The sequence below is a fragment of the Rhincodon typus genome, chromosome 22 (assembly GCF_021869965.1).
Source record: "Rhincodon typus isolate 14 chromosome 22, sRhiTyp1.1, whole genome shotgun sequence".
NCBI classification, from domain to species: Eukaryota; Metazoa; Chordata; class Chondrichthyes; order Orectolobiformes; family Rhincodontidae; genus Rhincodon; species Rhincodon typus.
Genome location: NC_063353.1, coordinates 36011029 through 36072554, shown reverse-complemented (window position 1 = coordinate 36072554; position 61526 = coordinate 36011029). Strand labels below are relative to the sequence as shown.

Here is a 61526-nt window from a genome sequence, read left to right as displayed (position 1 = left end):
GGCCCTGTTCAGGTGGAGTCCATCCCAGCGGTATAGATCCCTCCTGTCCCAGAACTGATGCCAGTGCCCCATGAAAAGGAAACCTTCTTTCCCACACCACTCTTTTAGCCACGTGTTTACTTCCCTGTTCCTCACCTCCCTATGCCAATTTGCACATGGCAAATGTCCTTGTGTCTGAAGCAAAAGCGCACCTAATGTGTGTTTTTCTACTTCACAGTGCAACATTGAGGGCAAGGTTTGGGCAATGAGAGGGGGTTAGCGTTTGAAGGTGAGGTGTGGATGCTACCGATGTTTTGACCATTATTCTGCTTTTCCCACTTTCCATTCACATTTTCCATTGCACTTCCCAAAAAAAATGTAGCCTGGCAGCCAGTTCTCTCAATGCTCAATTTATAAGAAGGGCACTTTGTTGTTACTGTTCCTGGGACAGGGAATGGAAGGCAAACAGTAATTGGCCACTGAGAATAGTGCCCTGAGTCCGGAATACATTATTCCTCTTTTTTTCATTCATTAATGGGATGTGGGTGTTGCTAGCTAAGCCAGGATTTATTGCTTTTCTGTAATTGCCCTGGAGAAGGTGGCAGTGAGCTGACTTCTTGACCACTGTAATCATTAGGATTTGAGACACCCTATAGTGCTGTAAGGGAGGAAGTTCTAGGATTTTCACCCAGTGACAGTAAAGAACCTGTGATACAGTTCCAAGTCCGGGTGCTGTGTGGTTTGGAAGGTAACTTCTAGGTGGTGTTCACATGCACCTGCTGCCCCTATCCTTCTAGGTGGTAGACGCTGCAGGTTTGGAAGAGAACGGGTGTAAGCTATTCAGCCCATCGATCCCTGCTCTGCCATTTAGTAAATCATGGCTGATGTGATTGTGGCCTTACCTCCAATTTCCTCTCTCATCCCATAATCCCTAACTCTCTTGTCGATCAAAATTATGGAAAATTCAAGCTTGAATATTTTCAATGATCCAGCCTCCACTGCTTGCTAGGAATGGAATTCCATTGATTAACAACTCTCTGAGGGAGAAACTTCCTTCTCACCTTCATCTCAAATGGAGGACCTTTAGTCTAGAACTGCGCCCCATGGTTCTAGATTACCCGACAAGGAGAAACCCCCTTCGCTATCAACCTTGTCAAGCCCCCTCAGAATCTTCTATGTTTTAATATGATCAGCTCTCATTCTTCTAAACTCCGTTGAGCATAGGTCCAACCTGCTCAAATTTTTCTCATTAGACAATGCCTTCATCCCAAGAATCAGCAAGTGAACTTTCACTAAAGTGCTTTCAATTTAAGTATATTGATCCTTAAACCAGGAGGTACAGTCCCTCTTGTGATATAAGCCAATACACTATTTTACCTTCTTAATTACTTGCTAAATCTACATACCAACTTTTAGTGATTCATGTACAAGGTCATCCAGATCTCTCTGACCTGCAGCATTTTGTAGTCTTTCTCCATTTAAGCAACGTTCTACATTTCTATTCTTCCTTCCAAAGTGGACAAGTTCAATTTTTTCCACATTATGTTCTATCTGCTAATTATTTTCTAAATCAGTCAATCTATCTCCATCTTTTTACAAAGTCTTTGAATCTTCCTCAGAACTTTCTTTCCAACCTAGTTTTGCATCATTGGTAAGTGTGGTTGCAATAGCACCTGTCCCATCATCACAAGTCATTAAATATATGGAATAAATAGTTGATATTTCAGCATCCAAGCACTCCAGCATCCACTAGTTACAGATTGCCAACCTGAATGTGACCCATTTATTCCAATTCTTTGTTTCTTGTTAGTTAGCTATTCCCTTCCCATGCTGATGCATCATTCCAGTAGCATCAATTTGTAACTCATGCAGTATTGTTTTATGTGGAACCTTACCATATGTCTTTTTGAAATACAAAGAAACTATATGTACTGGTTTCCCTTTATCTACCATGTTGGTTGCATTTCAAAGAATTCTAATAAATTTGTCAAATGTGTCACAAAGTCACTAGGGTAGTGTACTGGAAATCAAACCTCACTGTTCCCAGAGTCCTGATAAAGGTGGAAAGATTTATTCAACTCATCCAAACTCCCTAGTTTACCTGAGCAGTGAGCTCAACTTAGAAGACAACACTCAGCAAGTTTCTGTACTTAACAAGAAAATAGTGTCTTTATTTATCTTTAACCAATGGCAATTAGGAAGAATAACTTGCTAACTTATAACTTTGAGCAATTTAATTCTGCACTGTTAAGATTCCCCCTTAACAAACAGACAGAGAAGACATGGATACTATGAGTGAAAAAGAGAATATAAAATCAGGAAAGCACAGTTCCAGAGCACCAATCTGGACCATACGAATTGATTAGTTGTTCTCAAGGTTTCTTCCGATTCCTTTTAGTACTTTGTTGTTGACGCAAGATTATTTGCACAGCAATGCTCTCTTTCATTCATTGGTTGAGAATTCATTCTTTCTTTAAAGGCACTTTATTCCTTCTTCAGTAGGGCATCTGCAGAAAAAAAATTAATCGAAGACAAGTAGCTTTTGATGGAGACTTTCTGTACCTCCACATGGGACAGAGTCTGAGAGAAAGATTGTTTTTTGATGTTTTCTCTTTGCAGCCTCAGTGGTTCTGCACCAGCTCCACACACAAGCCATGGCCACCTAATCAGAAGCAAATCAGAATGTTCTGGTCAAGCAGTTTTCCTTTAGTTCAGAATCCATTGGCTCTGTAGGTTTGCTTCTGCTCTTAATTATTCAAGGAGAAAGCAACATTGCATAGAGCTCACAGTGTGCTCCTGAAAACATGATTTTAAAAACTGCAGCCTTTTTTTTTACACAATCTTCTTGGTTTAAAGCAATATCTTCCTTTATTTAGTCCAAAGTCCAAAGATAAAGGAAATAAAATGATGAGGTTTTTATGAATGTGATTTCTCTGTCACTAGACTACGTTGACTCTGACTCAATGTGTTGTGATTTTCTAAATATCCTGCTACTACCTCTTTAATTATGGATTATATCATTTTCAATGAAAGATAGGAAACTAACTGGCCAATTATCTCCAGATTTATTTTCCCCCTCCTTTTTTGAATAGTAGTCTTACATTTGCGGTATTCCAAACTTCTGGTACTTTTTAAGAATCTAGACTATTTTAAAAGGTTACAAATAATGCATGCACTGTCTTTGACACTGATTCATAGAGTCAGATAGCATGGAAACAGACTTTTCACTCCAACTAGTCCACACCAACCATGTTCCCATACTAAACTAATGCCACCTGCCTGCGTTTGGCACATATGCCTCCAAACCTTTCTTATTCACGTACTTATCCAAATGTCTTTTAAATGTTTTAAACATACCTGCATCTACCACCTCCTCTGGCAGTTCAATTCGCACATTAATCACTGTCTGTGTAAAAACTTGCCTCTCAGGTCCCTAATAAATCTTTCTCCTCTCTCCTGAAAAATATGCCCCCTAGTTTTGAACTCCCCCACCTTAGGGAAAAGACTTTTGCTAATCACTTTATCTATGCCCCTCACGATTTTATAAACTTCTACAAGGTCACCCCTCAACCTCCTACGGTCCAGTAAAAAAAAAATCCCAGCCTATCCTGCCTATTTTTATCTCAGACCATCCATTCTCAGCAACATCCTGGTAAGCCTTTTCTGAACCCTTCTGATTCCTTCTGTAGATGCTAGGGTGTAGCCCATCAAGTCTGGGGGATGTGTCATCCATTAGGTTTCCTTGTATTTTCTCTCATTATTGCAAATTCTTTAATTTCCCATCTCTCCCTTTCAACTATTTTTGTGATGCTTTCTATGTCATCTATTGTGAAGACATAAATTAAATACTTGTCAAAGGCTCTGCTGATTTCTGTGTTTCCTATGGTTAATTCCTCTGTCTCATTCTGTAAGGGACCAATATTTACTTTAACTACTCTCTTCCTTTTTATATAACTGTGAAAGATTTTTCTGTCTATTTTTATCTTTCTTACTAATTTTATATGATAATCCAATTTCTTTTTTTATCTTTTGCTGGTTTCTAGAACATTCCCAATCTTTTGAGTACCACAATCTCTGCAGTATTGTACCTCTATTCTATCAATTTTATGCTATCCTTAACTTCTTTACCTATCCATGGATGGTGCATCATTCTTGTAGAATCCTTCTTGCTCAGCATGTCATTTATTATAGTTGAGAATTATGAAATATCTGCTTAAATGTCTGCTACTGCTTCTGTACTTTCTTAATTTTTAACCTATTTTCCCATTCCATTTTAGTCAACTCCATCCTCATCATATATAACTGCCTTTTTACAAGTTTAAGATTCTAGTTTCAGACTCAAAATTTTCACTGTTGAAGTGAATATGAAATTACATCATGTTATAATTGCTGTTCCTTTTACAAAGTTCCTTGCCCTCACTTCCCTCTCTCACCTCTCCCAGACCAAGGTTAGAACCTTATACTCAAATTGATTGAATGCCTTTTACCCCTGTGGGTGTTCACTCAAAGAAGTGGAAGTCCAATCAGTAGTTTCCTTCTCTTTGACCCATTCACTCAGCTAGAACAATGGAAAACAAAATTACAATTGAAGGAAAAGTAGAACAATCCTTGTTACTGACTATAAAATCCTTGTTACTGACTATACTGACTAGATTGAAAAATATCAAGGAGCCAGCATTTGTCAATCAGATAGGATGTTGTGGATTTGTAATTTGGCAACCCACTCCTATTCTGCTGAGTTTGTGTATGTCAGATTCAACATTAATTCTAACAAATCATAATTAAACCATTACTTACTGACCACGTGATGTCCAATTTGAGGAGATGATCAATCGTAAGTTCTTTCCCCTCATCTTTCCCTTCTCATCCCATCTTGTACAAGAAGATCTATAGAAACCAAGGGAATATAAATTCAGGATCTATAACACGCAACGTCTAGATGAACAGGACCATTAATCTTCATTCTGAAGTCTTGTACTCAACAGAAGTGTCTTTGTTAAGGTCCAGTATATTGTCCTTCACACTCTTCTCCCCATGTACTCAATGGGTGGTCTTTACACACGTCAGACATTCCATTTCTGATGAAGGGTCATCCACCCAAAACGTAAATGCTGTCTCCAAAGATGCTGCTGGACCTGCTGAGCTTTTTCTATTTTTATTTCAGAATTGCAGCATCTATGGTATTTTCCTTTGGTTTTATATTACACTCTACTCCTCTAAATCTAAACCTCCTCTTCTCCACAGTAGAGGTAATGTTTGTGTTTAATGGTCAGCCTCATTAACTGTGAATGATTTTTAAAGGCTTGCATTTTCATGAGATTTTGGTATTGGTTGTGAGTTAATTACTGCCCAGGACAAATAGTTTGCTCTTCTTCATCAAATGATGTGGTGGGATTGACCTTCCATCAAGGTCATCCTGCTGGTTTGCTGTAACCTGGGCAACATTTTGTACACTATAGTCTGGCTTTCATTTTAAATTTTTAAAATTAATTCTTCAGATGTGAGCATTGCCCAAGTATGATGCAGTTGAGTGGCTTGACCAGCTACTTCAGTGGATGGTTAAACATTTGTAGGGACTGAATTTATTTATTTGGCAGATGGGATAAGGACTTTGAGTGATTCTGTTGGATTTTCACAACAAGTTTCAAGTATAATTTCACTAATAGCAGCTTTTAAAACAAAATCCAATTCTTGAAGAGCTGAATGCAACTTTGTAAGCACTATTTTGGAATTTAAATTCACTGCACCCTTACCCAATAATGTAATCACTATGCCATCATATCCTTCACTATTACAGTGTTATCCCACATGCATTTAGTTGTCAATACCTAACACAAATACTTTTTTTAAAATTCAAAACCTATTCTCTTCAGTTATCTTTTCCACCTCTAGTTTGATTTATGATTAAGACATGATATGTGGTAAATGTAATATATTTGGAAGGTACTGATGATATTGGATCTACAGTCATCCACTACTTGTATTTCCTCTACCTCATGTAGGTTAATTAATAGAGATTGATTGTTATGGTAAGGTAATTAATCATTGTCATTGTATTATGTAATTATCAGGTCAGTAGAAGGTGAACCAGGTGGACTTTAGTCTTTTTTGTTCAGTAAATCCTATGTTACTGTAGAATCCCTTTTACCAGTCATGGGAATAAGACAGATCACTGTGAGACAACAAGAAAGTATCCCTTATTTGTCAGTCCTTCCAATCTCCATCTCATAGACCCCTCATCACTGGTCAATTTCCTTCCAGAGTTAAAATAGCAAGGATCAGGAAACTGTCAAAGGGGAGATTATGATCCGACACAGATTTACACTGATCTGTGACAGTGTTTTGGAATGTCACTACACAATAACACCTCCAAACACAGTTAAGCATTTAGATTCTAACCTGGGTATTGGTAAGGGCAGCGCTAAACAAAATTATGGGATTCCAGGATAGTAGCTATAGTTCGTCAGAAAAATCAGTTTGAGATTTCTACCTGCTCAGTACCTATGGGATTTGAACAAGCAGGGATTAAACAGATTGTGTCTTAAGAAATAGCATCAATCTGCCAAAACAAAACTTACTAACACAAACCTCCCTTGGGCCAGTTCAAACTATTCTTTGTGGAAATGCCTTTGGAATTGAGTATAAATTTCATACATATCTGTCAGTTAAAATACCTCCAAATACCCACACTGAAGGTGTGATCAAGATGAGCACTGGATATTTTCCAATACCTATTTTGGGACACATTATAAATATGCCAGCAAAACTGCAATTGGTAATAGACTGAGGGGGAGTATCACAGCCAAACTCAATTCTGCCTTTGCCCCACGTTCACAGTCCAACTACCATTCAGTGATCAGCAGCATTAAATCTGCTTGGCATTCCCTGGCCTGACCAACTGCAAGACTCCCTGGTGGCAAACTGGGGTTGAAGATGGAATCCTTCTAGTCTGGGTGCTTCAGCATTACAAAGAGCAGTATGCTCCATTAAGAACATAAACAGCTGGAGCAGCAATAGACTATGTGGCCCACTGTGCCAACTCCATTATTCAATAAGATCATGACTGATCTTGTCCCTCAGCTCCATTTTCTTGCACTATTCCCATATCCTTCAATTCCCTTACTTTCCCCAATTCATTGAGATTGTTATTGACAGAATTTCTTTATATTAACATTAACATTCAGACAGATCTGGACATGCAGGTCCACAGTTTTCTAAAAGTGGCAACACAGGTGGCCAAGGCGACTAAGAAGGTATATGGGATGTCTGCCTTCATCGGCTGGGGTATGGATTACAAGAATTGGTAAACCATGTTGCAGCTTTGTAAAACCCTCTTAGGCCGCATTTGGAGTTTTGGTCGCCACATTACCAGAAGGACATGGAAGCTTTGGAGAGAGTGCAGAGAAGGTTCACCAGGATCATGCCTGGATCTTACTATGAGGAAAGGTGTAAAAGACTAGGATTGTTTTCACTGGAAAGACAGCGGCTGAGAGGAGACCTGATAGAGGTCTATAGAGGTCTACAAAATTATGAGAGGCGTAGATAGGGTGGATAGCCAGAGGCATTTTCTCAGGGTTGAAGTTTCAATTATGAGGGGGCACAGGTTCAAGGTGAGAGGGGAAAAGTTTAAGGGAGATGTGTAAGGGAAGTTTTTCACGCAGAGAGTGGTAGGAGCCTGGAATGCACTGCCAGAAGAGGTGGTGGAAGCAGCCATGTTGGTGACATTTAAGAGGCATCTGGATGGTTACATGAATATGGAGGAAATAGAGGGATACGGACCAAATAAGGGCAAAAGGATTGTATTTTAGACTAGTTAGGGCATGATGATCAGCACAGGCTTGGCGGGCTAAAGGGCCTGTTCCTGTACTGTACTTCCCTTTTGTTCTTTGATCTTTTGTTCTTGATGGCTGATTGCTCAGCACCTCTTAACTCACAACATTCCAATTTCTGCCCTGCAAGACTGCAGCCCCATGTCAGTTTTTTAACCTGGACTCATGTTTTGTTTCATACTAACCAGTTCGTGTATCTGCCTCAGCTTCAGACTCAAGTGCATCCCCAGTGGAGTCTCAAAATATATCTGTCAAGAGAAGTGGAAATCACTTAAACATTTTATCTGAATGACTGAATATTAGAACACCTGGTAGAGAAGATCATTTGACCTATTCAGCTTGTCCTTTCCACAAAAACACATATCATCCACCCTATTATTGACACGACATCAACGGGATATCATGAGAGAGTTCGGGGGAATGTACCATTGACTCACACCTTCCCAAAGGTAACCAAGTAAAGAGCACACCAAATTCCATCTTTCCATCTTTCCACTACTGGACACAGTCTCCACTGTTCCAAAGTCAGCATCCCATCCCAATTTCCTATTCTCCAGCTAATATTTTTCTGCAGAATTGCTGGAAATATTTAGCAGATCATTAACATCAAAAATGTTAACTCTGTCTCTCTGTCTCTCTCTCTCTCTCTCTGTCCCCTCAGATGCTGGCAGACCTGCTAAGTATTATCAATATTCTCTGGTTTTATTTCAGCTTTCTGGCATCCACAGTATTTTAGTTTCGTAATTCTATTTATCCAGCTGTTTCATGAAGTAAAGGATCAACACAAAGGAATGACACTGAACTTGAATAAGAGGCACTCATGGTATTTTTGGTAGGATTTGAAATCACCTAAACCTTCAATTAGTTCTTTCTTGTAGAACCCATTCATCTCATACAGATGGTTCAACTTCCTGGTCTCAGATTCCAAAAACTCATACTGATATAGTTTATAAATCCATCTGTAACAGATTCACAGAATTGTTACTGTGTAGAAGGAGTCATTTGACCCATTGAGTCTACATTGGCTCGCCAAATAAACATTCACTTTAGTGCCAATTTCCTGCCTTCTCCCTGTAACCCTGCACATTGTTCTTTTTCTGTTAACAGTCTAACTGCCTTTTTGATGCCTTAATTCACTCTGACTCTATCACGCTTTCAGCCAGTACATTCGAGACATTAACTATTTACTATACAAGAAAGTTTTCTCTCAGATTGCAGTTTGCTTCTTTTATCAATTATTTTGCATGATTTTGCGCTGCATTCACTCAATTGATGCAGATGCCTTTAAATGCTGTCAATCTCCTATACTCATTGACTAAATATGTCACAGGATACCTAGACAGTTCTGATGAAAGGTCATCAACTTGAAACATTAACTCTGTTCATTTCCACAGGTGTTGCCTGACCTGTTGGGTAGTCCCAGTATTTTCTTAATTTATACCAAGACGATGTTTAAATAAGGAAGGGCTACTAATTTGTTGGTTGCCCTTTTGTATTGTCAGTAGATAATACATTACAAACATATTGAACTGGACATCACATGTGGAACATGAGAAGAATAAGGGACCCAGTACAGAAGATTACAGAAAGCCATTGAGCAAAGAAGAACAATAATATACATGTACTGAAGAGACATGTCCCAAACAGCTTCACAAAGGCTCAATCAAATGAAATGACTATTGGGCTAAGGATGGATATAGTAAGAGTTAGAGTCAAAAACTTGGTCAAAGAAATGGGATTTTGAAAAAAGGTTCTTAAAAGTAGGGGAACACTAATAAACATAGGGTCTGTATGGCTAACAATGCAGTGACTGATGGTGGGTGCAGTAGGAGGAGTTGCACAAAAGGCCAGAAAGAGAGGAATGGAAGATTCTGGAAAGTTTGTAGGAATGGCAGAGGTTATGGAGGTAATGAGACTTGAGGCCATGATAAGAATTAAACTCAAGCATCAGGTTACTAAACTAGACGCAGTGAGGTACAGGATTCAACTGTTGGTCAGTGAGGACAAGATGATAAGTGGATAGGACATAATGCAGAATAAGATATTGGCAGCAGTGTTTTAGATGAACTGATGCTCCTGGAAGCCAGAGAGTAGGAGTCCACCATGACAGCCTTAAAATAATTGAGCCTGGAAGTCAGATTGTGAGCTGCTCATGGGCTGTGGCAGGGTTGAAGACAATGTTACAAAAAGGTAGTGTGGAATAGTTGAATAAGACACCATTCATTTCATCAAGCCTATGCAGCTCCCTTCAAGAGTAATTTAGTTAATTGCCCCTCTGTCAATTCCCCCAAAAGCCCTGCAAATTTAATCCCCGTTCAGGTTCTTGGTCACTTCCCTTTTCAAACGTATGATTGAATTTGCCTCCTCCGCCCTTTCAGAAGCTAACTGGTTCCCGACGCCTACACCAATCACTTTCACCTACTGTCTTTCCAAAAGGAAGAGATAACAACGCCAATGAGGTAATCATTGTATCACAGCAAACAACTGAATGAAGTTATGGGGCTGAAGCTAGACGTTGACGTGAACCTAGGACAAAAGTACACAATTTTCTCACCTTCCCTTTTGCAAACAGTCGCAAATATTTCAAAGACTATTATTTGTGGTACATTCTGGCAATTTGTAAAACATATATAAATGCTTCAATGTCTATTTTGCAAATGGATTTGCAAGGCCGATTTTGGATTGAGGTTGCAAATGATTCAGTCTGAGACAATGGGACCGAGAGAGGGGGATTGAGTCAAAACTGGGAGACGTCAAGATGCCTTTGGTATTTCTACTGTGAAACTGGTGAAAACAGAATTTCGTACAGGACTGGCTGGAAGTCGAACTGAAAACAATGGAGGCGTCGAAAGAGGCGCTGAAGACACAGAGCTTTGTGTGTGTGTGTGGTGGGGCGGGCTAACCCTGTATTTCTGCCCTGAACGGAGATAAGGAAGAAGTGGGGATCAGGGATAGAAGCTGGAGTAACGCCAGCGGTGAACTGGTACCTTTTCCTCAGTTAGGGAAACGGTTTGCACATCCTCGAGTAAAACTTCCCAGCAGAATAGAGGAAAGCTGAGGATGAAGGAACAGGAATGGAGGGCCCGGGTGTCTCGCAGGGACAAAAGTAGCAGCCAAGATCGTGGAGAACAGTAAGGCCCAAAGCCAGGGCTGGAAGATGTCCCAGGGGAAACCTGCTGCCTTTCAGAGCCCAGCACTGCAGCATGGTGTCTGACTGTGAGAAGCCAGGAGCATTTTGATCTCCAGTCCTGCGGCTGAGGAGGTCACTCCAGTGGGTGGCCAATGGGGAATGGATGGTGTGTCCAGTACTGCACCGCCGTCCCTTCAGCCAGCAGCTACCCAGTGGGATATCAGAACTGGGCAGACAGGCCGGACAATCAATAGCGAATTGTGCAGGGACAGTATTTCCGAATGGCTGCACAGAATGAATGCCCAAGTTATCCCGCAGGCTCAAGGCTGCCTGGAATTGCATGATTCGGTGTAAAAGAGCCCACAGTGTGTGGAAAGCTTTCCCACCTCCAATTCTGCAATCGTCCTCTTTAACTCACGACCGAGAGCACTCTGACATCACGACTCACTCAGCTCTGGGATGTGGTCTGGGTTCCTATCTACCTGTTGGTTTTATGTTTGCTCCTCGCGGAGGTAGATGCGATGCTTGCTAGCTGTCACTCGGTCTCCTGCCACCCACCCCAGAATGAGAGCCAAGACCCGAGATGATTAGTAGGCTGTATAACCGTGATCATTTCGGGAGATGAGGCAAGGCTGGGAGCCCTATCCACCCCAGTGCTGGAGTTCTGTAGAAGGGTCACTGGACCTGAAACGTTAACGCTGCTTTCTCTCCACAGATGTTGCCAGATCTGCTGAGTTTCTCCAACAATTTCTGTTTTTGTTTGTTCCTGTCCAGTACTGGCTCACTGGCTCCTCACGGTGGCACCGGGTTTCACTAGAAAGCATTGGGCGGGGTGGGGTGGAGGTTGGGGGAAGAACGCTGGTTGGTTCTTCCAGGGGCACTGAGACCAATTATTCAGCCTTCTGGTTGGCTGGGCAGAGTCAACCATCTTGAAATGTGGAGGTCAGTCAGGCACCCGGAGAATTCATGGAGCTTTCGCCTCCCTCGCACCCCCCTTTCTAGTTTCACTGTCTCTCCCCAATCTGAGAATCCGGGGGAAACTCAGTCTCGAACATGAGGGTTTTGAGTCAAAAAGACCCCAGTAGGCCTGAGGAAATCAGCAGAACCCATTTAAAGTGGAGAGTGTCCCCTCACCAACCTCCAAACCATTCTGCACATTGTACAAGCAGATTACTGAACATGGAATTTCTTAATCCCTCATAATTTATACAGAAGAATGGACATAATAGCTGCTATATTCCCTTTCATAATAAGTGTTGGTTGCCTGTCAATCAGTCTGTAGCGATAGCGCTACAATCGTTCAAGCTTCAGTAGGATTATCATTGCAGACGGCATCTGTCACTAGTCACTACTGTCGATCATTTTCAGGTTTAAAGATTCCCGATTTTAAAAGAGTCCTGGACCCAAACACACCCATATAGTACGGAGGTTCCCTTTGTGAGTTTACTTCAACGCCGAAATTCTCAATAACAAAAAAGGTATCTGGAATTGTGAGTCACTACTGTTTAAATTCAACGGGGCGCGCAAGGTTTGATTTGGTCGTTTCACTGAAGCAGCGATAAATTTGAGAGGAACGTGGTTTTGGTGAGATTTTCTAATCAATGTGTTCAGAGCTGTTATTACAGACCTCTGGAGCAGCAGCGATAGTAGCACTGTATCAGAAGAGTGCTCACTGAGTTTTCTTCAGTCATAATTGTGCACAATCACAACCTGACAGACTTGTTTCAGATACCAAGATACCCGAATTGATCGACCTCGGGCGGTCGGGGCAATCGGTAAAAAGGGATTTGATCGTCATTGTCTGTGTGTTACAAACGAACCCAATGTCCGTGTGTTCATAATAAACCCGCTCTGTGACAGGACGTCCTTACATCCTTTCAGAAGTAAATACTTTCTGGCCAATTCATAGCTATACAGTAAGGTAACGTAAACATACATAACAAAGCTTGGTGCAAATTTGCAATGAACATGATTCAATACATTTGAAATCAGCTGCCCTTTCCCAATGTTACAAGTTACATTCGAGTGTTAATTATGTCTTTATTCTGAGGCATTTCTATACATAAATGTGCATATGTGTCCATCTTTCTTGGTGCATGTTTGCCTGTAACCTGTGTATTTATGTATATCCCTTTTCTCTGTGAATATTGTAACTCCTTGCATCCCTGTTACAGAATCATTCAGCCCATTCAACCCATCATGCTTGTGAGGGCTCTTGGAAAGAATTTACCAATTCTTCCCTTACTCTTGCTTTTCACTCATGGCCCTGCAAAATGTTCCCTCTCAGGTATTTATCCAGTTCCCATTTGAAAGTTACTCTTTCAGGTAGCACAGTCCAGATCATAATTCAGTGCTTAAAGAAAGTTCTCCCTGCCCTGTCTGTTTGATTACCAATGATCTCTATCTCTCTGTGCATATTTAGCTCTATGTTCCACATGAATCAGATCTTTTGACCTTCTAGAATCCTCGTCAGAATGATGCTGTAGTGTCACTACTGTCGTTCATTCCCCTTTTACCTGTTTAAGCCTGTCTGTAAACTGTTGGCCTTTTCTCAATTGCAGCATTGGTCCACCTGTCAAACCTGATACACTCTCCCTGTCAGTCTCTGAAACACAGCCCCACTTTCTATGATCAATAAGCAATGTTGGAAGGAGTGCTCTGCTCTCTGGCTATAGTTGGCAAGTCTAGAACCACCGGATCCCACTATCTCACCAGTGTGAGTTCTACCATTGCCAAAAACAGCCAGGCAGCTATCTCTTCTCCCCAGGTGGCATTGTGTCTGGTGGCATGTTGTTATACCAAGGCAGGTATTGTCCTCCAATGAAGTGCCTGCAATGAGAGACATCCACGAAGTCATCCAAAGCCTGGTTCTATATCAGCCAGCTCCGAAATTAGAAACAATGCATAAAGGTCCCAAAGCCAAGGAAACGTGACATGAAAATCAATACCATTGATGCAGCTCAGTTATCAATAGGAAAAAGAAAGCAAGGTCACAATTCACCTGGGCCCATCTCACCAACATCAAACAGTAAATGAGAGAAACTGAGACTGCAGATGCCTTAGAGAGTTGGTGAGATAATAAAGGCTATGAGACATGACAAAAAATGGATATCTTGTGAAGACTTATTGTAATATTTCCTATGCAACCTCCTTCATCCCCAAATCTTGTTTTCCCCATTCTTACCATCCTTCTGCTTTCTCAGGTCTGTTACACCTATTTGGTATTGTCTGATCATTGCTTTTTGATACATTATCTTTCCTACTTTCTGTCATGTTCTACACTATGGATTTGCTTGCTTAGAATTCTGCCGTGAGGAAGTTGTATTCTCTTCCTTGACAGTGATGGTTGCTGTGTTTCCTTTTCCTATATTGGCACTACACATAATTGCTCAAAGCCCATATACAAAAGCAAAAATGTGCTAGTGCCAAAATGGGCAAAGGAGAGATGCCTTTCACTCCCGTCACCTTAGTCCTTTTCCAAAGGCCCATTGCCAAACTGTAATCCTTGTAACGACTTTGACAAATTATTTGGATGGAGAAGAGGAAATCTTACGTGTAAGTGGTCAGTTCTTCACTTAGAGCCTAGACTGATGCAGTCTGACAGCGGAAATCAAGGCACCAGAGCAAGAGTTTATGTGGAAAATTGGAAATTGTGGAAGTGGTGGAATATTGCTGAAGATACTTGTCTCCCACTGTTTTCAGGGAACACTCTTCATTCTTAACCAGAATGGGTGGATGAAATCTTGACTTTTCTGCTGCACCAGACCTCTCATTTCTTCTCCTACTAAATTCTAAATGATTGTTGTGAGTTTGATGCTGTCATTTCTTTACAAATCTTGCCATGGCTTTATCTCTCTCTTTGAAGTTTCCTTCAGCTCTAAATCTCATTGTAGGTCATCTGAACCTTCAGACTCAAAGTTTCTATAAATTGACCCTCTTTTAATTCATTGTTTTATGACAGAGCTGTGATTTGTAGTAGCCCCATACTCTGCTGGTCTTCCTACAAACTCTCACCCTGTTGCCTAGTTTCTCACTTTCAGATGCCTCCCAACACCTATCTGTTTGCACATATATTTATTCAAACTGCCTAACTTCCTTGCAATTTCTACTCAATCTGGCTCTTCACTTCTGTGAAACATTCCTGAAGAGTGCAGTCAAAAAGCAAGATGTCGTGTTTCATCTCCCATCTCTACTTGATTCAAATACATCAGCTTCCAGCCTGTTAGCAAGATTATTGGAAAAACTGAGTTCCTCTTGAAAGCCTATTAATGAGAGCAAATACTGCATGCACATTCTCCCAACACATTATATAATGGGAATCTTTCAAAGAGTTTGGAAACTCTTGGCATCAGAAGCAGCAACAAAAAGTTTACAACTGTGAAAATAAAATCACCTACAAATAAGTGTTCCATTCATTTCATGAGTTGGCATTTTAAAATGCAAATAGTACCATTAATTTACTGACAATAACTTATTTTTCAACTTTTGTACTAGCGCTTAGTTAAGGAGTATGAAATATTTCCTGTTTCAGACTTCCACTGGCAGTACAAAGTACTTGCAATTCAGCTATGACATGGTTCAATCTCAATTAAAGCCCCTTTTACTCAGAGCAGCAGCTTAGTAACAGCTTCCATCTCACCCACCTTTCATTGTGTACCATCTTGGAGCAAGACTACTATTTCAGTGTCAACTTGGGGCACTTTCATCCTTTGATCTGTGAGAAAGCCCATTTACACAGAGTTCTGACAGGAAGCAGAAGGAGACAGAATACTTCTCAGGAATTAATGTTCACTAAAAAAGAAAAAAATCACTTGCCGTACCTGCCTATCTACTTAAATCTTCAACTGGGGCTTAAAGTCTCGATCTTCTGACTCGGGGGAAGAGGGTCACGACTGAGCTCAGCCTGACATTTGGCAGGACTTGAGTGAAAGATAAGTAGAGCTTCCAAAAGGATGTTTTGAAAGGCATTTTTTGTTAACCACTGCTCCAAGATTCTGCCAAAGTACAGTGATGGATCAAGGAAGGCCTGGGAAAATCCTGGGCACTATTGCAGGGAAATTAAGTTTTCACATTCTTCCAAAACTCTATTACCTTGTTGAATTTACCCTATGCACAGCCTTTATGTCAATCTTTTGAACTCATTGTTCGAGAGTTGTCTAAAGAGACATTTTTTGATTCAGAGTCACTTCAATCAAATGAGAGCTGCATATCAGAGCCCTGAAACCTCCACAAGTGGACTTTCAGAGGTCTCAATAGAGTTCTGAATTGCAACCTCCACTAGCCAGTTTGAAGTGTCCAAGAATTGAGAGTAGATAGAACAGAAGCTAATTTCCTCTTCTAGCTGACTGTACCCCATTCATCTTGTTCTAGGCTGTCCCATTACAACTGCATGCATCTGCAGGCCACATTGCAAATTGGCATGGAGGCTGTCAATAACCAAATGAAGCCAACATGTATCCTATTCCAGCTGTCTCCTAGATGTTGAGACTGGTATTGAAGAACTAGCATCTCTCTTGTTCATCTTATAAGTTCCTTGGTTTGTTATTGAAGATCTTCCAGTCTGTGCAGAGAGAGAAAGAAAAGGCACGATAGTACATCTAGCACAAGCAAGGCATATTCTTTGCTTGCCTGGCAGCACAGTATGAGTTGGATTGGTCCCTGAGTGGCAAAGTTCTGATGTTGGTTCCACATGGCCTGAAGACTGTGTCTTCCTGTGGTTTATTAGTGTCCTTGAGAAAGTAACTGCTTCAGGTTCAATTCAACGGACTTTAACGTACCTGTCTCAACTGTAGAGACAAGAAAATAAAAATTGTTTCATTAATACCTTGGATCAGAAATGAACCAGAAATACAAACATACTACTGCAAATGTTATAGTGTTACTGAATGACTTATGTTGCCCAAGATAGGAAGGAAGTTTTCTTTTTCTCATGAAGCTACTAATCATTAGGAAGCCTGTTAAGAAACTCATACCGCCCCAGCATACGTTCAATAAGTTTACCCAAAAGGGAATTGAGCCATTAAGAGCATGAATGTCCAAAGTTCAGTCAACAGTTCATGTGGCATAGGTAGGGCAATGGCAGATGTGCTACAATTATTACCCTGGTTTAAGAGAAAGAAAATCACCCTGAAAAGCACCTGCTGATTCCTGCTAAAACATACAAAGTATGAAAACTGAGCTTTGTTCAATGTCTCCATGGTTCAGTAGGCTAATGCACGCATTGCTAAGGCAGATAGATGAGTAATGGTTAGTTGAGCAAGATACCAGTGACACCACTCCACCCCTCACTCCCCCATCTCTCTACACCTTGGGACATACTTAACCAGCAGATCAAACCCCTTCAGGAGAAGGTGATCAATTAGAAAATGCAAAAGAAATGGAAAGATAGTCTAAAGATGATTAGTGCTAATGTCAATAGACAAACACATTAAATAACAATGCGTTAACATTCTAAATAAGGTAAATAAGTCAATACTGCCCTAAAAATTTGGGCCGAGAATGAGAATATATACATGAAGCTTTTGACCACTATGACTAACAGTAATTTCTAAATGGTTATGAATAAAGTTTTTTTTTCACTGTATCTAATATTGGGGATAATTGTTTTCCTACAAAATCCCTATCTCACACTTACTGGATACTTCTGACTGAGGAGGTGATGTTTTACTCCTCCAGTGTCTTGAGACATTTGGTAATCACAATTTCAGTACAACCAAGTCTTTGGATATGTTTTTTTTTTCAGCTTTTCTTTAATCCTAAAAGTTGCTTATAGCAATTGAGTTTGTCAAATCCTCACTACATGTATATCAATCCTTTGGAAGTTCAGAAACCTCCTTAACAGTGTGTGACCACAGTCTAAGTCTTTTATGGTTAAAAGGCTGATTCTGCACTGTGCTGTTATGTTTATTTCTGTTGGGGATGGAGGTGAAATTGTTAAACAATGAATATTTCATCTTCTGAAATCTGAAACCTTTGCTCTTTGGTTTTCCTTTATTTCTTTACTGCCTTTAGTGTGGATGGTCATATTTATTAGTGACAATCAAGTACTTTGTCAATGTTTGCGAGGGAGAAAAAACTACAATAACTTCAATTGATGACAGTTCAGACATTAGTTGCACATGTCAGGATGTACAATATTCAGATCTGGACTGTGAATGAATGTCTGATTTGCTAAAGCTATTCAACATTCAACACCTTAAAGTATTCATGAGTTGATGTGCACTCTGCCCTAACAATAACTTTTAAACTTGCCATTTTATGAATTTCTATTTTCTACATCAAACCATCCCACTCTAGATGCTGAGGCAACCCATTGCATATAACCTTATGGCACCACAGTTTGTTGAGGGTAGAACAAGTCTTGTCTCTACTAAAGACTAAAGATAATATGCATTCCAGTTAAGAAATGATCTTAGTTACTTGCATTTTTGCCTCCAGCTCACTTAAAGAGGCCCTAGTATTCATACAGAAGTCTTTAATGATCCTTCTTATTTCCTGGAGGTAGTTGAACCAAAATAGTCCTACACTTCATCACCACGACAACTTAATGCCCAATATGATGCACCATTGTATCAAGTGCTCACAAGCGAATGAAAAGATCTAGTCATGCACTTTTTTTTATAAAAGTGCTTCCCCTTTAAGGTGGAAAGTTCCATCCATTACCCATTCCAGTGTATCATTTGATGTATGTAGTACAAGATAAGTCAGAGATTAGCAGAAACATTTTTCAATTGGTAATTTATGACACATGCACCTTCTCACTTCCACTCCAACAGGAAGCTATTAGCATTGCATTGTTGGTAGTGCCTAGTTGTTGAAGCAGGGTTTTATCATACTCCATGGGGTTTGGGTGCGATGCCTACATAAGGTGCTTTTCCAAGGTCGGCATTGCAGTATATTGGTTATTTCTCTGCTCTGTTTATGGCCCTATGGTAATTCACTGATTGTGTGTTGTCACAGTGAATTCTACCAGTGCCATACACAGAACAGGAGTCAGAGTCACCCCAAGCATTTCAGTAAAAGTAAGTAAGCCTTAGACCTGCTTTTTCCATTGTAGCAAATAAGTTGACACAAGGTTGGCAACTAGTCAGGACATGATTACACGATTCCTCTGCTCCTTAAGCTGTCTACACATAATACAGAGCAGGGTGCTTCCTGTGATATAATGTGGTCATGACACCAGCTACAGAGCTGAGTAACAACATAATTAAATACATACATACAAACAAAGGAATTAGGAGAGGTTGCCCACTTGGCCCCTTGAGCCTGCTCTGCCATTCAATAAGATCATGACTGATTTCATTATTCCACATTCCCACCTATCCCTGATAACCCTTCATCCTCTTGCTATTATTGAGAATCTATCCACTTCTGTATTGAAAATATTCATAGGTTTTGCCTCTACCAATTTCTTAGGAAGCGAGTTCCAAAGGATCATGACCATCTGAGACAAAATATTTCTTCTCATCTGTCTTAATCTGACACTTTATTTTTAAATAATAATCCTTAGTTCCAGATTTTCCCACAAGAGGAAACATTCTCTCCACTTGTACGCTGTCAAGATCCCTTAGGATCTCACATATTTTGAATAAAGTCACATCTTGCCCTTCTAAACTCAAGTGGATAGAAGCCTAGCTTGTCCAACCTTTGCTCAAAAGATAGCATACCATTCGAAGTGTTAGTCTAGCAAACCTTCTCTGAACTGCTTCCAATGCACTTACATCATTCCTTAATAAGAAAGACTAATACATAGTACTAGTCTCCATAGTACTCCAGATATGGTCTCACAAACACCCTGCATAACGGAAGCTTAACCTCCCTACTTTTAAATTCAATTTCCCCTCCCCAAAAATGTTCCATTAGCTTCCCTAAGTACTTGCTGAAATTGATTACAAACACTTTGTGACTCATGCACTATAATGCCCACATTCCACTGCATCTCAGAGCTCTTCTTTATTCCATTTGTCAAAATGGATAATTTCACATTTTCCCACATAATACTCCATAATTGGTATATGTATCATATAATTGGTATACTAATCATTTGGAGTGATCTAGAACAATTAAGTGAAATAGGTAAGAAATGACAGAAGTTTTTGAAAGCCAGATAAGCACAATTTTTTGTACATTTCAACAAGAAACACCAATAAATGTAACTGATAAAGGGATGTCCAACAGCAAGAAACAAGGTTTAGCCAATGACATCAAGGTACATAATCAGGTAACAAAAATATTGCGACTTACAGCAACTTGTGATGATTGGCATTTCTGGGAAGTTTCTAAATGATGTACAGTCATCATCAACAGTGCTAGACAAACATTGCATGATGCATCATAATAATACAGCATTAGCTGCTGAAGCACATTATTCTAACCCAGGATATTTCAGTATGAGTTTTGACTTTGGGATATGATAGAAAGTTTGTATCTCCTACCTTCAAAATTATGTTAATATGATGGAGTAGCAATGATGATTCAGGACTGTACCCTAAATTCTGATGAGAAGAGGATCCCAGCAAGGAACATGATTCCACTGAAAAAAGCAGACAGAGAAATGGTTAAAATCCATATATGATGCATGCAAAATACAATGAACATAGACTGTTTGTTGTGAATTATAATCACATGATTTAAGAAAAAAACCAACATTAGAAGATCTCTAGCATGACTTAAGATTGGAAGTGCATCCAACCCCACTCTTACAAAAGTGTGTATGTACAACAAAGACAATTTCTAGGTTAGAAAAAATATTGGGTAATTGTCTGGAGGGGATGATAGTAAAACCTGAAATAGTATTTATACATAACAATTAAATGATTTTAAGGGTTAGTCTGCATAACCAGGGAATTGTCAGCTGATTCGATGTCTGTTTGAGAAGAGAAATGGACAGTCTTTAGCGGAGGTGCTAGGAAAGAAAAGCAGTCTCCAGACAGTAAATGGTCTGCACAGAGCAAATATCTAAGTTTGATTTGAGGAAATTTTGAGGATGGATTGAGATGCTGATATTCTGCTTGATAACCTTTGTAGATCAGATGACAGCAGTAGTGGTGTAGTGGTAGTGTCACTGGAGCCCCACACAAATATTCTGGGAACATGGGTTTGAACTCCAACATGGCAGAAAGTGAAATTTGAATTCAATAAAAATCTGGATGGTCTAATGGTGACCATGAAGCTATTGTCAATTATCATAAAAACCCACCTGGTTTACTAATGTCCTGTACAGAAGGAATACTTTCTGAGGCTGGCATACGTATGATTCCAGACAGTAATGTGATTAACTCTTAACTTCCCTCTGTGATAGCCTAGCAAGCCACACAGTTATATGAAAACTACTACAAAACCTAAAGAAAGGAATGTACCTGGAAGGACCAGCCAGAATCAACCCAGCAGCAGAAACAAAAACAGCAAAGCCAGCCCTGTCAATACTGCAAAGTCCGCCTTCCCAATATCTGGGAGCTTGTGCCAAATTTGGCATAGTGTCCCACAGACTAATTAATCAACAGCCTGACATATTCATACTCACAAAATCATACTTTACAGATAATGTCCTGGACACCACCATCACCATCAGCAGAACAGCCATACCAGAGATGATGATACAGTTGTATACAGACAGGAGTGAGCTACACTGGAAGTCCCCAACATTAACTGCAGATCCAATGAAGTCTCATGGTCAAACAGGTTAAACATGAGCAAGGAAGCATTCTGCTGATTACAACCTATAGTGACCCTCTGGTTGATGAATCAGTGCTTCGTCATGTTGAACATCATTTGGAGGAAACACTGAGGAAGGCTAATGTGCAGAATGTGCTCTGGATGTTGGACTTCAATGCTTAGACAATGGGCCCTGAACACTCAGACAATAGTACTGAAGACATATTCTCTAGAACTAGCCATGTCACTAAAAAGAAGGGTCCAGACCCAAAACGTCAGCTTTCCTGCTCCTCTGATGCTGCTTGGCCTGTTGTGTTCATCCAGCTCTACACCTTGTTATTTCAGATTCTCCAGCATCGACAGTTCCTGCTTTCTTATGTCACTATTCAAGCTGTTCCAATATTGCCACAACACTGGCTTCTATCTAACAATGTGGAAAATTGCCAGGGTATATTGTGTGCACAAAATGCAGGACAAATCCAATCTAGTCAATTTCACCCTACAAGTCTAATTTCAAAGTGATGGAAGGTGTCAATAACAATGCTACCAGGCAGCACCTGCTCAGTAATAACCTGCTCATTGATAATTGGCCCTGTTGGAGCCCAAAACCATTCAGCTCCTGACCTCATTACAGCCTTGGTCCAAACATGGAGAAAAGAGTTGAACTCCAGGGGTAAGGTGAGGTGTGAGTGATTACCCCTGATATCAAGACAGCATTTGTATGAGTGTGACATCAAGGATCTCAAGGCTGTGGGGGTGTTGGGGCTAGTGGTGAAGATAATTGATGGAAAAGAGGTTGAATTTGAGGAATGTCCTATATCGTAACTGCTCGTGTGGTCACTGCTTATTTCACTGAAGGATGATATGCACCACCACGAAGACTAATAAACGTGATATCTTTGCTGGAATGAAACCAGAAATCATTTGGGTTTACTATAGGTTTCTACTACATTCTGTATTCATTTTATTTGAACAATTGGTGAGCTTTTCCAGTCAGATGCTTAAAGTGAGAAGTATTGTAACACAATGAGAAAATATCCAACCAAGCTAATCCAGTCAGAATCAGTCACAGACACCACTCCCACAGACTGCTGATCCCCTACTTTATGATACATTAAGTTTCTTCCCTTGCAACATTTCCTGAAAAGAAACTGCTCCTTGGTTTGGACCTCATGAGAACACATTCACTGACACTCATTCCAATGCATTAATTCACAGTGTGGCTGAGGTCCTCTAAGATAAAGTTAGGTATCCACTCACCCAAGGTAAACATTACGGGAAATGGTGACGTACTGGTATTACCACCTGACCAGTGATTCAAATAAGTGCTCTGGGAATGTGGGTTCAAATCTCACCATGCCAAAATAAACCTGAAATATGAAGCAGGAGAAATGACCAAAATAATTAATGGGCAATCCATCTGGTTCATATTTCAGTTAAGAAAGGAAATCTGCCCTTCTTACCTGGTCTCCAGGTGACTCCAGCCCACAGTAAGGTTATTGATTCTTAGCTGCTCTCTGAAAATATAGTAAGTCTTTCAATTCAAGGCCAATTAGCTGTGAGAAATAAATGCTGCCCTTTCCAGTGCTGCCGATTAAAACTCTTTTAAAAAGTTAGTACAAAGGAAAAATTATTCTTCCGTGTTGCACTTGTATGTTACCTAGTATTATAACTGTGGTAATGATTCAGTCTAATTTCAAGAATGTTGAGGCCTGCTACAACATAAACTATCAAGATATCCCCTTCAGGGAATGCTGGGGGAGAAACTTAATGTCATACAGCAGTCTGTGGGAGTGGTGTCTGCGGCAGAATAACCGCAGTAATATGCAGTCTTGTGAGTTTCAGGTGTAGTTTTTTTTAAAAAAAAGCACTGAAAACTATTACTAGAAAGGTGATCCCACCAAGAAGGTCAAGAGGCAACAGTTACATGGGAGCATCACCACCTGCAACTTCCCCTCTAAGTCACATGCTTTCCTGACTTGGAAATATATCATTGTTGTTTTGTTGTCACTGTATCAAAATCCTGGAATTCTTTCCCTGAAAGCACAGTGGGTGTCTCCACATCCCAAGGACTGTAGTGGTTTCAGAAGGCAGTTCCTTGCCAATTTCTCCAGGGCAATTAAGTATAGGCCTTTAATACTGACCCAGCCAGCGACACTGCATTCTGTGAAAGAATTTTTCAAAAATATGAAATATATGGTGTGATTCTTTAAGTCAAAGGTGGACAATCAAATTCACCTGGCTGGAAACTCAGATCTTTAATGAATTAGTCACCAGTATAAAGTAGCCAGCTTTGGAGCCAGAACTTGAGAGTTGGCCTTTATTTGCCTGTAGATAGGTGAATATTTTGGGGAAGTTGTGCCTACAGATAATGTTCTAATTATTTGGTGTCTGACAATTGTTGTAGAACCTGTATGTTTGTACAATCCTTTTGCAAATTGCATGAAATAGTCTTAAATGTGGTGTGTATGACATGGAATCATAGGCCAAACATAAGGCCTTTCAGCCCATCCTTCCTGTACCAGCTCTTTTAAAGGGTCCACCAATTTGTTCCATTCCCCTGCTCTTCTCTCATAGTTTTTGTTTTTGTCTCTCCTGTTCAAAGATGTATCCAATTTTCTTTTGAAAGCACTATGAGCCCAGCACTCATTCAGGTATTGGATTCCAGTGTGTATCAATATGCCTTCTATACTCCATTGTGTCCTTGTAAAGAAACTTCATTTCATTTCCACAGAAATCCTGGCAACAAACAATAAAATAAAAACTGGGAAGTTAATATTCCCATTGAATTTACAGAACAAGTTACTCTGAGAGAAATTGCATTGGCGTGAGAGATGTATCATCGTATCATGAAACATTGTGTGCAAAAATCTTCAGAAAGGGTCAGTCATCCCTTGTGTAAATTGTTAAAATTGTTGGTGATTCTAGTGTCAGGTAATACTGATGTTATTTCATGTTATTTTCGCTGTAAGTAACTATCTGTAAAGATTCTTGCAGCTGACCTTTGTTCCAGCCCGAGTCAGACGGTCTCTGCACAAGGAAGGATCTCAAAAGGGTACAGCTTCCTGACCATGGAGAAACTAGATACTGTGAAAATGGTGTTAGAAAATTAAAGAGATTTTAAAACACTCAATAGAGAAGTCGAGAGAAATATGAGATAATTTTGCATTCAGATCAAAACATTTTCAACCTTTATGTTCAATGCAACAAAGCAAAAGGTGGGAGGACTGAATCGGAAATCAGGAGATGTGATGGCAGGAAAAAAGAACTGGAGCTGGTGGCTTGGCTGCTAGAGGAAGCTTTACAAATATCCAGCAGACTGGAAGAAATTGGAGCAGAACAATAGCTTGCTCAACCTGCCATTGGAGGCCAACGGAAGCAGGATGAGGAGATGTGGAAGAGGAGGGTGGCCGTCAGGTGAGGATCATATCAATAAACTGATACACAATCGATGCATTAAACCTAACCCATGTCTGGAAGTGTAACAATAAGTACAAAGTTCTTAGCAAATCTGAACAAGTGGAACTGAAATCTCTGACCAGTGCTGGACATTCTGCAATAAAGACAGTTTTTCTTTTCCCTACAGAGAAAACCTTTGTTGAGTTTGAACAGAACGCAATGATATGGGTAAATCTTAATTATTATACTAAAACAAAACAAAGAACTGCAGAAGTTGGAAATCTGAAATAGGAACAGGAATTGCTGGAGAAACTCAGCAGGTTGGCCAACATCTATGGGGAGAGAAAGCAGAGCTAACATTTAGAGTCCAGTGACCCTGGCAGGGGTGTGAAGGAGCGTCACTGGACTGAAAACATTAACTCTGTTTTTCACTCCGCAGATGCTGCCAGAACTGCTGAGTTTTTCCAGCATTTTCTCTTTCTGTTTAGCAATTATTATAGTATGGTTCAGGAAGGTAATGGGGCGAGCTAAAATGTTTTCCTAAGCATTACATTGTTTTTATGCAAAAGAGTCGCTACGAAAGAGACAGAAATATTGCAGTCAGCGAGAGAAAATGGAGGGGCATCTACGAACTCGAGTGAACTAATGGTGAGATTTTCTTGTAGGAATTGTGTTGAGATAATCGACAAATATGTTTGCAAAACTATAATTGCAAACTGTAGGTGAAGTGGCTGAGAAATCCAAGGACAAGTTGAACGTTAAATTATTGCGCTGGATAATGAGTTGATGCGCTGTGGGTAGTGATAGTGCGTGGGCTGCGTTACCCAGGCAGTTAGAACGGTTCAAGTCAGTCACCTAAAATGTGTCATTGGATCTAGGCAAGACAAGTCATGAGTGCTGCCATATTACACCAAGGCCAATGTTGGAGAATGCAGTGTCAGAGGTAAAAGTCAAAGATGGGAAATCTAGTCTGACAGAGGAAATCAAAATTTTAGAAACCGCGGTCCCAAATTAATAGATCTCCAGCTGTCTGTCAGCGACCAAAACCGGGAGGACGATCCTCATTGGTACTTTGCTAGACTGCGACATTGCTGAACTGTCCTAAATAAATAAGAGCAAGGGAAAGGCTTTGGAAATCTGCGCAGGTCTGGCAGTTTCTACGGACAGAAACAGTGTTAAAATTTGTCAGACCTCTGGAGGGTCTGTGATGGTTTCAGAAGATGGGGAGTGAGTCCTGAGCGGTTTTTGAAAATGAATGGAAAGCAGATGGTCAGAGAAACCAATGAACTGCAACATTGGCCCAGGGTGGAGATTGACTGCTCTGCACCAAAACAACCTGGCCTCGTTCCAACTGCCAAACAACAAACCTTACACTTCCGAAATCTGCAATGCGCCTACTCCGGACCAAAAATGAGTGTTGTCTTTTCTTCCGTTTTCCGGTTGTTCTCTGGTATAAAGACCTGACTGGCAGAAACGCCTTTCAATCAAAAAGAATTATCCCAGTATCACTAGGGGACAGATGAGTCCAATCGACCCATCGTTTCTGTAAATATCCAATACAATGATTTAGGAAATTTGATTTTTTTAAAGCAGTTGGGCGCATTAATTGAGAGTTTTCAACATTTTTGGATATCTAAATACAAATACAAAATATTAAATATAAAAGTTCTGAGCCATTAATCCTAGACTTAACTGACGTCGCTTTATATTTCGATAATTTAAAGTCACCATTTGGATTTATGTTTCGAAATAACACGACGATAATTAGAACTAGAATTAGAATTCATTTTGACCGGCGCAGACTCGATGGGCCGAAGGGCCTTTAGTGTGCTGTAGATCTTTATGATTCTATCCAACTGAGGGGGTGGATCAAAGCAGGTTTTCGAATAGATTCAATCTTGTGAAAAAAGAGATTACATCTCAAAATCACTTTTTTTTAAAGGAAAAAGCCGAGGAGAAGTAAAGCTGCAAATGCATTGAACATAATGGGAAAGTCCGGCGCCATACAAACGCAGCAGCGTTTGCTAAATTAATGTGGTCACCTTGTCCACAATCCAGGCTGCTTGCTGATCTGATATTTAGCTACAACATTTAAAGGCACGTTGAAGCATTCGGCAGGTGCAAGTGCTTGGAAAATAGTTCTGTTTAAACGAAGAGATTTGGAAAGCTAGAACTCTGCATCTTTTCATTTTCTGTCTGTGTTTCCCGTTTGCCTGGTTTTGGTTCCAATTGGAAAGATTAATTTCTCATTATAACCCTGTGCCTTCTGGACCAGCGGGATCTATTTACATAAACCCAGATTTTTTTTTTTGTTTAAATCCTCCGGGATTCTGGCTACAGGCCGCTCACCTCCGCCTGTTCCAGCTCATTGAGACCGTTAGTTCTGATCAAATCTTTATGGAAATAAATGAAGGACTTTCGTTTCCAACCTGCAAAATGCTCAGAGATCTTTCAAAGGCCTGAGTTTTATTTGTTGTTTGCAATTCCCTCTGTGATTCCAATCGATAGCCTGGGCTGCGGCAGCCCAGCTCCCCGCCCCATTCCATTAGGAGCCCCTTCGAGAGAAATAAGCGCTCCAATATACCTACGGCTGGGCTAATGGCTGTTTCCGGGAGCCATTCACCCGCTTGGATTTATCTGATTTGAAGGAGCAGACCTTACCCTGAAATCTACATTCATCAAATCGAGCAAATTGAGAACCTGGTTGCAAAAAAAGCTCCAGAGTTTATGGCATATTAATGTTTACAATCAGCCCATCTAGACTGGGACCGAGGAATGAATTAATCTCATCCTACCCCTTTCCCAAACTGCGTAAAATCTAGATAATTCCTGGAACAATGAGACACATCCCTGGCATAAGAAATCTCCAGGTATTCGTAAACATGCCCCTGGGGTGATAACTCCACCGAAAGTATGATGCGATTGATAATGTAAGCCCAAGTGTTTCTACCCCAGCTCTAGGTTACATTTTGGTTTGACATCTTTCAAGTGAAGTGGCAGCCAGTTCTAGTCCACATCCGGTGATTTGAAGACCTCAGTTTGCCAGTAAACTAACCCCCCCCACCAAACTTTTGGACCTTTTCCTTCCTTCGGATTGGTTACTCAGTTGGCCAAACTTGGGGTTCGATCACTGGGACTGGTGGGTGCATTCGGTTCAAGGCTTTTAACAGACTTTAAGCAGAGTGGAAAGTGTTAAATATTAAAATATTAAAACAGTCACCTTCAGTTCCAATATGAATCTCAATTCCATCCACTCTTGTTCCCATCTTCGCTTCCCGGCGTATACATGCTCCTGTTATCATGTCTCCCTATTCATCTATCGTTCTGTCTATTAATCCTCACCTTTTTCTGTTTTTGTTTTCATCTATCTATTTGGTGAATGGAATATGACCTCAAAGCCCCACTCTCTAATATAAAGCACTCAGCCTTCCCGCCCTACACCAGTCTATGTGAATCTCTTTCCCAAAATAGCTATATTCATCGGCGACTCTACTAGTACATTGTCCAGATTCGGTTCAAACATACTTACAATCGACAACATCAAATAGTCAAAATCTATATTTCTAGCGTCTATTTCTCACTTGAGTGTTTATTCACTGAATTCAGGTTCTGGCCTGGTTTTGTAATCTCACCATATACTGTACTTTCTTGAAATAGTCCAACATCTGGAGTGACATATTGACCAGAATATGCCGCAGTGTTGCGACATTTTGTGCATTAGCCTCTGCCCCGCCCCACAAGTACTCCCACATTTGTTTCTGTTCAGAAAGATGATGTGCACAAATGATTGATTTCAGCTGCAATGATGCTGTAAGTGATTTTTTTCGACGCCCAAATGGCTCTCTAAGCAGCACTAATTTGTCCATTTCCTGGTGTAATCGATCTCCTTAAACTAGGGTCAGAGCAAGGGGGAAAAAAGACATACAGAGAGGGAAAAAATTACGCAGAGGACTTGGTTTGGAAATGGGGGTGGGGGTGTTGTTGAGAACTGGAGAATATAAGGATGCAGAAAGGGGTAGGAAGAAAGTAAAATACACGGTATAGGCCATAAAACACTGGGAAGACACCGAGAGGCAAAGCGGCGATACAGATATGAACAAAACGAGAGACAAGTTAGAAAGACAGAGAGACAATCAGAGATGGCAGAACTGTGCAACAATAAAGACAAGAAATTGAGAGACCTCAGAACTATTGCCCATCTATTTATTGTCGTCCGTTTATATTTTAACTTCGTTATCAGGCATTTGCAACAATCACTGTTTATGTGGAGAAAATTCGTCTCTGAAATACCACAATAGTGAAAACATTATTAAATCGTGCTCGTCGGGCATTGGTAAATATTCTTCCATGTAACATTGCAAAAACAGGTTTTAATTTCAAGGAATTTATCTCAACATATACTAGGATCGGGTGAGGAGGAAATCTAACGACAAATGAATACACTAACACGATAACTAATTGGAAATTGAGTGAGTAATCCTGACATTTATTATATGCAGCGTCGCTGAATCATCGCTAAATAGTTTACAAAGTAAGTTATTTGGGGGGTGGTGGGGGGCGCAGTGAGCGATGTTTGAACCGAAGTTAAATTTCTAACTACCTTAACCTGGCGCAACGACTCTAGCGTACCGGTGCCTAGACTGCGTTAATGTATCTGAGACTATTCTGGTTTGGGAAGAGAGGGGTGATTTTGGGGTGGGGGGGATTAGTAAACCTGACGTCTTTGTCATGCGGAATACTCAGCACAAATCAATGAATGGTCGCTGTACAAATCCAGACAAAAACTGGTTGCAAATTTGCTCTCCGCTGTTTCATATATGCAAATATAAATAGTGGTTATTTGACTTTCTAAAACCTGCACTTGCCTTTAACCAACAACTTCTGCCATGTCAGAGTAATTCATTGTCCGTGAAACTGTCTGGGACATTTGCCGGAACAGAGAATAAAGCTTTAGCCTAACAAATGTTTCTCTATTCTGAGTTACCGGTTTCAGGTTAATGGGAAAAGGGTGCCATTACAGTTCTGTTCCTTGGCTGGAAACGTTGTGTAACACTCATTGCGGAGACAAACCTTTGCGCATTGAATGCAGATCGCAATGTCACACAATAACAGGAGGAGGCCATTCAGCCCCCTGGAACATCCTAACTGCGGTCTAGCTGCTTTGGTTCCCTACGCGTTAATACCATCGTGTTACAAAAATCTATCAATCCCAGCTTTGAAAATGTTAACCCCACCCGCACCGCATTTCAACAGCTTTTTACTTCGTGACAAAGGATTCCGGATCCAGCAAACAAAAGCCTGGCAGAGGCAGACAGATGAATACAGGAGGCTCACATCATTATTAAGCATAGGCCGGAACAAGCAGTTTTTATTTTCTATACCGGATCGCTATTGAATAGCGGGGAATATTGCCTCTGCGCTGTTTAATTATCAAGACATTGTAATGGATCTTAGAGATTGGAATTAAGGACCATCGCAGATGGAAGGAACCTTCCCTAGTCAATGTTATTTGGTCCATTTTCATCTCAAAAAATACATCTCAGGATTTCTCGAGTTCATTTTGTTTCCCTGTCAGATTTTTCTTGGGAGAAGAATTAGTTTTGATTGAGATACTCTCGCACTAACGACTGCATTGACTGGACGTAGTGCGGCAGGAGGTATGGGTCAAAGTGCGATATTCTAAACAGAATCTTCCAGAGATTCGTCAGAGGTTTGCTAAACCGCACTTCGTAGCACCGTCCCCATTTCACTTTAAGCTTCACTTTGTAACACATCGCCACACCGTTCAGGCACCCATCTCCTTTCTGAACTTCACTGAAAAGTTGTGCAGAAGAAAACGTCTCAGCCCCTTTACAAGATTTTTTTTCCAGAAACGAATGAAATAAAATGTAGCAATCAAGTCCATCCGATTTCCCACTTACTGGAAAAGGATGTGCGCCAGCGCTGTTTAAACGGCCGGTTTTAATGATCTTTTGCGGTAGACTTTTACGGGAAGAGCACATTTGCTGAGTATTTCCAAACAAACAAAAAGGCGAGAAATGTTTATTATCCACACACAAGGTGGGTGTGGCAATGTGTGAAGACCCGCAGTAAATTTTCCAAACCCTGAACTCTCCCTGAGGTTTACAATAGAATTGGGGGATTACAGACCTACTCTTAAAACTACATCACACACAGAAAAAAAAGTCTGAGCTACTTTCAGTTCAATTCTGTTTGTTCAATTTTCATGGTTTACTGGGAAACAAGGAACAAAAACTATTGTCTGTTTCTTCTTTTAAGTTTTCCCTCCTTTAATCGAGTCGTCTTTGAAAAAAAAGAATGACTCGTAATACTGTATAGAATGAAACCCAGGACACAGAGATGGAAATTGGCAGCAGCTCAGTAAACTGTCCTTTACATTCCTCTTGTGCCAATGTCTTTTTGACTGTTAGCCTGATTTCCAGTTTCCAAGCTGTATTTTGTCATCAACCGGGTTCGATCTCACAACCGCTCTCCCTTTGTTTTAATGTTATAAACACAGAGGTTTGGGCTGCGGTGTCAGGTTCTGCAGCGGTACAGGGAGTTGCTCTCAACGGCTGACCTGGCGAGAAACGCTGGGGAAGCTCAAACACAAGCAGAACTCACTTCACGTTCAAAATTTTTAGCAGCCAGAATTGCAGTAATATTTTAATCGGGGTAAACTGCACCGATGGGTGGTTTTCTTCCCCCAAATGTGTTCTGGTAGGGCCCAGTCATCTTGGCAGGCTCTGGGATAAAGAAACCCGATATATGTGTAGGGTGGGGGAGCAGGGGTTTAACTATTTTCTCTCTGTAACTTCTATTTCCTTTCTCCGCAGCCGCTGCCTAACAGCATTTCCAGCTTGTTCTTGTCTTGTATTTTAAATTACAGCCTTCCAGCATCCGCAGTATTTTACCGCTGGCTTTGGCAGTGGGTGCGGTGAGGTGTGGAAAGAGTTAACGGGCTTTTGTCAATCCACTTTTGAAAATCTCCTCAACGCTGCAGAATGCGTGCTGTTGTTAATCTCAACTCGATCAGATTACCGCACCCGGCTTCTGCACACAGGCCGAGTTATTCTGGGAGAGAAGTGATGCAGAGGAGGAGGGGGGGAGGCTAATAGGTGACAGGCGGGTGAGGGCGGGAGTTGAGGGAATGGAAAGATGTGCTGACGGAGAAGGACATTTGTCGGCTTTAGATCAGATGACAGTTTCCTTTCTTCATTACAGTTCGCGTCCCTGAACTGCCAGAGAGAAAACTGGAGCTCGCTTCCCCCTCAACATGAAACTATCCGCCTTCAATTTCTATTCTATTGTGAGCCTTTGTTTTAGCCAATCATATTTTGAACGCTGCTGCCTCAACAAGTGGATTCCAAAATAAATGGGAAAAAAATCCACATTAAAAGTGCGCCAATCACCAGATAACCTCGTTATATCGGCCAGCATCAAACTAACACTACTTATTGTTTTTAATGCATTCGTTGCTGCCTATATTTTGCATATTAAATCGCACTGCTTTCTGACGACCTGATTCTTAATAAACCATTTTAATCTAATAAACTTGCTTTTCTTTTATTTTCTCCGTCAATATCCTATCGATACAGGCAATAGCTAGATCGAAGATCTGCGGAACATATTAGTAATTTTCAACATGTGAGCTTTGTGTTTAAGTTGACTCTACCCTGACTATCTGAGAGGGTTTCAGCCCTTCCGAGAACCGGCTGCGATGAGCAATGACGTTAAAGTATTAAAAAGACTAAAATAAAATAATGCCGAGCGGATTTCAGGGATTAATCCTTCGTGAAGGTAAACAGGCGCAGAGTACAAAAGCTGACATTGTTCGTATCGGCAAAAGTAACAGACCAATTCTCCATGACGCCGAGGATAATCAGATAGAGAGTGAAAGACAGACACCGAGAGAAATAGAGACATAGGGAGCTGGATAGAAAGAGTGAGAGAGTAGGGGAAGAATGATACAGAGTGAATTAGGGAGCCACTGTGGGAGGAAGACTTGTTAATTTCGGAAAACAGACAGTGACACATAAGGACAATAGTATTAAGCCAGATTGATGAACTAAATTCCTGTCTCTTCATGACCACATAAATTCTCTATATGAAATCGTTACTGCGGTATTTTAAATAAAATTATTACGTTGACTTTAGCACACATACCAGGACAGATACAATGCAGGTGGGGATATTACTAGATATTGGTCAATAGATAGAAATATTAACATACCATAAAACGTCCGAAAACAATTGACACACAATGAATTGCTCTAGAATACTGTTCAAATTGCTGTATTGATGTAAAATGGAGATTTCAAAGTGACACAAATAACCCACTGTTTAAAAGTCCAACATTGCAAACGGAATTCGGTCGCACCTGATCAAATTTGATCAATACCAAAGGAATATTATAGACCGATATTAACAAGGAAATGTGGACCACTACTGGGGAGTAGCTGAGAGTGGAATTACATATCGAAATGCCTCAGTTACAAGGGGAGATTGACGATATTTCCGTATGAAATATCGAACATGGTTCATTTCCAAAACGAAACGCTTTCTTTGTTTTTGATATGAGACAGTGTTTTGTAAGCGTGACCTGACAATTTTTATGTTGTGTCTGATATATTGTCCTAAGTTTGCAACTTTGGTCTGGATTTATTAAGCCTTCAATATAAATTTCACACAAATATGGTATTTTTGTGTGACATTGTGCTGTTATTCGTGATAAAGTGTCCTGACTACTGCAGAATTGTGGAGGGTGCGGGAGTGGGGGTGGATGCAGGAGCTGAATGAGAGGAGATACATTATCTGAAAGAGAAGGAAATGATGATGCAGTCTTTCTTAAGTCTGAATTTTACACCAGTTCGTACGAAATAACCTCAATAGCTTTGGACACGTCTGTGGGGGCAAAATCTTTGAAAATTGTACTCATTACGTTATGTTCTCATCCAATAATCTTGACATTTTAATATTCACAAAACAGAGGCGTTTTGCCACAGCCAGGAATCATCAACCCAGCTGCACAAAGCCTCCCTTTGTTTCCTAGTTTCGAATTCTTTTTTAAGTAACTTTGTTTTTTTTTCATAAATAAAGATACTAATATGCGAACGTCTCGAGGAGAGATCTCTCAGGTCTTTCAAATTAAGAAGCCAAAATAATTGCGAAAAAATTCCTTAGAATCTGCATCAATTAATAGACCTTACCAACACGCGTGTAAAATAAAATAGACTGAGAATTTAACAAGCGCCAATCAAAAATTGAGTGGATCTAAATGCTTGGATTAACAAGAAAAACTACACAAGGATTCTCCTCCCATTTAAATTAGTTTAGCTTAAATTACCGGGTAATTAATTTTCTCCTTATTAAATTACTATTTAAGATCCCCGGCTAAGTTTTAACTCTTGAATAATTCAAATCATGTTAGCCAAAGACTCGAAATTCTCAATGGCATGTAAATATATATGTTTATATGTATTTAAATCGAGAATTATCATTGATCTTTCTATGTCTATATTTTACATTGAAAATTATCAGTGGCCTATGTACCTGCATTTTACTTTGACAATAACCAATGGCCTATATACTTCTATACTTTACTTTGAAAATTATCAGTGATCTGTATATATTTATATTTTATTTAGAAAAGTCTCAATGGCCTGCATATTTCTATATTTTACATTGACAATTGTCATGGCCTGTATATTTCTATATTTTACATTGACAATTATCAATGGCCTGTGTATTTCTATATTTTACATTGACAATTGTCATGACCTGTATATTTCTATATTTTACATTGAAAATTATCAATAGCCTATATATATCTATTTTACGTTCACTTGCAACACTTTATAGAAATTTGTTCATTTAAAATGTCTGCATCCCTGGAAAAAAAAACAAGGAAAAATGGGGGAAGGAGGGGTCAACCTCAATCCCAGCCCAGTGCTGATCTTATTGCTGCCTCCTCCTCGACATACCCTCTCAGTCAACGGAGGTTCCTTGCAATTGTACTTATTAAATTCAGGTCATAAACGTATGCAAATAACATGAGGCTGAAAACGGAGGGAGTGGTGTGGAGTGGGGGGGAGGGGGGCGCTGTGGAGCGCCATGGGTTTGGGTAATTTTGACGAAATGAGCAGCTTGCGAATCGAATCCATGTGCAAAATTCATAACCGGCGACTACAAACGAATATCCGGGGGAGAATTTTCATAAGAAAATCAAACAAAAACAAAGCCGACCGATTTCGAATGTTACCGCCTGAAATGACTCGGTAATAACTGAGCCCTGTGGCTGTAGTGAAATCCTACGCGCTGCGAGAATTTCTTAATTCAGCTACAAATAAAAAAACCCACTCTGTAAATGTGGAGATAAAATGTCTCCACGATCTGGATGATTCCGCAGTATCAGGCGTTCTTATCCTATCTGTTTAGTCTATGATTGTGTGGGATAGTCTGCAATCTGAGATTCACAGCCTGATTTAGGGGACGCTCAATCGGTTCATATTCCAGTTTAATACAAACGACCAGAATCGTTGGAAGGACACAAACGGGTTTCTCACACATCCTGAACCTTCACCTGCAAAGTCACCACTGGTCCATCGGAAATATATGGCTTCCAAAAACTTAAGGCAGAATCTATAATTCCCTTCAAAAATGCCGGGTAAGCAACAATAAAGATTCCCTCCTGTTGAGGTTAGACTTACCTGGAGTGGGCGGTGGGAGTCTCGCCATTTTCCGGCCATGTTCTCATTCGGATCTGGGAGCCGAACCTGCCTCAATGGGAGTTTATTTCTTTCTGAAAAGGTTCTTTGTGACACCGAATCGGGCCGGCAAGAGTGAACCAGCTCTCCCTCTCTCTTTGAAGGCCGCTCAGAAACCTCTGAAAGTGTTCGGAGCCCCGTCCAAACACATCTACATGAAATTTTCCACAGGGATTCGGAGCCCTTGCCCCTCTGGAGTGTCTGCAACAATTATTTGAGTAGATCCTCCTTCCAGCGTCTCCCAACTGCAGATCCTATACTCCAACCTCCCACTACCACCACCACCAACTACACCGCCCCCCCCCCCCCCCCCCCCCCCCCCCCCCACCCCCCCCCCCCACACACCTCCACTTCCCCACCTCCCGGCTCGGCTGTTTGAAGCTACCTGTTTCATTGGCAACACCGCCAGACAAAGGAACGAGTGGAGAGCGGTCGCTGGTACATGCCTTCCGTGATACCGGATCGCAAATCTGCTCAACGGACTGTCTCTTGTCCCTGTACCGTCAGGAACGGGAGCCGCTGGCTCTGTCTGTCCGCTTTCTGCTGGGATCTGCCCCAATCCTCCTCACCATCTCTCTCTTTACCTCTCTCTCTATCTAACCCATCTTTCTCATTCTCTCTCTCTCTCACGAATTAACTGAACCAAACAAGTCCAAGGTGGGGATTTGCCCGCAAAGACAGTAAACATCTTCCCCTTTCTTTCATTCAGTGGTCATCTTATCTCACCCGCTCTCTTTCTTTCTCTCCAATGTCACTGACTCTGCAATCTCTCCAGGTGAGTTTTAAGGTGGCTCAGAGATGAACCAAGCTCACCTTAAGAAGCACAGGCACATACCATTCCTCGCAACGAGCCCGGATCTACCATCAGGCCTGGGCAGGGAGGGAGGAGTTATGGGGGTTTGGGGTGGGCGCTGAGATGGTTCATTTTAGAAATACCTTTCTGCAAAATTATACAAGAGCAAGCGGGCCTGTTCACAAAGCAACATGTTAATGGGAGTAGCTTGTTGACGGAGATCCTCTGGTGTAAAAGCACTGCTGTGTTTTCACTGGCTGGAGAGGATATGCGGTCATGGTGCTGCTGTGGGATTGAGTTCCCTGCTGACACACCTACCTGTTCATGCCGCAGGCCGCTGTGATCACTGTCTGCGGTTAGAACTCTCTCCCAGGCTAACCCTTCTCTCTCTGTCTCTTTCTTTCTGTCTTCCCCCGTCTCCTCTCTCGCTCTCCCCCTCCCCTGTCACTCCCCAGCTTGCTCACTGCCGATTCAAGCGCAGGGAGTCACCAAGTTTTTACAAAGTACTCCCTCTGCTCTGTGTGAGTGTGTGTGATGAGGAAGCCAAGCGCTCACACAGGACAGACAGCTGCAGTCCTCCCCTCCCTGCCAGCTGGGGGATGGGATTAGTATTACCTGACCTGTACAGAGTGTTCGACTGACATCTTAAACCGCGGTCTAATGATAGCCAGTTGACATTTTTAAGTGAATGGGGATGCTGCCGGCGCCACTCCCCACCTCCCAAATACACACTTTTCACGGCTCTGCATGGCCTCCCCGAGTCTCTTGCTTGCCGCGGGCATTTCATTGAAATCTAACGTCTAATCGCGTGTTCTGCACTTTGTCACTGTTTTGCTGACGTTCCCAATCTCTGTCTCCCAGTGTCTCTCAATCTCTCTCTCAGCCTCTTATACCTCTCCGCCTTTCTCATTGTTTCTCTCCCTCTGTCGCTTACGTTTGTCACTCTGCTGTCCCCCATCTCTCCTTCTCTATCGCTCCGTCTGATGGTTCATCTCACGCTCTCTTTTTGGTCATCCTCATCTGAGCCATTGAAATTGAAGTTCAACTTTAAACGAATATCCCACCCCAGCCCCACCCTAGCACACGCGCTAATGAGGCATATACCGATCTTGGAGCTAACGCCTGCTGTACAGGCTGAAATATGTGTTGCAATTATATTTTACAAACACTTCTAAAATGTTCCAAACAGGCAATTTTAACAAATAATGGCAGCTTTGCAGCTCATTGTAACCCGGATTCTCAATTCGGTGTTCTACTCCTGATTCATTAGTGGTGCCTTTTTAAACCTATTTTGTCACTTCTTCATAAAATTTCCAATTTAACTTTATTGTCCAAACTCGCCCTCTCACAGGTGAATAATTTCATGGTAATAAAATTCGCTAAATCGCACTGCACCTCTCCGCCGTCCATTAGCTCTTTCTTTGTGTGCATCTATCTGTATGTGTGGGTCTGTCTATATGCATTTCTGTAAATGTGAGTGTGCATCTCAATTGTGCAAATGTGTCTTTCCATATGAATGTCCGTGAGTGTGCGAATCACATCTGACCTGTTCAGTAATCCATTCAGCATTATCTTCTAGTTTTGCTTCCAAGCCTGGGCGTCTCTCTCGTTCTCCGTTCTCGGTGCTTCCCCTCTTGTCTAACAATTCCGAAAGATCGGATGTCATGGTGCAAATGAATTTCCTCGCGCCCCCTCTGTGTAGCCTCTTCCAGGCTGCCAACAGCCAGCCTTCGTCATCAACATCATCCTGGAACCACAGACAAGTCTCTGCTTTAGAGTCTCCCTTCCGTTTACACAGGTAACAATTTCAGACACGCATTCTTTACACGTAATTATACATCTGCTCACAAAGCAGAAACCGAAAGAGCTGTTCCAGAGTAACCTTTCTCTAGATGCAGTTTACCATTGAGGTGAGGGTAAGGGATTGAACAAGTGGTGAAAGCAGTTTTAACAAGCGCTGTGCAGCATATATTCACTGTCAATTTAACCATCACCCTCCAAATCTTTCCAAAACCAGGCTGAATTAGACGGAAACAAATTTATGCTCATGCGATTTGATTTTTTTTAAAATGAACTCAAATAACTACACAGTATGACTACAGCTTGTTCGGTAAAAAAAAGGATGGCATAGAAATTGCTGGAGAAACTCAGCAGCTCTGGCAGCATCTGTGGAGAGAGAAACTGAGTTAAGTTTTGAGTCTGTTGTGGCTCTTCAGAGCTCTGAAGAAGCAAGAATCATATTGGACTTGATACATTAACCCTTTTTCTCTCAACATATACTGCCAGACCTGCTGAGTTTCTACCAGACCGTCTGTTTTTATTTCAGATTTCCAGCAACCCCCTACTTTGCTTGTAATTAATAAAGAGATGTGCGATTGACCAGTTTTACATCATGGATTAAGAGGAGCAGCTTCTGGTCTTAATAAGTGGGGCTGGGGTGACAAGGATAATGACACGAATGCTTTGCTAAGTTCATTTAGTCGAGCACTTAGATTGGCCAAGGTCACTTTCATTGATATCAGTTCTCTATTCCCAGATATTTCTGAGTAACTCATTTCCAATTCTCAAACGGCGAAGATGGAGTTGTTGAGAGCATGTTTTCTGGCTGATTGATCTAGGATTACTGGCCAATCACATTGACACTACCTTGCTCTAATCTTGTTAACTTTCCAATTTCTTGAGAAATAATTAAAGATCTTGGGAAAGCAGACTTGTATCATTCAAGTAATCTGAAATATTACGTACAGGTGAGGCAAGGGATCTGGATTTGTACTTCACACATTCAACGTATTTCTACCTGCTACCACCTCCTTTCAAATACATTTAGGGCGAGTTAAACCACAGTCCCAGGCCTGGCAACAGCTTTTTTTGAATAAGAGAAAGTTCTGCAGTAAATATGAATTGAGGGTAGGGATATAAAATGGTATATTTAGCATACTATAGGGGTCGAGCTTGTAAGTTACATCAGGTTAATTAATAATACAAATATATACAAGATTACTGCATTTGCAATTATTGAATGAATCTGAAATAATTTTGTTTATTTACAGAGAATTTGGTCACCAATCAGTTTTCCTTTCTGACCGTCTCATCCCACACCCGCCCCGCAACCACCACCCCCCCATCCAATCGATAAAACTGTTTAAATCCAATTACACATACCTGCCCATGGACTTCGCTTGTTACCTTGTCCATGGACATTTTTTAAAAAAAATCATTCATGGGATGTGGGCGTCACGGGCTACGCCAGCATTTATTGCCCATCGCGAAGTCATCCCCTCTCCGTCCATGAATCGATTTCGACCCGGTTACCCATTCTCTGATGATTAACCGGTTTGAACCCAGTTACCCATTCTCTGATGATAAACCGGTTTGAACCCAGTTACCCATTCTGTTTACTGTAATCAGAATCAACCTCCTATTAACCAGAAACCCCACGATAGCAATAACCATTCTTGACCAAAAATTCTTTGCAACATTTGTTGTGAATAAAATTAACGATAAAAATTAACGTGTCCCTATTAAAATTCATGCATTAATTCTATTAGCTTTGAGTTTAGCATCTGGTTGATGCATGTTGCAATCGCTATTGGTAGGACGGCAAATTTGTTTTGCTCTAAACGGCGACCCAGTTTTCCTGGTTAAAAACGTTGTGTGAAAACGTGACTCAGGGAGAGACAGCGTGGAATGACAAATGGAGGTCTCCAAACTCTCCCTCCCTGTCTCCTTCAGATCTCTCGATATTTTAACTCACTCTAGCGCCTACCTGAGCATCCAGACGAGTTATCTGCCCTCCAGGCCAATCTCTCTTTCTCCTGGTTGGACTGTCTGTCCTTGGCCAAGGCCCTGAATCAGGATTCGTGGGCGCCAGACGATTTCGTTTCTTCGAATTCTGTCTCTGCTCACTGTAAAACCGAACGGAACGGCAAAGTATTGACGAAGCATCGACTACCCACCTCCCCATTTACTTCTCGGAACATAACTACAAAATAAATAACAAAAATGAAGCAAATTGACCTGGGGGAGGGGTGGGGGGGGGGGTAGTTGAGAGTGGGACAGGCGAAGAGTGGAGGTCAAGTACAAGAGCAGGTTTGATCCTCTCTGCCAAATTGGCACTCCCTTTATACCAGTGCAGCTACCCAGTCTGTCCTCTTGTGAGTCGGCTTGTTTTCCCCGCTCTCGCTTACCTGCTGTTGACAATGACTCAGATACGTTTAGAAGCCCCTTTTCCATATTTGATGAAGTATCTGAACTTGATCCTGTCTCTCTATCCCCCACAAGCCCCTCCCAACCAACAAGGCCTCACTGTCTTTTCAATCTACTCCCTGCTTTCACCAAACCCGGGCCGGGCTCCCTGGGAAAGGAATCCAACCAGACCTCATTGTTTCGTGCCCACGTGCGCTGGAGCCCGACAGTATTGCACGAAAGGCGACCCACCTGAACCTGAGCCAGCACTGAAAGCTGAACCGGCCGTCTTCACAAATAGGAGATTGGGCTCCAGCTACTGATCAATATTTAACAGGGCCGGATTAAACTCCCACTTTACACCGCTAGGCTGCGTGTGAAGTCCCTAGCCTCGGCTATCTGCTAGCATCACCAGGTGTAACGCTATCTCACCTGTCTGGCATTTTTCTCGTCCAGTCACCGTAACCGAACCTAGCGGAGCAACGAGGATGCAATGAATTAAATACAACCCCCAGTGGTTAACACGTACAGGGCAGGGTGATTTTAATGTTTCCATGTGCCCGCACGAGGCTATTTCAGCCCCTGTGTATTCTTGTGTTGGATCATTTAGACCGAATAATCTCGCTGCCTGGAAATGAGATTGACCCAATCTCACACAAACCCCACTCTGCAGCAATTGATAGATGAAATACAACTTTTTTCAAAAGTTGGTGTATCACATTGACATTATATGTGATACATACAGGTGAAAGGAAGATGGAAAATCTCATCTGGTCAGACAGCCTCTTAGGATTGAGAGTTCATGTTTCAGTACGATGACTTTCTAACAGAACATGATACAAATCCTGCGCCAATTCTGATCGCTGCAGTTTGAAACAACTTAACGGATGTTTCCTGATGAGCGCTCGAGTGTCTATGATTCTGTGTATGTGTGCACCTGTTATGTGTACATGCCTGTGTAGGGATGTGAGTGTCTAAAGGTATCTGAGTGGGGAATGAATGGCTATTATATAGATATCCCTGAATGAGGGTCTCTCTGCGTTTGTTTGAATATACTGTATGGGTACAACACAGATCCATGAATGTGCTTCTTTGTGTAACAGTAGATATGGCTGGGTATAAATGAGCGGGCCTATGAGCCTATGGACACAACTAAATTATAGCTTCATTGATAAATCCCCAACCAAACAATATTTTCTCTTTTCGGCGACAGAATAGGCAGCTCCGCATTCCTCGTTTCCTGTTATTGTTGAGGTAATCCAGTTAATGTAATAGATTTAGGGAGACAGGAATTGTTCAGGTCCCGGCTTTTGAAATTCGGGCCTGAGTTTAAATCTGGCCAAAACCATGGAATGGAGGTTTTTGTTGGCTGTAGAGATTGGGTGTCACATCGATTCAGCCTAATTCCTCATGGACCTGGGCCCAAGGCACAAAAAAATCAAACAGTCCTCATTGAACACATAATTGGAAATGTCAATAAGGGTCGTGGAACCAACTTAGGGAGTAAGGGTGGTCTGTCCTGTAGCTGTCCTGGGAGGACTCGGCACTGATACTCAAACCCCGAAATGCAAAAGTGTTTTAATCCCTAGTATTGTGTGCCTCGAACAAGCTGTCGCAAGAATGACCCCATATACCCTTGGCCCCTGAAAAACCAAAAATCTGCCTCAGGGTTTAGCGCTCAATAGTGGAGCATCTTCTGAGACAGACGGTTCCTGACACTGAATTATGGCCCCCTTATCCCCAGATTATATGCCTATGCTCTAGGTGCCTCAGCGAGAGGAATCAATCTCATTGTCTATCCTGTCAGACCCCTGTAGAAATGTGCATCTTTCAATGAGATCACATCTCAAGAAAGATGGGGAATTTAATCATAGCTTTTTTGTTAAAATAAGCGTTTTTTAGGAGAGTTGTTCGCTGGTCCATTACAACAGAAAGTGCTGGAGAATCGCAGCAGGCCGGGCAGCATCAGTGGAGAGAGAAACAGAGCTAACGTTTCGAATCCTGCCTGACTCTTCTTCAGTCTCGGCTGTCTTCATTTCGGATTTCCAGCGCCCGCAGTGTTTTGCTTTGATTTCATTGTACGCCATTGTCCTATCAGTTACTGGATAAACAACACAGTATTCAGTCAACACTACCCAGACCAACAACTTTCAAGATGAACTGCAAAAAGTAATACGTCAATTGAGAACCCAGCACAACCAACGATTAAATCAAAACAAACCATTTGATTGTTTATTTAAGCATGATGCAATTTATAATTTGCTACTCACTTCAACGTCTAATTGATTTCTCAGGACGATTACTCTATGCCTGTACTTTCCCATTTTAAAGCTGATTTGAAAAAAATAACGTTCAAATTTGGAGATGTCCATTCTGAGAAAAGAGCGCTTTGAAGGAAAACAAACTCGACTGAGTGAGTTAGCAAACTGTGAGCGGTGCTGATGTGGATGTAGCTTCCAAACAAATCGATCGAAAATTTCATTCACCTCATAAAACATAAAATGACCATTCCCTGTTTATTTGCTCATTAACTCGTTAATAGAGGCAATATACCAACACGGGCAACGGAATTTTCTTTCTAAAACATTTCATTTTTTAAAAAAATCCTCAATTCGTGTAATACTGAGTCAGGAATAAGAAACTCAGCAACCCTACCTCTAACCATGATGTTATTAACCATTGTACAGAAATGTGTAAAATATCAAACATTTGGGAAATTTGCTGGTTTCTGGTTATCTCGTAACGTTCTGCATCTATGATGAACAACCTTTAATTAATCCGTCCCTTCGCACGTGAAGTCGGTAGACTGCATGGGGGTTTCACAAGTTTGCAAATATAAATTTTAAACACGGGTGCCATAATTTCTTCTGCGCCGTTCTGCATTTAAGATTATAACAACGGTTCCATCCCGAAGTGGTTCGATTCGTATCAAATAAATAACCCTCTGCTTCTCAGCTAACATCTTGTTGAATTTAAAATGATCTCAGTTGCAAGTAGAAGTGAAAGGAAAATTGCTCGTTTTACATTGGGAAAGGTGGGGAAACAGTTAATGGCGTTATTTTTATAAGCTCCCTCGCTTTTAAATTTGAATGCTTGTATCTCTATTTTCGGTGCAGAATGATGCTCGGATTGTTTCAAAAATGGTTCACCTCTTTCCCCGGCATCCTTTGTTTTAGTATCAACACAATGTCGTTTATGATCCGGATACCGATCCCATAAGCTGGGACCAAAGCAGGCAGCTCTCAGTTAACGGACCGCTCCTGGTCCCACCCCTCCCCCAACCCTCACATAACGAAAGCTCGCAACTCTACTGTGATTTTATTGAATACGATGGAACGAAATATTACAGGGATGGGGACGGCGTGGCGAGGGATTAGAATCGAGGGCTGCAGTGAGGCCAGTTCCTGAGATGGTGGAATTCAGCCTATCGTGCTCTGGGAATGATCCCAGACTGACACAATAGATTTCTTTCTAAAGTGCAGGAGAAACTTTGTAGTTTAATGGTCCTTTTTATTTTGACCCGAGACACAGGTTATGCATATTCGCTGCGCCATTGTTTTTCACGTTTAATCAGCGCACAGTGATTCTGCCGTTTCTGCATTTACCAATTGGGAGTGAGGAACAAAGTATTCAAAGAGACTGTTCTCAGAGAGCCTGTTGCTATCCTTTCATAATGCTTACATCAACTTTAAATTGAAACAAAAATGAAAAAGACACGAACCTGTCAATAAATCAGCCCCATTCTCGCATATGTGCACAAATAAAGGCAAAATACTGCGGATGCTGGAAATCTGAATCAAACACAGAGAATGCTGGAGAAATCCAGCAGGGTCTTTGGAGAGAGAAACAGAGTTAACGTTTCGAGTGTTCGTACAAATCCTAACTGTGGATTCGGAGTCCACTTTGATGGGATAATCTCCTCTTCCCAAACAGAATTCGTCTCTCCAAACAGAAGCATCTGTAAAAAATAAAGAATTCCCCGAATGGGTTAAGACCAAGTGGTCGAGTCGGCGGCGGACAGAGTCACTTTATTCCACATATTTTTGAAGCGGAGTGTCGCTTCAGATGTTTGCTTACTTATCCCTAACGATAAGTTGCTCATCATGAAGCTAGCCTGCTTTGTGTATGCGCATCCCATGTTGATGTTATGATTCCCTGTCAACATCACCACCTGCATTTGAAGAGTGCACTCAGGCAAAGGTAGAGTGATAATTTACTGTGATATTTTCCCCCACAGACCGTGTTGACTCTGAAAAATACCATCATTGTCTGTCAGCGTACCATTCTTATCGAGAGATGGATAGACCATTGCGGCACCTCCTGTTAGTCCACTCAATCTGCCTCTTCAACATACAACTTCCCTTCAGCCCCTTTGCTTTCTAAGATCGTAATTTGGCCCCAACTTCTCTCAGAGCTAAACAGTTTCTGATGAAGGGTCTAGGCCCGAAACGTCAGCCTTTCTGCTCCTATGATGCTGCTTGGCCTGCTGTGTTCATCCAGCTCTGCACCTTGTCTCGGATTCTCCAGCATCTGCAGTTCCTACTATCTCCTCTGAAGACGCTTGAGTTAGGTGATTCATAGATTTTTTTTAAAAATCTGTTCGCCTGACCCAAATGGCAAGAGTAAGTAAATGGCCAATGCTGTGGTGAAGGGTTTTGATACTTCACATCTGTAAACGTTACTAACGAAAAGACCCTTCCTCCAAATTCAACCCGTTTCCCTCACTCCATCTGTTGTGTATCGCCAGCGTCATTGAATTTTAAGCCCCCACCCCACCTCATTGCAAACAGCCTGCATTTACATTTTTAAAAGATCCTTTGACAAGGATCAAATTGTGTCTAAAATAAATGTTCGACAAAAATAGAAGTTGCAGGAAAAGCTCAGCAGGTCTGGCAGCATCTGTGGAGAGAATCAGAATTAATGTTTCGGGTCGAGTGACCCTCAGAACAAATAAATATTTAATTTCAATTGCTTTAAATTGAGCAACAAATAAAAATAATGCTAGAGAAACTGTAGGGAGAGAAACAGAGTTCACGTTTGTCCAAAGATTCTTCTCCGAAACTGATGGTCTCCACTCTGTCGAAGTTCAGAGGCTTCCGTGGTGTTGCTGGTTCGGTGAATAATATTTTCACCTCCGACCCGTGAAATCCCGCTTCAGAGACTTGAACACCAAGTCTAGGCTGACAGTCCAGAGCCACCTTTTGCAGCGATGTCACACTGACCTAGGAGGCAGTATCCAGGGATTTCCCATCAATATTTAACCCTCAGCCAACATCACTAAATTAGATTATCTGGTTATTATAACACTTTTTTTAAATTTGCCGTGTGTACATTGACTGCTTCATTTCCTACATTACAGTGGGAACAACACTTTAAAGGTATTACATTGACTGTAATAAAACAGCTTTGGGCATCAGAACTTTTCTAAAATTAAAATTGCCCTTATTTTGCTTTACAACATTTCAAGACACCTCAAAATACTTTGCAATCAAGGAAGTTGTTTTGAAATGTGTTTACTTTTGGTGTCCAGGTCAACAGTTGTCTCACAAGGTGTACTCCATCTCCCCAATAGATCTACAGGCATTATCTCCCATCTCCCCTCGCCCACATAAATATCTAAATGTTTACCCCACTATCCATGCAAAATCCTGTCTGTACTTCAACTTCCTTTCATCTTATATACGTTCTTGTCCCCCAAATCCATGCTTATCGCTCCCCCCAAAAAATCAATATTTGAATCTCTCCAATCAGGTTTCCACTCTGTCACAACACTGAAACTTATGGAACTTACAAATTACATTTCTGTGACTGTGACAACACTAAACTATCCCATTTCATCATTCTCAACTTGTCTGCAGCTGTTGATGTGGTTGACCACAATATCCACATCTTCCACTTATCCACTGTCATCTAGTTACATAAGACAGCACACATTTGGTTCCAATTTTATCTATCTAATCATAACCAGAGCATCACTTGCAATGGTTTCTCTTCCCACTCCTCCACGATTATCTCTGAAGTCTAAAAAGATCCATCCTTGGAAACTGCCTATTTCTCACCTGCTGTTTCTCAGCAACCCTATCCAAAGGCACAATGTTTTCATACGTACATCCAGCTCTACCTGACCACCATCCTTTTCAACTCTTCCGCTATTGAACAGACTGCCTATCCTATATCCAGTACTGGATAAGTAGAAATTTCCTTTAATTAAATGTTGGGAAGACTGAAGCCGTTGTCTTTGGTCTCTATCAAAACACTTCTGAGTCGGTGACACTATGTCTCTCCTGAGGTTGAACCTTAAAATTTATAACCTTGGTTTCATATTTGACCCCAAGATGAGTTTGAACTTACATGTTTGCACCATCACTAAGACATCTTGTTTCCATCTTTATAACATCACCTGACTTTATTTCTACCTCAGTTCATTTGTTGCTGAAACAAATATTCCCTCTAAGCTACACAACCACACTACCTCCAGGAAGGCCCACACACATCAACTATCATTGCTGCAGCATGACTCCCACTTCCAGATGACACTGCTGGACTGGACCTTGGAGATCCACGCAGGAGGAAGAAAAATTTAGGGAACATTTGCTGAAACTCTCTTCTATTCTTTTGTTAACACCAAACTTAGCTATTGCAATGCATTCCTGATCAGGCCCCCACAGTCCACCCTCTGTAATCTTTTTTCTCTATTCATTTGTAGGATGTGGGCATCGCTGGCTGGCCAGCATTTCTTGCTCATTCTTAGTTGCCCTTGAGAAGGTGGTGATGAACTGGTTTTTGGTCAATATTTATCCCTCAAGTTTATGTGGTCATTTTCACATTGCCATTTGGAAGGAGCTTGCTGTTCACAAATGGGCTACCATGTTTCTACATTGCATCCTCAATGTATCTTCATACAGCATAGTTAATGCAAAAATAATTCAAGGACAATTCTCAGGTGGCACTGTGGCTCAGTGGTTAGGGCTGCTGCCTCACAGATCCAGGGACCTGGGTTCAATTCCAGTCTTTGGCGACTGTCTGTGTGGAGTTTGCACATTCTCCTTGTGTCTGCATGTGTTTTGTCCGGGTCCTCCTGCGATTCAAAGTTATACACGTTAGGTGGATTGGTCACGATAAATTGCTCAGTGTCCAGGGATGTGTAGGTTAGGTGGATTAGCCAATGGAAGTGCAGGGTTAAAGGGATGGAGCAGGGGATGCTCTTTGGAGAGTCAGTGTGGACTTGCTGGGCTGAATGGCCTGTTTCTACACTGTGGAGATTCCATGAAAATTCTATGATATAAAGTGAAATTTGACACTGAATCAGATAAGGTGATTATGGCAAATGAGTAAAAGGTGACACAGAAGGATTGGCTTTAAAGAGCACGTCAAAGGAGGAAAGAGAGCTAGAGAGCAAAAAGAGTTTAGGGAAGGAATTTTAAGAGCTTAAGGCTGAGGCAACTGAATGCCGAGCCGCCAGTAGATAAGTGATTAAAATCAGAGCTGCTATAGAAGTTCAAATTAGCTGAGTGCAGATACATTGGAGGGTCATGAGGTTATGGGAAATTAGACATAAGGAGGGGTGCCATGGAGGGAACTTGAAAACATCAGTCTGGATTTTAAACACAAGCCATTGTTTGTTCAGAAGCCAATGTATGTCAGTGAACACGTGAGTGATGGGCAAAGGGGACTTGGTGGAAAGACATGGGCAGCAGAAGTTTGCAAGACCTCCTTCACTGTTGCTGGGTCAAAATCCTGGAATTCCCTCCCCAATGGCATTGTGGGTCAACCCACAGCAGGTGGACTGCAGCGGTTCAAGAAGGCAGCTCACCTTGCTCTTTATTTGCAGCTGTGTGATTGCTGCTTTAATGAAAGTGTACAAAGTGTCTCACTTTAATCTACCATTGGAAAGATAGTACCTTGAACAGTGCAGTAGTACCTCAGTATTGCACTGGAGCATCAGATCAGATTTTCGTGTACATATCTTACAGTGAGTCTTGAACTCACACATTTCTGTTTCCATGTGTTGGGTGTTGTAAACAGAGCCATAGCTAACACGAGACATATAGTTATGGGGGATATGAATCCTATGCTACATAACTGCAAATATATTAGAATGTTTTGTGCTAGGGAATGGAACATTTTCACTGACAGCAACAGGTACTCCCAGCTCTGATATGGCCTACCCTGTCCCAACATCAGAAGAACACTGCCCAAATGCACCAGGAGTGTTATGTTCTCACATTCAACTTGTGACCATTCTTGACAATTGGCATCAAACTAGGGGAGATAGTAGGAACTACCGATGCTGGAGAATCTGAGATAACAAGTGTAGAGCTGGATGAACACAGCAAGCCAAGCAGCATCAGAGGAGCAGGAAGGCTGACGCTTCAGGCCTAGACCCTTCTTCAGAAATGGGGGAGGGGATTCTGAAATAAATAGGGAGAAAGGGGGCGGATAGAAGATGGATAAAGGAGAAGATAGGTGGAGAGGAGACAGACAGGTCAAGGAGGCGGGGTTGGAGCCAGTAAAGGTGAGTGTAGGTGGGGAGTTAGGGAGGGGATAGGTCGGTCCAGGGAGGACGGACAGGTCAAGGAGGCAGGATGAGGCTAGTAGGGAGGAGATGGGGGTGGGGCTTGAGGTGGGAGGAGAGGATAGGTGGGAGGACAAGTTAGGGAGGCTACGAGCTGGGCTGGTTGTGGGATGCGGTCGGGGGAGGGGAGATTTTGAAGCTTGTGAAGTCCACATTGATACCATTGGGCTGCAGGGTTCCCAAGCGAAATATGAGATGCTGTTCCTGCAACCTTCGGGTAGCATCGTTGTGGCACTGCAGGAGGCCCAGGATGGACATGTCGTTCAAGGAGTGGGAGGGGGAGTTGAAATGGTTCGTGACTGGGAGGTGCAGTTGTTTGTTGCAAACCAATCATAGGTGTTCCACAAAGCGGTCCCCAAGCCTCCATTTGGTTTCCCCGATGTAGAGGAGGCCACAACGTGAACAGTGGATACAGTATACCATATTAGCAGATGTGCAGGTGAACATCTGTTTGATGTGGAAGGTCTTCTTCGGGCCTGGGATGGGGGTGAGGGGGGAGGTGTAGGGGCAGGTGTAGCACTTCCTGCGGTTGCATGGAAAAGTGCCGGGGATGGTGGGGCTGGAGGGGAGTGTGGAGCGGACAAGGGAGTCACGGAGAGAGTGGTCCCTCCGGAAAACAAATAAGGGTGGGGAGGGAAAAATGTCTTTGGTAGTGGGGTCGGATTGCAGATGGTGGAAGTGTTGGAGGATGGTGCGTTGGATCCGGAGGTTGGTGGGGTGGTATGTGAGGATGAGGGGGATTCTGTTTTGATTGTTATTGCGGGGAGGGGGTACGAGGGATGAGTTGCGGGAAATGCGAGAGACACGGTCGAGGGCCTTTTCGACCACTGTGGAGGGGAAGTTGCGGTCCTTGAAAAACGAGGACATCTGGGATGTCCGGGAGTGGAATTCCATCTCTGGCAGCTACTTCACTAACACTTTCCACCCCAACCTTAAGTTCACCTGGACCATCTCCGATACCTCTCTCTCCTTCCTGGACCTCTGGGAACCACCTGGAACCCGATATCCATTTCAAGCCTACCGACTCCCACAGCTACCTAGAGTACACCTCCTCTCACCCACCTTCCTGCAAAAAGGCCATCCACTATTCCCAATTCCTTCGCCTCCGCCGCATCTGCTCCCGAGATGAGGCATTCCACTTCCGGACATCCCAGATGTCCTCCTGCAGTGCCGCAACGATGTCACCCAAAGGTTGCAGGAACAGCACCTCATATTTTGCTTGGGATCCCTGCAGCCCAATGGTATCAATGTGGACTTCACAAGCTTCAAAATCTCCCCTCCCCCGACTGCATCCCAAAACCAGCCCAGCTCGTACCCGCCTTCCTAACCTGTCCTCCCACCTATCCACTCCTCCCACCTCAAGCCCCACCCCCATCTCCTCCCTACTAGCCTCATCCTGCCTCCTTGACCTGTCCGTCCTCCCTGGACCAACCTATCCCCTCCCTAACTCACCTTTACTGGCTCCAACCCTGCCTCCTTGACCTGTCTGTCTCCTCTCCACCTATCTTCTCCTTTATCCATCTTCTATCCGCCTCCCCCTTTCTCCCTATTTATTTCAGAATTCCCTTCCCCTCCCCCATTTCTGAAGAAGAGTCTCGGCCCAAAACATCAGCTTTCCTGCTCCTCTGATGCTGCTTGGCCTGCTGTGTTCATCCAGCTCTAAACCTTGTTAAACTAGGGGAGACTTGTGTTGTGTTTTCATCATGATTAAGAACTAGACTGAAATCCCATCAAACTGAATCTATGTAGAATTATTAGAATTGCTCATACAGAAACAGTCCACATCCAACTGGCCAAAGCAATGTTTATGTTCCATACAAACATCCTCACAACTCATTCAACTTAGGCCCATTCACATATTCTTCTATTCCTCATTCCCTCATGTGATTATCTAACTTCTCCATAAATATATCAATGTTTTTCACCTCAACCATTCTTTGTGGTAATGAGTTCCACATTCTGGGTTAAAAATTAGACTTGGCTTATCCAGTTTTATCTCTCCTCTAGGTGTTAACTCATTACTGGACTTTCACTACAGGTAAATATTTGTTAGTTGCGAACTTTACAATATTTGACCACAAAGGGCACATTAGCAATGTGTAGGTAGCTTAAATTAATATATACGCTGAGAAAACATCTAAAAGTGAGGACAAAACAAATGAAAATATGGAAAACAATAGGATAGGAAGTGTGATTAAAGAAAGAGCCAATTGGGAGAGAAAGATATGAATCATGAAGAAAGATTGCAATTATGTAAGAAAGAATGAGTTATACAAAAGAGAGAAAGGGGAGAAAGATGATTGGGAGTGCAGGAAATATAGAGATAAAAATGAAATGATTAGGGAAGAGGAGTGAGGGTGGAAGAGGAAATGCAGAAGAGGAGATAGAAAAGCAATTTTTTTTCTGAGCATTATTCACTACAGGAACAAAAAATGATGGAGAAAAATGGGAATAAACATTAGTTGTCATTTTATCTCCCAATTGTGAATTGTAGGAAATTTACTCAAAGCCTGAACACCCCTCATCACCCTGCTTGATTATTTTGGTGACAATGCTTGGTTTGTTATCTCATTTCCTGTGAAGCTGAGTTTAAGTAGCATTTGGTGAAATCCCATCTCAGTGATGTTGAACCACCTGTTAGCACTGGAAGCCCTTCAGCTCAGATTCATTATTTGTATTGTGGGCACATTAGTAATATATTTTTCAAGAAAGTGATAAAAACAAAAGTGTTGAGAAGCTGATGGTCCAACAAGTTGTCTTGGTTTGTCATTTCAACTCCTCATTATGTATTCAAATCCAGTCTAAGGTCATGAAACAATAGCATGCTGTCTACTAAGCTTCTGATCACAAAGTGAGATTTTTAGGATGAGACTTTCCTAAGTGTCCTTTATAGCATTTAGAGGATTGAAGCAGTTTGGACTAAATTCAAACATAAGGCTATGGAGTTGAGAGCTGAGATAATAACCCAGTAAGGAAAGAGTAACAGGTCCTGTGCGGTACCGATGAGGTTTTGTACTTTGTGCCACACAAACAGTGATGCCTTTGAGAATATAAATTAAGGCCCCATCTACGCTCTCAAGTTAATATGGAAGATCCCATAACATCACTTTGAACAACAGCAGGGGAATCATGCCCATGTCCTGGAAAATGTTTATCCCTCAACAAGCATCACTAAAACAGTTTTTCTGGCTAACATCTCATTTTTACTTATGGGATCTTCCTGTGCACACATTGGTCACTGTGTTTCCTACATTACAACAGTAACTATACTTCTAAAGTAATTCTCTGGACGTATAGGACTTTGGGATATTCTCAAGGTGATACAACTTATTTATTTATTTCTATCAATTTATCTATTGCTCTCTATCTCTTTTTATGTTGTTACTATTTCATGAGATCAGGCCATTGTCAGTAGATCACTACCAGACACGTTGACTCGTAGTGAGTCATACGCTTTGATGCCAAAGAAAGGAATATGCACATAGACACCAGCTTTTGGCAAAGATACAGAGTGAGAGAGAGGAAATACAGTGAATAATGTAGAGTGTCCTGGGGGATGGGAGCAGGACAGGCGTGTGTGGAGGGAAAGCAGGGATAAGTGAGAGAAAAAAAAATCAGTCAAACCGGTCTGTGCAGTACCTCAAGATCAGGTTCCAAATGAAAAAGGGATAATCGGCTGAGACTAAGGAACATGCTAGACAGCCTAACAACTATTCAACGACACACACAGATAAAGTTACATTTTAATAAATATTGTGGATTCAATTGTAGATCATTAAAGAAAGTTACACTGACTATTTCAGAAATTAAATCTGGATGATTTCTTTTTCCCCTGTTTATCCGTTTTTTACCTCTTCTCCCTCCTGATTTCTGGCTGGTTCAAAGGTCCCAAGATTCCAGATAGCCTTTTATTTCACCATTCGTGGAATTATTCTTTGAATGTAAGCCTCGTGTCAATGGGCTATTTGACTATAGGGGCACCAGTCTAGTGCTTGGACCTAAATGTTTCTTTGTTGTGAAGGGCCTTTGGCTGAAATGGTAACTATTTTGTATTCTCATTCCTGAACCATTCCTCACCCAATGTCAGCAGGAGTGACTTGCAGGTCCAACTAGCAGGAGCAGATGGACTGCATTCCTTCTCTCTTACCTTTTCTTAACCAAGCACCAATTTAACATTTTTACCAATGCATTGGCAATGTTCAGTTAACTCAGTCCAAACTTAGGACATAAGCTGGTCCCTTCCAGTCCAAAACACTATTGACTGAAGACATAATTTGCACTCCTTTTAATCTGATAGACAAAGATTCTATAATGGCTTGCAGAATGCACAGTTGCTTGTTCCTATGCAAAATGTAAAACAAGTTCCGAGATGTAAATGAGGATGGTTTATAACAACAAATCTCCAACATGTGTACTGTTTTGTTTATTAATAAATGAAATATAAAATAAATTGTCCTGTTGGTTTATAATTGTTCTTGTCTCACTAGTATTTGCCACCTCATTTTCTAAAAGATCACGGGTGCATTTCAGCCTATAGCACCCAGCAAGGAGGTGATCCATTCATATCGATCCTGCATCGTTCTATCATATGACTAGATAATTGGCTGCACAAGCAAACCCCTGATCATAAAGGACACGTGGCCTGCTTACGGGACAAAGCAAGTTGTTAAATCTAATATACTTGAAGCAGATTGAAATTTGATATCATGCTGTTAAGAAACATAAAGAGAGTGGCCAATGAGCTCAATGCCCCACTGCAGAGGTAGGAGAGCTTTGCCTAGAAACAGGCATTAAATGATTATGAAATGTTGATGGAATCGAATTAAACAACCACTGATGTGATGCATTTCGCAACCTGAGACAATCCTTCAAGGCTGCATCTCAACTTGTAGTAATCTGGAACAGAGAGGGAGAGATTGATAGAGAATAGGAGAGAGAGAGAAAGAGAGAGAAAGTCTCAATAGAAGAAAGAGAGCTGGAGACAGTGCGAGAAGGAGCCACACTGCAACAGACAGAACGAGAAAGAGGGAAAGGCAAAGAGCGAGTGAGAAAGCATGGAAGAGAAAAGAAAGGTGAGCAAATGAGATACAACATGTGATAGAAAGAGAGTAAGAGACAATGAGAAGAAGAGACGGATGGATTCATCAGAGGAGAGAAACAGAAAGAGCAAGCGAGAAAAAGATAAAGAGAGCATGAGAGAGGTACAAAGAGAGAGGGGACAATTAAATAATTTTTCTTTTATTTTATATTTCTAAACATTATCTGTTGTGTAGAATTAAAAATTACACCTCAGATTTCAATGTTCTCACCACCAGATTAAATGATATTGGAACTAATCTGCTGACAGGGCAATCCCACTTACTGCTCCTGGTCACATGGGCCTGTGCCTAAGCAGGGGCCAGGGGAAACATAGATCTGCATTCAATTTATTGATTTTTACATAAATCCTCAGCGCTCTTTCCCAAATTAAAAATGATAAAACATTGGGCTCTTACATTCTGCATACAGTATGACCCATTTCTCATTCTGAAATGCTGGTATTTTCACAGACCATTCTTGGTACCTTGTTGTATATGCCACCTCTATCAATGTAAGAGATGTTTGAGGTGGTTGGTTGCCACAATCATCTTTTGTTTTTGTTTTGTCTTGAGCCTGTGGCAGAGAATACCATGATCTGGCAGGGGAGTACCATGATCCAGAAGCTGGTTCTCGCAGGACAAGATCCAAACGTTGTATTCTCATAGTTATACACACAGCATTATAGACCACTGCAGCAACACTGACACCAGGTGTATAGGCTACACATGACCACTACTGAACATTATACCGCCAATTCGATGACCAGCTACCCAGACCTATGGCCTTTGCTAGTGCCCACACCTGAGGCCTGGGACTCTGCAATACCGTCAGGGTGACTATGAAGAAGGTGGAAGAAGGATTCCTGGTCAACTGGACCTTTTGCGTGAAGAGAGTCCTCCTGGATTGCTGCTGGTTCCAAGCAGCAGATATTTTCTGTCTGCAGGATTTCCCCAGCGCGGGCGACTTCAACATGCCCTTCAGGAGCATCAAACAATGTGAGCATCTCCTGAAGGTATTCAAGGAGAAAGGAGGTGAGGGTTCCTTCTTCATCTTGGCTGGAGCATCACTGTCCATTCTCTCTGTACAATCCATATGTACAAAACCTACATCCCGGCAGCAGATGTCCTGGCCTTCCTGGGAAGGTTCGTACAGCTTGAAGGAGGGAGTACCGACATAGTGGACTCCTTCGGAATCTGGACCAGTATGCGGCAGGTCAAGGTGACCCTGAAAGTGGACAGCAGTGGGAACATTCCTCCACCCGCTCTCCAGCTTCGCAATCAGAGGGAGCTGAAGTTACCTGACATACACAGGGTGGACTAGAATGTGCTGAACGTGGCAGCAGACTGCAAAATAACTGTGTGCAGGGACTGCAAACAGGAGGGCTACCTGACTAAGGACTGCAAGGAGTCCTGGAGCTGCAATTTGTGTTGTGAAGCGGGCCACCTGTACAAGGAATTGGCATTGCAAGCCGTGGACCCCCAAAGGACAATAAAATGCCACCCTCCAGCAAGAAAACTGAAACAAGGGGCATCCAGAAGGAGGCACAGGCTGGACAGAAGGAAAAGGTGGAAATGCATCGGGCCTTCAGCAAATCAGAAAGAGACAGCTGCAAGATTGACACACCAGCAGGTCCTCTGACAATGAAGATATGTGCACGGATGGTCACCAACAAAAAAAGAGGCACAGCACCACAGGGGGAGAAGGAGAGGAGCATCCCCCCACCCCCCCACCAACCCAGAAACATTGGATGTCACAAGGGGCCCAATGAAACTCAACCTCCAGCTATCGGGAGCCAAGGGGTCCCCACTGCACAACAGCTTCAGGCACCTGGAAGCAGCAACACTCCAAATCAGGAGCAAAGTACAACAGTCCCTCTGCTAGACTCAGAACCGGAACTCCCTGGCTTTTTTCTCACTCTGTCGACTCCAGATCACGGTAAGCCTCCCAGGGAAGAACAGGATGGCTACCTCAATGCGGAGAGAGACCAACAGTTTGCCCACACCATGGGGGTGCAGGGAGTGCCCCAGTGACAAGACTGTGGGTGAATAGACATTGGATCTACAGGTAATTCTACAAACTCTCAAAATGGGTTGTAAAATTGCCAGAATTAATGTGTGTAGCTTAAAATGTACTACGCGATCTTTTGGCTTACCTGGCTAACGTCAAAGCAGATCTCCTATTTCTGCAGGAGTGTAGGATGCCACACCTCAGCAGCTACAGGAAATGGTCGAGCTTATGGGCCCATGGGTTTTTGATTTGGTTGGGGGGGGGAACGGGAACAATAGCCGTTCCTCCCCGCTGGGTATTCCGCTGTAAGGAGGCAACTTCACCATCTCCGAGGTTAAGGAGGTGGTGGGTGGGTCCTCCTCGTAGCAGATGTTATGTACAGAAATGTTTCCCCCGAGGCTAATTAACGTGTATACCCCAGTGGTAAAGTGTGAACTGCTGACCGTCCTGCAGTAGCTCCCACTGCTGCTGGCGGTGTCCAGGCCGGTCATTCTGGCTGGAGACTTGAACTGCATCATCAATGCTGATGGATAATCCAGAGGGGCTGACAGCTAAAAGGATGCCATGTCCAGATTCCTGAAGGAAACGATTAGAGTCACCAAGCTGTAAGATATCTTCAGCACCCCTGCAGATGGAGCGCTATGTAGATACATCTGTTCACAGCCAGATAGGTCTATCCAGTCAAGGATAGATTTCCTGTTTGTGTCCCACACATTCCCTGTCAGATCCATCAATGTCAAGCCAATGTTATTCTCTGACCACAGCCTCCTGTTAGCTGACTATCAACTACTATTGACCAGTTTACCTGCAAGGGAACATGGAAACTGAATGTGAAACTGTTGATCCCAGAAAACATGAAGGAGCTCGGAAGGGATTTTACAGGTTGGAGAACCGTGAAGCCCCTCTTTGAGTCTCCTGTGGACTGGTGGGAAACAGTAAAGGGGAATACCAAGAGGTTCTTCATCCTCAAAAGTGTTCAGAGGTGAGAGCGAGATGGAAAAACTTGTCCAAACTCCAGAAAACCATGCAGAACCTACTCCTGCTACAGATGACGAGGATTGATGATGTCACGGAGGATTGCCAGGAGGTAAAGGGCCAGCAAGTTTCCCTCTTTGCCTCAGAGGCCTCCAAGATAATCTTCCAGTCCAGGGTTCACACCATGGAGCAGAATGAAACATGCTCACATTTCTTCTTCCAGAAGGTGCACAGGGAGAGCTCTGTGCTCAGCAGCCTGAAGGAAGAAGATGGCTCAGTAACGTCAGCTCAGTCTGACATCCTAAAGATCAGAAATTCCTTTTATGCCAGTCTGTAATACACAAGGCCCACTGACAGTGCGGGCTCCCAGTCATTCCTGCCCTCTATCACAGAGGTCCTAGACAACAGCACGTGGGAGAGAGTGGACCAGCCATTATCTCTGGATGAGATGACCAAAGCCTTCAAGTCCTTAGAAAAGAAAACAAGTTCATGGAAGCAATGGCTTACTTGCCGAGTTGTATTTGGTTCTGTGGGACTTGATAGGCCAGGACCTGCTGGAGGCGTATGATAGTCAGTGTGATAGTATGATAGATAGTCTATCAGGAAGCATATACGAATCCATGAGGAAAGGTCATCTACAAGCAGAAGGGGACAGGGAAGAAATTAGAAATTGGCGAACAATTTCACTGCTGAATGCAGATTCCAAAATCCTATCCAAGGTCATTGCCAACTGGATCAGGTCTGCTCTGGGATCGATGATTCACCCTGACCAAACCTGTGCTGCATCGGGCAGGACGTCCTCTGAAACTTTTGCACTCGTCAGGGATATGATCACCTACGTGCACAACAGCAAGGTGGATGCCTATGTCATCAGCCTGGACCAGAAGAAGGCCTCTCACAGGATATCACATACCTACATAGAGTCATAGAGTCATACAGCACAGAAACAGACCCTTCGGTGCTATCAGTCCACGCCGACCATAATCACAATCTCAAGTAGTCCCAACTGCCTGCTCTTGGCCCATATCCCTCCAAACCTTTCCCATCCATGTACTTATCCAAATATCTTTTAAACTTTGTAATTGCACCCACATCCAATACTTCCTCAGAAAGTTCATTCCACGCACGAACAATCTTCTATGTAAAAAATTTGCCCCTCCTATGTTTTTTAACCTTTCTCCTTCCACCTTAAAAATGTGTCCCGTGGCCTTGAAATCCCCCCTCCCAGGGAAAAGACAACTACCAATAACTCTATCTGTACCTCTCATTATTTTATACACTCCTATAAGGTCACTTCTCAACCTCCTACACTACAGTGAAAAATGTCCCAGCCTATCCAGCCTTTCTTTATAACTCAAACCTCCACACTCAGCAATATCCTGGTAAATCTCTTTTAAGCCCTCTCCAGATTAATAATATCCTTCCTATAGTTGGGCAACCAGAACTGGACACAATATTCCAAAAGACACCTTGCCAAAGTCATGTACAATCTCAACATGACGTCCCAACTCCTTTACTCAAAGGACTGAGCAATGAAGGCAAGCATGCCAAATGCCTGTTTAACCACCTTGTTAATATGTGACGCAAACTTCAAAGAATTATGTACCTGCACCACTAAGTTCCTCTGTTCTACAACACCATCAAAGGCCCTACCATGAATTGTATCACCCCACCCTTGTTTGTTGTAACAAAATACAATACCTCGCATTTATCCAGATTGAACTCCATCTGCCATTTTTCAGCCGACTGACCCATTTGATCAAGATCCCTTTGTAATCTTAGAAAACCTTCTTCATTGTCTACTATGCCACCAATTTTGCTGTTGTTCACAAATTTAGTAACCATGCCTTCTATATTCTCATCCAAACCATTTATATAAATGACAAACAAAACAGGACCCAGATCCAATCCCTGTGGAACACTGCTGGACACAGGCCTCCAGTCCGAAAAGCAACCCTCCACCACCACTCTCTGTCTCCTTAAGCCAATTATTTGTTCAGTTGGCAAGCTCGCCCTGAATTCTATGTGACCTAACTTTACCAATTAGTCTACTATGCAGAACTCTTTCGAAGGCTTTACTAAAGTCCAAGTAAACAACATCTACTGCTCTGCCCTCATCAATCTTTTTGGTAACTTCATCAAAAAACTCAATCAAGTTTGTGAGACACGATTTTCCTCACACAAAACTATGCCAACTGTCCCTAATCAATTTTTTCTTCTCTAAATCCCCATAACTCCTATATTTTATAATCACCTCCAACAATTTACCCACAACCGAGGTCAGACTCACAGGTCTGTAGTTCCCCGATTTCTCCTTACAAACTTTCTTAAACAAATGTACCACATTAGCCAACCTCCAGTCAACAGGCACCTCACCCATAGTTATAGATGATGCAAATATTTCTGCAAGGGGTCTCACTATTTCCTCCCTTACTTTCCACAATGTTCTGAGATACATTAGATCAGATCCCAGAGATTTCTCCACCTTTATATTGTCTAAGATCTTGAAAACTTCTCTTCTGCAATGTGAACTGTTCTTAAAACTTCAAAATTTATTTCTCTGCATTCTCTGGGCTCCATTTCTTTTCCCACAGTAAAAACTGATGTGAAATATTTATTTAGTATCTCTCCCATCTCCTAAGGTTCAACACAAATGTGCTCTCCAAAATGGGCTTTGGGGAGGATATTCACAATTGGATCCGACTGCTCTACACCAACATCAGTCAGTAGTGCAGTCTCAATCAATTGGTGGGCATCAGAAAGCTTTCCGACTGGTCTGTCCACTCTCTCCTGCCTTGTGTGTATATTGTATAGAGCCTTTTGCTGAGTCCATCAGGAAGGATGCGAGCCTAAGAGGGGAGACTATTTCAGGCAGCAGAGGCCTGCAGGTCAAAGCTCCCCTGTACATGGATGACATCACTGTTTTCTGCACAGATCTGCTGTCAGTGCGCAGACTCATGAGCATCTGTGATCAGTCTGAACTGGCCTCGGGAGCCAAGGTAAATCAAGGCAAAGAGCGAGGCCATGTTCTTTGAGAACTGGACTGACCAATGCTTTATCCCCTTCACCATCAGGAGAGATTACCAGAAGGTATAGCAGAAACTGGGCTTTTGGGAACACTGCTCCCCCTCCATTGCTGGTAAAAACCTGGCCATCAGGTGTGAGGTAGTCACTCTGTTGTTGTATGTGGCACAGGTCTGGCCCATTCCCAGAACCTGTGCCATTACAGTCACTCGAGTCATCTTCCATGTCATCTGGAGGTCTAAGGTGCTCCATGTCTACAGGGACGCGATATATAAAGCTCTGGATAAGGAGTTGAAGAACACACCCAACACTGCGCTTATCCTGATGGCCACCTTTGTGTGCGGCTGCAAAATGCTGCGCGTAGACCCTTGATATGCAAACTCTAAGTGTCACTACATACTGAGGTTCTACCTGTCCCTGGTGTTGCCAAGGATGGGTCTGGCCTCATTGCTGCAGAACTGTCCAAATCACCTGTCCTTCATAAAGAAATTTGCAAAGAAAAGCACCTTTGACCGCAAATCACCAGGAAGTGGTCAGCACATAGTGTCCTTGAGACCCTGCAGGTAAGGGAGAGGGTGAATCCTGTTGAGTTGCTCCCTCAGCAGACTATCAAAGTCATTTGGCAGAATACCTCATCATTAGAACATTCTAACAAGCACCAAGACATCGCCTGGCTGGTGGTGAGAAGGCTTTACTTTTAAGATCCTTCATGTACTCCCAGTCAGTCTGCGCTGCCGAAAGCTGCCTTTGAAGCAGCTGCAGGAGGCTACAGATTGTCACACATTTCCTTCTGGAATGCACCTATGCAAAGGAAGTCTGGATGTAATGGTTGTTGTCGAGGTTCATCCTGAGCAGCTCCGTGACACAAGGCTCTGTGCTCTATGGTCTGTTCCCCGGGACACACACTGGGACAAACATCAATTGTGCCTGGACAACCATCAACTTGGTGAAAGACACTCTTTTGTCTGCCCGAAGCTTGTTGGTCTTCCAGAGCAAGGAGTTGACCTCGAACAAGTGTTGCAGACTGGCACATTCAATGGTCCAGGGCTACATGCTGAGAGACACACTAAAGCTTAGAGCAACTGCCACCAAGGTGCAATGGGGAAAGACCACCATATGAAGTCTTTCTGCC

At 42.2% G+C, this 61526-nt stretch overlaps 1 long non-coding RNA gene across 1 annotated transcript; it reads right to left on the bottom strand.

Annotated features, from left to right (window-relative positions):
• Positions 1 to 1458: 1458 nt before the first annotated feature.
• On the bottom strand, positions 1459 to 35990 carry LOC125485769. Its single transcript, XR_007264467.1, has 5 exons — positions 35700 to 35990; positions 20373 to 20470; positions 7994 to 8056; positions 4777 to 4866; positions 1459 to 2641 (listed from the first exon to the last, which is right to left on the bottom strand). It is a non-coding gene; the product is annotated as an uncharacterized LOC125485769 (long non-coding RNA).
• Between the last annotated feature and the right edge of the window lie 25536 nt (positions 35991 to 61526).